At 38.8% G+C, this 72,089-nt stretch overlaps 1 protein-coding gene across 2 annotated transcripts; it reads left to right on the top strand.

The window, feature by feature from the left end:
• Positions 1–25,150: 25,150 nt before the first annotated feature.
• aldh3b1 (aldehyde dehydrogenase 3 family, member B1) lies at positions 25,151–42,190 on the top strand. Of its 2 annotated transcripts, XM_080009825.1 has the most exons (11): positions 25,151–25,373; positions 30,117–30,176; positions 30,294–30,463; positions 31,264–31,374; positions 32,620–32,740; positions 34,981–35,066; positions 35,966–36,047; positions 38,297–38,689; positions 40,790–40,956; positions 41,060–41,159; positions 41,655–42,190. In XM_080009825.1, the coding sequence occupies exons 3-11, from the start codon at positions 30,302–30,304 to the stop codon at positions 41,852–41,854; spliced, it is 1,422 nt and encodes a 473-aa protein (XP_079865951.1). In that variant the 5' UTR covers positions 25,151–25,373; positions 30,117–30,176; positions 30,294–30,301; the 3' UTR covers positions 41,855–42,190. The 2 variants fall into 2 exon arrangements, with proteins under 2 accessions (XP_079865951.1, XP_079865952.1); XM_080009826.1 differs by lacking the exons at positions 34,981–35,066; positions 35,966–36,047.
• Positions 42,191–72,089: the final 29,899 nt, after the last annotated feature.

Raw genomic sequence — 72,089 nt, 5'->3', positions numbered from 1 at the left:
AACTGTGTCCAGGACCGCATTAATTCTATTGGCAAACATCAGAACAATATTTTAATCATTATTGAGCAGACATATGTCTTCAATTGTCATTGAGAAGAACATGTTTTGTTGGCTTGGTAATCAGTGTAATCAGACCTTGAATGAGGCTAGGAGGAAGATCATTGTTTTCTATGCTTTCTGAGAACCTGTCACAGAAATGGGGCGAGCTGGCTTGAGAAAGATTTGTAAAACTGTAGTTATGCCATCAGTGCCAGGAGATGTATTGTTCTTAAGTAGGTTAATTAAGTCAACAACCTCTATGCCAAGAAGGGTCACAGTGATTTCTATCAATAATATCAAAAGATTTAAAATCCTTTACTTAGTTTAGAAATAAAGTTGTGGCCATCATTAGATTTTGAGCTTTAAAAGTTACTATAATAGTCACAGCAGACATTTGAGGTTAGCTTGGCATTATCATTGACATCCTTAATATTCAACTCATGAATATAATTATTTTGGAATGGTATTTTTCAAGCCTAAAAATGTATGCAACATTTTTTTCTCCCTCCTCCAGCCATCTTTTCCTGGATCTTATATTGGCTCCCTCTGCCTTATGCCAATTGAAGCCTGAAGGGCTAACAGATTTTGCCTATCCTCCTGTAGTTTCTTTGTTGTCGATGTGTTGATGAAGAAGAAATCCCCGCAGATGCTGACTTGATTATAATTATACGTTTATTACAAGGAAGAACAGCATCAACCAGACTTGCCATGGATATCTGGGAGAGAACAGGAGCCAAAAACATTCTCTTCTGAATGGATCAAAAAGTTGTCTTATATATTTGTACAGAGATAACATAACACATCTGGTTCCAATCCATAGTTCTCAGCTCAGCCCCTGTCTGACATGAATCTAAACATATTCCACTTCTCTCTTCACACGGCCCCCAACGTAAACACTCTAATGTTGACGTTCTCCGTGTCACTTTAGAAGCAACATATGTTAATCTTTCATGGGAGCCCAGTCCCCTTCTTCACCCCAAACATTCCAGACAGCTCCAGACACCTCATATTTCCCCCCTTCGAGACTACACAAAGTCTCGAAAGAAAGAAGATTATGGACTTATGATGCTATTTGGCTTAATAGAAATCACATAATAACAAACAAAATGATCATAATGTACCCTTCTGACCATGCTTAGTCGTAGACATACAGAAAATTTGTGGAGTGTGAGAGCGAAAAGCCTATCTGGCAGCTTCCTTTCTTAATACATCCATCAAACAATCTAGACAGGAAAATTCTCTCACAGTCCCTCTGCCCCAGGCAACCACCTATTGTACTCCAAATCAATTAACAGAAAAAGAAGAAGGGTTTAGAAAATTCTATAGGATGTTACATATAAATGCATACATTTAGAACCTCACAAATAGATAAAAAAAATTGTCCAAAGTCAGGCTGGTCGACCCATCGGACCTTCCAGTGGACCTTTCCCTACCTAACACCAATGTCCCTCAAGACGGCAAAAAAAGAAAACACCTTAGGTCCCAATGTATTCACTTCACCCTGTTACAGAAAACTCCAAAGAAAACAATACTAAATCAAAGTAATATGTCTTGCTAAACATATCTAGTGTAGAATACAGAATATTCATCAATAATACAGGTCACATTGTAATAAACAAACTCCAATTTTATAAAAACATGCAGGACACATATGTATGTATTGAACTGTTGCTTTTTAACACCATCAACTTTTGATATTTCACACGACACCCCAGATCATGATGTCCTCATTCAGGGTCCGTCGTCCATTTTCATCCTCCATTTTTGAGTGTCCAAGTCCACTAGGCTGTTCGGATCTCTGGACACAGCCATCCTCTGACTGGTCCTGAAAGAAAAAATCCCCAGCCAGTATCTTGCACAAACATCAAATACAGTATAATAATTTCACTTTTGCATTATACTTCAACATTATTCCAATATATGATTAACATTTTCCATTTCCCCCTTTGTCCATGCATTTTTCCAGTCAAAAATAGTATTGAGTAGATGACGGAATCAGATACTCAGAATGGATATTTCTCTACTAGTGTTAGCTCCTCCTTCATCACTATTTCCTCCCCATCATCACTGATGTCATTACCACCCAATAGTGGCATCTGAACATTTTCTCCCGGCATTACAACTCCTACCCATCTCAATATCATGGTCAACAAGGTCAACAGCACCGTACAAAAACAAAACATCACACACAGTGATAGAAGAGCAGCCCCCAGAACCTGAACTACTATAGCTCCTAATGGTCCTAATTTATCTTGCAACCAAGCATTAGCTGACCACCCAGCTCCTTTTGATGGCCCAAACACATCCCTTATAAATTTCAACTCATCTACAACATTAGTCATGTTATCGGCGACATCAGGGATCAATGTATAAGGCATTTTCGGTTAGATTTAAAGCCACGCAGAGGCCACCTTGTTTGGCCAAAATATAATCAAGAGCCATGCCGTGTTTCAGCAACGTCAATCGATGACTCCACTGGGTGTTTGACAAATATTCAAAACCTCCTATGGTCTCATTTGCAAAACCTTGTAGGGTATATGTGATATTATCAATATGACCAGCTAAGAATGTGACCCCATACCATGGACACAATCCTCTGGCCCATTTTTCTCCTAAAGATATCCTCCAATGATAGGACTCCAAATTGTGAAACTGTGCCAAGTCTCTTTTCTTCCTACTTTCTGCAGTCTTTGTAGAGTTACCCTCATCTGGCCCTTGTCCCTTCATTTAGCAGCACATACTTTTGTAGTGATGCTGTTCCCGACAAGTCAATTACCTTACCATGGTTATCTTCCCACTGGACTCGTAATTCCCCTTTTTCATCATTTTCTTTTGTACACCAAAGTAACTTCAACCCTAGTCCTTGTATCGCTTTGGTCTCTTTTCGGGTTGGCCTTGGACTCCTTGGTCCAACTGGGTCTGTGTATTTTCCTGGAGAGGTCTCACAGCCCTCTGGAGTCTTTGACGACTCATACTCTCTGGAGTTGGACTCTGTTGTTTCTGGGACATGTTGTAAATAAATGTCACCCAATTGACTTGCTCAGGGACTGACAATTCATCCCTGGGATCATCAAAAGTGTGCTCAACATCATCATGCACACCTACATCATCGTCAATCCCTTCTTCTGGGTCTTGACCTTGGAGGTCCTCATGAACCTCTGCTGTGTCTGCAGCTTCTGTTGGCTCTCTTGAGGTTCTCTGCTCTGTGATCGTGACGCCTCTTCTTTTGGCGCTCTAACACAATGTGATAAATGGTAACATGTAGGAGAACCCTTAACCTGAACCGCAGTTCCCGTACTGCGAACAACCTCAAATGGTCCTTTGCGGCGTTCGTTAAACCACTTCCTCCTAAACACCTTCATGAATACCTTGTCTCCTGGTTGCACCGAGTTCCTCTTTTGCTCATCAAGTCTCTCTAGCACCTTCTCTTGTTTTTGCTTGTCAGAGACATATGTGTGTCTTATCTTATGCAGTGCAGCCGTATAGTTAACATACACTCGCATTTCATCTTCTAAAAGGGCTAAACTTGGACCCTTTCCACTTGTGCGCAAACAAGGTGTTGGCATCCGTCTACCCGTGGCCAACTCATTGGGTGTCACGGAGCCCACTTAAACGACACACCATTAATGCCAACGGAAGCACCTCTACCCAATTCAGACCTTTGTGCTGACAGATTTTTACAACACAATTTTTCAGCACACCATTCATTTTTTCACAAACACCTTGGCTTTCCGGATGATAAACAGCTCCTAGATATTGTTTAATTCCCAGTTTTTGCAGAATTAATTTTACTGTTCTATCCACAAACTCTTTCCCATTATCTGAGGATATGCGATCTGGAAGTCCCCACCTGCTTATGACCTCACGACACAAATACTTTGCTACTGACTGAGCATCTTTACGCTTGGTTCGACATGCCTCAGGCCACCGTGAAAATCTATCCACGACGACTAACATGTATCCTTTCCCTCCTACTGGTCTTATCATGTCAACAAAATCCACAACCAACTCACGCATAGGACCTGCTGGAGTTGGAATGTGACTGGGTGGAACCATCACACCCCTCCGAACATTGTTTTTAAGACAGATTGTACATCTGCCTTTGACATAATCAATTTGCTCAAGCAAGTACGGTGCCCAAAAACCATACTTTTGTGATTTTTTGCCTTACTTCCCCCCTTGCAACATGGGCTACCCCATGTGCTTCCTGAATGATCAGACCTAGTAGGTCAGGGGTGCTACCATCAGTCCTTCATGGTTTCTCCATAGACCAGTAGAATCTTGAGTGGCCCCTCAGTCCAACCATAATTGTTTTTCTATGGCTGACGCAGCTTCTTGCATCGAGACCACATCTCTGAGCGAAGACCAAAAGAACCTTGCCTGCTTTGTTTGCTCCTGTAACTGCTTTTGCAGCCTCATCAGCCGCTTTGTTACCTTGTGTAACCCTTGACATCAATAATACTCCATTAATTAGGCAAATGCCTTAATTAGTCAGTCCGTTGCCAAGTCTCCCACTAAATAATTGCAAATATAATATATGAAAAAGAACTACTGTAAGCCTATATGTGGAAACAAGCTAAACATGTATCAATTATGTCGGTTATAACTAAATATATACACATATAGCAGATGTCTCTTTAAATAGACAGATGCAGATGTCTATTGAAAGAGTTTGTGGATAAAACCGCACTGGCCTTGTTCAAACTGGATTCTGGATTCCTATGCGCTGTCATCCGCAAGCTCCAGTGTCTGCGATGCACTGCCAGATGTCTTGTCATCTGCCCCTTGAATAATCCAATTCAGACACATTCCATCTTCCCTGTCTTTCCCCCAGCTCTAACTCAGCATAGTAAAAGAGAGGGAAAAAGAAAAAAGAAAAAGAACAACAGAAGAGTTCAGTGTCTTAGGATCACTCTAATTTCTTATACACACTGTAATATAATTCAGTGAGACATGCATTATCAGCTTTCTTATTTCTTGTGTATTTGAAATAAAGCAATATTTACTTTTATTCATACAATGCATTTAAAATCTAAAGAGTATATTAGTCAATCTGATATCACCTTCAATTAATAATTTTATTCTATTTATCTATTTAATTTAATTTAAACTTGCTCCACCTCTTAAATTTAGCCAAAACTTCAAGCATAGACTGGTCGTCAGCGAGTAAACATCCTGTTTTAGCTCCCTTAGGAACAGCCCAACCCAATGCAGTTGAGCACAGAGTCAAAAAGCACACACAACAGTCAGAGCTGCTTTCTCTCACCCAGCTGCCGAGACACAAAACCTTTCCTCTGACAGCCAAAACCAGCTTCTCCTTCTATTTCAACAAGACAAAGAAAGAACCCACACACGAATCAAACGCTACTACTACTCCTTCTCTCAGAAGGCTCATATTTTTATCAAATGTATAAACGTCCTTAAAAAAAGACTCATATGTTTTATCAAATGTATAAACGTCCTGTAAAAAGGCTCATATTTTTTTTATCACTAAAGAGGCAAAAATGTCTCTCCTTATTTATTACTCAAACCACTCACCACCTATGTATACCTATTTAATAACACATATATTCTATATATCATTTGCGCATACACATGAACATTACACAGATCTCTCCACGCATCTTTAGCCGCGGCCCATGCACACAGACACACACACACACACACACACAGACACACACACAGACATGTCTGTCCAGCAGTACGTCTGATCTTCCCAAGACTCCAACAGCGCTTAACTTTATATTTTGACGTCGACTCATTTATGATTTTCTAATTTCATCAAAATTTTCACTTTGGCCAAAATTTTAACCAATTATCTTTTTAATCAGATTCTTTCATCATGCATGCTCAATGTACACCAGTTCTCCTAGGCTGGTTCAGCCCTGTTTTTCCACTTTTCTCAAACTTTATTTTTCATCTTATTTTCTCTTTTAAGCAGCTTACACAGATTTGACTATACTATATTTTCTTACGGCCAACTTTCACACAGCAGCTAATGTACACATGTCTTACCGTTAAGAAGATACGGGACCTGTCTTCATTAATCTTGCATGGTTATTTAGCTCCCTTTATGATACGAGTTCTGCCATTCTACTATTACTATAGTAATTTTACTATAGTATTACTATTACTATAGTAATTTTAGTAATCGCCTCTTCTTGGCAATAAAACTCTCATACCTTCTTAAAAAAATGCTTGTCTCCAACTTCAACAGCTCCCAGTTAGTGCTATAGGATTTCTCTGTCTTTGCTTTATTCCAGAACTGAGTAATTTATTGATCTCCACTTTAACTACATATGTTCCAATAAGGAGTTATTTAGTTTCCCGTAGGAAGATCTAGGAAGTGTATTATCAGGTACAAATAATTGGATGTTAATATGAATTGCCCTATGGTCAGTAAGGGTGTGATAAGAATAGTAATTGTAATATTGTCTTTATCGAAGAAATTGGATATTAACCAGAAATCGATGCAGGATTTTGTGGATCCTGTCTTGTTGCTCCAAGTGAAGGATCTATCATTAGGAAATCTCTCTTCACAAAACAGCAACATCAAACTTCTCCATAAATATTTTCACACTTGTGTTAAAAGAGGAGGGATGCCCTGGAGTCCATCTTAAGTTATATTAAAATCCCCACCAATTTAAAGAAAAATTGGGTTTTTGGAAAGCCAAAAGAGATTTCTATTTTCTAGGGATTCAAGTAAATTATCATTCTCAGGTTTAGTATTATATCCATATACGTAAGCAGTAATGATAATAATATTATCATAGTTACTTGGGAAACAGATACAGTAAGGTGTCCTAAAGAGTCACAATCTGAATGTAAGATATCTCAATTGAAGTATTCTTAACTGTAGTGACTCCAGCAGAGCACTCAGGGCGATGAGAAAACTAAATTTCGTTACACCATTGCGATCTTCAAATGTTGACATCAGCAAATGTGGAATGAGACTCTTGTAAGAAAGGCTGTAGGCCGCCTGTTGCACCTGCCCCGTAAGCAATGGGAGCAGCCGCAGGGCGGTCTTTTCGCCGGACCACCCATAAACCCGCTGCCAATGGTTCAAACTTGCTGAGGAAGGCCTCGGCGTCATCCTCACCGGTCATCCGGTGCAGTGCGACCGGACCTGGAGCATCCGGACGCAGCCCGCCGCGAGCTGGTGGGCTTTCCAGAGCAGCTCCAGCAGCGCTTCGCGGTCCACCTCTTGCTTCCGCTCTATTGTCTGGAGCGTTGGGGTCTGTTGTTGTCGGAGCATTGTCTGCGCCTCCTGCATCTGGCCCAGGTGGCCGACCAAGTTCTCCAGCGGGTACCACTTAATCTTACGAAATCACCCTTGGCAAGATCCTGTTGACTACGCAACTGTAGCACGTTCGCTACCCAAGGTTCTCCCCAAGGACGCGTGACACTGGGTTTAGTGTGGTTGAAGCGCCGTCACAGCAAGTTTCATTCGACACAGTTTATCAGACAAGCTCAAGTGATGATCGTGTATAGAACTTTCATGGACGGGCTTCGACTGTGACTCCCTCAGAGCGCTCCCGCATGCTCCCTGCCGTTCTCCTCACTGCACGACAAAACAGACATATAAGAAATCTTCCCAGCCGCTGTGATTGGCCAGTCATTCAATTGGCGACAGCTGGCATAGAGGCGGGGAGCGTCAGTCTACCACGCTGTCTTCGGCCTCCCAGTGCCCGCTCGACCACGCCCCCGAGTCTGCCACATGGTTGGATATGGTTTTCGTGGTAGAAAGAAACAAAACCGTTATTGGTGCATAATTGCAAACTGTTTTCAAAACTTTAAATTGCAGAGCTGGGTAGAAAGCGTGTGCTAACTTGGCCATATTGGCACACCCCTTGTTTACTTACAGAGAATTCTGTACATATAATTTCCCAGTAGCCCCTAAGGAATTTGCTATAGTTGTTGATCCCAACAGGCACCCTAATGCTTTTCAGGAATGAAGTTGGGCCTGCATCTAGATCGAATCTTTCCCCAACCCAGTTGATTCCCCACTATGAAAAATCTGTTTCTCACTACATCCCCAAATAACAATAGAGCTGTACAGGCCCTTTTTAAAGAGATGTTGTCTCTATTCCATATGTCAAAGCATACTGGAATCGGTTTGTAAATTATATGTATTGGAAGAAAGTTTGGATGCTTCCTCATAAATATCTTATCATGAATAAGGTTAAGGAGGTGTGCTTCAAAATTATTAAAAAAGACTACCCCGCCAATCACAACACGCAGAAATTTAAAAGAGACATAAACACAAACTGCTCTTTCTGTGACTTTCCAGAAACAGTTTTACACCTATTTTGGCATTGTTCTCACACCAAGAAATTTTGGCAAGACATTTGTTGATTTGTCATTAATCATATTTTTCAAGATTTTAGATTATTATGGGAAATGTGGTGTTTGGATACTTCAACACCCCAAGAAAAGTATTTTTTTATCATGAATTTGATAATGATACAAATGCAAATGTGCTTCAAAATTATTAAAAAAGACTACCCCGCCAATCACAACACGCAGAAATTTAAAAGAGACATAAACACAAACTGCTCTTTCTGTGACTTTCCAGAAACAGTTTTACACCTATTTTGGCATTGTTCTCACACCAAGAAGTTTTGGCAAGACATTTGTTGATTTGTCATTAATCATATTTTTCAAGATTTTAGATTATTATGGGAAATGTGGTGTTGGATACTTCAACACCCCAAGAAAAGTATTTTTTTATCATGAATTTGATAATGATACAAATCCTTATTCATAAATGTAATTTAGCGATAAAAAACACATTTTGTTGCTTTCCTGAAGGATGTTGAGCAATATGTGAAACTACTTTCTAATTCGACTAACCAAAAGGCTATCAAAACACTTATTATCTTTATGTTTTATAATATTGTTGTACCCTGTAGAACTACCCTGTTTTCTACACAGTTGTACAATTCTGTTGTTAAAAAAAATAATAATAAAATTCAAAAAATAAAAATAAAAAATAATAATAATATATATATATATATATATATAATAAAAAATGTTGCTGTGCCGCTAAAGGAACCAGGAAGTACCTGTGCTATATGGAGGGGAAACTGATTTTTGCGGCGTCCGAATAATCCAAACTCTACCACCCGTCCTTACCCATCCTATCATTTATTAAAATGATCAATATAAATTGGGAAAAATTGCTTACAAAAATATTGTTGTGGTGCGGAGAGCAGATATGATGCATAACAACAGCAGAAATGCATTTGTTTTGGTTTATAACGTTTGAGTTAATCGTTCTTCTTTTTTGTTCTTGTGTTATAGTGATCTGCTGGTTGAAATAAGATAATCCTTTATGTATCCCACAGTGGGGTGGTTTGCAGTGTTACAGCATGGATTGGCACAATAGCATGAAGTCAAGTCAAGTCATGTCAGAATTCCCCAAGCTCTACAACCCGTCCTTACAGGTTTATCGGGACCTTGAAAGGAAATCCCTGCCATGGAAACAGGTATCAAGTGGGCATACCAGGTGTGTGTTTAAATGCAGTGGAGATTAGGGATATATCAATGACCAAAGGCCAATAAAGATTACCTACAACAACATATGACTATTCCCTGTCATTAAAATAAGCTATGATTGTCTGAAGACATATATAAGACTATAGTATAACATATAAATATAATTAATGTAATATATTAATGTAATATAACTACCAAGGGAAGGCGCCCAGTTCATCCCACGCTCCATTTTCCCCTCACTCGTGAACAAGATCCCAAGATACTTGAACTCCTTCACTTGGGGCAGCAACTCACCCCCGATCCGGAGGGAGCAATCCACCGTTTTCCGGCAGAGAACCATGGCCTCAGACTTGGAGGTGCTGACTCTCATCCCAACCGCTTCACACTCGGCTGCAAACTGCCCCAGTGCGTGCTGGAGGTCATGGTCTGCTGAAGCCAACAAAACCACATCATCTGCAAAAAGCAGAGATGCAATTCTGAGGTTCCCAAACCGGACACTCTCCTCACCTCGGCCGCCCCTTGAGATCCTGTCCATGAATATCACAAACAGAATCGAGGACAAGGGGCAACCTTGGCGGAGTCCAACACCCACTGAGAACATGTTTGACTTTGTGCCAAGAATGCGAACACAGCTTTTACTTTGGTTGTACAAGGCCCAGATGGCTCGTACCAACGGCCCCAGTACCCCATACTCTCTCAGTAGCCCCCACAGGATACCCTGAGGGACATGGTCGAAAGCCTTCTCCAAGGCCACAAAACACATGTAGACTGGATGGGCAAACTCACACGTCCCCCCCAGCAATCCTGCAAGGGTAAAAATCTGGTCCACTGTTCCACATCCAGGACGGAATCCACACTGCTCCTCCTGAATCTGAGGTTCCACAATTGGCCGGAGCCTCCTTTCCAGTACCCTGGAGTAAACTTTCCCGGGGGGGCTGAGCAGTGTGATACCCCTATAATTGGAGCACACCCTCTGGTCCCCCTTTTTAAAATGGGTCTGCCACACCGCAGGTACTGTACCCGACATCCACGCGACACTGAAGAGGCGTGTCAGCAAAGACAACCCAACACTGTCCAGAGCCTTCAGCATCTCAGGGCAAATCTCATCCACCCCCGGCGCCTTGCCGCCGAGCAGCATTTTGACTACCTCAGCGACCTGAGCCAGGCATATGGACGAGACTTCCCCTGAGGATGTATTGATCGGGTTCAGGAGTTCCTCAAAGTGCTCTTTCCATCGCCCGACAATATCCCCGGTCCGGGTCAGCAGTTCTCCTCCCCGGCTGAACACAGCCTGAGCCAAGCCCTGCTTTCCCTTTCTGAGTCGCCGAACAGTTTGCCAGAACTTCCTTGAGGCCAACAGAAAGTCCTTCTCCATAACCTCCCCGAACTCCTCCCACACCCGGGGAGGAGTTCGGGGAGCTTCAGCGACCAGCGAAGCAGCAGCCCTTCTAGCCTGCTGCTGCTTCAGGAGACCCCTGGGCCAGCCCAGCCCAAATGGCCTCCTTCTTCAGCTTGACGGCTTCCTTCACTGCTGGTGTCCACCAACGGGTTCTTGGGTTACCGCCATGGCAGGCACCGACTACCATCCGACCACAGCTCCTAGCAGCCTCCTCTGCAATGGAGGTTTTGAACATGACCCACTCGGATTCCATGTCCCCAACCTCCCCCGGGATGTGCGAAAAATTCTTCCGGAGGTGGGAGTTGAAAACTTTGCGGACAGGGAAATCCACCAGGTGTTCCCAGTTCACCCTCACTAGACATTTGGGTTTACCAGGTCTGTCTGGCAGCCTCCTCTGCCATCTGATCCAACTCACCACCAGGTGGTGATCAGTTGACAGCTCTGCTCCTCTCTTCCCCCGAATGTCCAAGACATACGGCCGCAGATCTGATGACACGACCACAAAGTCGATCATGGATCTTTGACCTAAGGTGGTCTGGTACCACGTACACTTATGAACCACCCTTTGCGAGAACATGGCCGTTATGGCCAATCCATGACTCGCACAGAAGTTCAATAACAAACACCACTCAGATTCAGATCAGGCAGGCCGTTCCTCCCAATCACCCCCTTCCAGGTTTCTCCATCATTGCCCACGTGAGCGTTGAAGTCTCCCAGTAGAACTATAGAGTCCCTAGATGGAGCCCCTTCCAGGTCGCCAGCCAGAGACTCCAAGAAGGCCAAATACTCTGAACTGGTGTTCGGTGCATAAGCACACATAACAGTCAGAGCTTTCCCCTTAGCAACTTGTAGTCGCCTAGAGGCAACCCTCTCGTTTACTGGGGAGAACTCCAACACAGCAGCACTCACCCGGGGGCTCGTGAGTATCCCCACACCCGCCCGGAGCCTCTCACCCTGGGCGGCCAGCCCCTCTCCAGGAGTTTGGTTCCAGAGCCAGTGCTGTGAGTAGAGGTGAGCCCAATTATATATAGTTGATACGGCTTTTTCAGGAGGCCGGTGAATAGGCCATTACAGTAGTCCAATCTACTCGTTATGAATGCATGGATGCATTTTTCAGAGTCTGCTTTTGACAGGAAGACTCTTAATTTAGAATGTTTTTTTAGATAGTAGAAGGCTGATTTTGTGCTGTGATTGATATGGCTCTTAAAATTTAGATCGCTGTCTATGATTAGACTCAGATTTCTGGCTCCATTCTTGCTCTCCAGAGACAGAGAACTGAGATGAGCTGCAATTTTCTGTCTCTGAGCCTTTGCACCAAAGATAAGTATTTCTGTTTTATCTTTATTCAGTTGTAAAAAGTTCTGTGACATCCATGCATTAATATCATTAATACACTGAGTGAGGGAGTGTATGGGGTGTAGGTCATCAGGAGATAGGGATATGTACACTAGTGAATCATCTGCATAATTTTGGTAATCTATTTGGTGTTTCTTGTGCAAGTGGGAGCATATTGAGGTTAAACAATAATGGTCCAAGAATCGAACCTTGGGGCACTCCACATATAATATCCACCTTGTTTGTGAGATTTTGTTCAGCCGAACATACCACTGGAACTATTCTCCGCCCTGCAGGACTTATACACCAGGAAGTGTAGTAGCAGAGCCCGCAGGATCATGAAGGATCCTCAGAACCCCAACAACGGACTGTTCCAGCTGCTGCGGTTTGGCAAGCGCCTCCGCAGTCACACAGTGAGAACAGAGAGTCTCAGACAGAGTTTCTTCACGCAAGTCATAAGGACTGAACTCACCAGGGGCCTTCACTGAAACACACACATAGGCCCCACGGCCTTACTGTACCGCATGGTGCACACTGTACTGCATTCTGTATTGTTATTATATTGCCGTACTGTTGTAAAACTGTACTGTGTATCTCAACACACACTACCTCTCTTATTCACATGCCACTTGACTGCACATATCTGTGTATATACAAATGGTCTCTACCTCTTATTTCTACTTTGTATTCCCATTCAGCATATTACCTTTTTACTCTTATCATGTTCTATTTACCAACTGAATTATGTTTTGGGAATCAGTTAGTTTAGTTAGTTAATTACTTAGTTATTGTGTCTTTGTACTTATTGTGCATAATCTCCGGGTGCGTTGCAATTACATTTCACTACATATATGTATGCTCAAATGTATGTACTGTACGTGAGAAATAAACATCTTGAATCTTGGTAACATCGAGCTCTTCCAATCAGAGACATCGTTGTTACTCTTTAGGATTTTGGGTAGTGTAGTACTTCTCCATGACATCGCAAATCAAACATGTTTTTCTTAAAACAAGGTTGATATCATACAGATTTGTGGATTCTACAGGAGCGTATATCATAATTTCACAATCTCATAGTTCGCAGTAAGTCTACCTTGGATGGTTACAATATTAAGGCTATTTATCAAAATCCTCTATTCAGAATATGAATGGGATTTTCACTTCCGGAAACACACTGTTGAGCGCATGTTTTGGAGAATTCTCACTGCGTGGTCAGTGAAGTAAACCTGATTCACCATCAGGACCCAAAACTGAGAGTATTAAAGATATTTATTCTGCAGAATAAAGAGAAAGATAAAGATGCACTTTAAAACAGTCCATTCCAGTTTTAAATTTGAATAAGTCAGCTTATATACAGTGAAAAGGTTGGTCCTATCCTGAGTCAAGCCATGTGATTCGCTGTACTTTCAGTAACAGCTGAAAACATGGTAAACAAAGAATAACATTAAAGCATACCGGGAAAGCATACATTGAGTGTTTACACAAATGGCCCCTTGCGAGCTAGAAAAACACAGATAACAACTAAGCCAGTTATGTGCAGGAATATAAGATCTCCTGATAAAGAGGAGCCCAAGGTAATCATCTAAACAAAACATATGCCCGTCAGCATCGAGACATAATTTAGTTACAAAACAATATGAACCATTAGTATTTTTCTATCACACTCCATCCTTTTGTTCCCAGTGGAACAAGACCAAAATAAAAATGCACTCATGCTAAGATTTCATATAATTGAGGCAAAGGGATCAGGAAATTACATATAAATCGAATATAATACAATTATATGGAAGAGATGTCCCAAGAACTCTATCTCGTTGAAATCAACTGGGAAAAAAATATCTAATAAAAACCATAACCATAACAATAAAAAATAAAAAAATACATCCCTGGCAGAAGCCACAAGACATCTCTTCAAATTGGCCAAAACGCTCTTTCCATATTTAACTGGAGAAGAGTAAAAGACAAATAAGGTTTATCTAGACTATACTATAACAACACACTATGGAAAAACGAAGTTGCACTGAGGAGAAACATCCTTTTTGAAGCCATTCTACAATTCTAATGAGAAAACAAAAATAACCATGAATCAGATTATGGAATAAATGATCTGAACCTGTAGAGATTCCACAAATACACAGTGCTATGAACATTAAGCAACTGTTATCACATAATAATGACAACAAAATTCATTGTGTGAACATAATGACTAACACATCCTATAAGTAAAGATAAACATAATTAGAAAAACAATTTCACATCTCAACATTTCAATGTCATCATAAGGTGGTTTTTAATCATCTAGTGGTATAAAAACAAACTGTCCCACCATCATATTAGTAGTCTTATCAGAACAAGCGTATTGAAAACATAGGGGGTGAGTAATTTCAGCATGTGAATGGACTATAGTTGAGTAGGCTAGAGCACTAGTTACAGTAGTAACTAATGTTTAACAGACACTCTGTCTCGTCATTGCCCGAGAGAAAGCACAATCTGTGAGTCTATTCATGTTATTTGTCTATGCATACAGTGTAGGAGCTATGACAACGTATTAACAGGTTATTTACGTCTGCATAGAGACTGATCCTTAATCTGCATATTTTTATACTGTTCCAGTTTTACACCGCTTCTATTAAAGATACCAAAAGTGAGCTCCTGTCTCCAGGTACTTATAGGGAGAGTGTTTAGCTCGCTGCAGAGCCACATACGTCTGCACGTGGTGAGGGCCGAAGAGTAAAAAGATGAACTTCACCTCATAGCAGCACACGGCCTGGAAACCACCGAGTCACTGCTGTTCTGCGGCTCCAATATCAGTGCGGCCGCAGCGGTCTGCGCAAGAGTTGCAGTTGCATGTATGGAGGCCGCATATGCAAAGCGTTAAATGGATATGGAATTAGAGAAGGCACAGGCCAAAATGGAGAGGTCCATGGAGAGAGCATGCCTCGACGCGGAGAAAACATGCTTTGAGGCTGCAGAGCAGGCAGAGAAGGCACAGATCGACACGGAGAGCTCCACGGAAAGAGCACGCTTTGAGGCTGCAGAGAAGGCTCAGAGAACATGCTTTGCGGCTGAAGAAAAGGCGAATGCGGTATGAATTGAGGCCACCCTAAGCCACCCTAAGTTCTAGAAGTAATAGATAGAGATATAGGTGAAGATAAGGTATTGTAATTAACAACTAGCAAAAGCAAGCTAGGAGATGTGGTGGGACTGACCTCATCAATGCCCCATAAAGAGTTCAGCGATCATCTGGTCCACGCAGTGGAGAGATATCGACAAAACGAAAAGAAGATTCAAGAACAAAGCAAAGAGGTGCAGAGAAAGCTGACTCAGCTTCAGGTAGAAGAACTCACGAAGAAAGAAAAGAAAAAGCAGGCGGTTGTTGTGAAACCAGATGTTGCAACAATGCAAAACGTCCACCAGGCCCCGCCACAGATCCAACCTCTTCAACAGACACTACCCCCCCCCCCCGGCACGACAGCCTCAGAGCCAAGGGTCACTCACCCCACCTGTGGTTAATGTTTATACGCAGAATAGTGGGAATCCGAGGGGTGGGAACACACAGAACCAATATAGGGGACAGCGAGAATATGACAAAAAGTAACTGTAACACTCCTTTGCTTCCTGTGCTAAAAGCAGATAAACAAAAATGGCGGTTGGTGCATGATTTGCGAGCTGTCAATGACGTTGTTGAGGACATGCAGGCTGAAGTTCCAAATCCACACACGGTGCTGACCAACGTTCCTCCTGATGCCAAGTATTTCACAGTGATTGATTTATGTGGTGCATTTTTCAGTGTACCTCTTGCAGAAGAAAGCAGACATTTGTTCGCATTTACGTATAAAGGTAAACAATACACTTATACAAGAATGCCACAGGGGTTTAAACATTCTCCACATTTGTTTAATCAGGTGTTGAAAAGTGATTTGAACGAACTGGTACTACATGGTACACTGATACAGTATGTGGACGATATCCTGATATGTTCTCCTACATTGGAACAGTGTCATGAGGACTCCATGGCTGTATTAACACGATTGGCGATAGGGGGGCACAAGGTGTCCCGGAAAAAATTACAATACTTCCAGACAGATGTTGAATACTTGGGGAGGCTGATAGCACACCAAACTAAAGCCATAGCACCCAATCAGCTCGAGGGGATTAGCAAAGCACATGGTACGACAAATGATGACATTTCTGGGGATGACAGGGTTTAGTTCAGATTGGATAGAGGACTATGCCCCAAAGTGAAGCCCCTAAAACTGCATCATTAAGAGCAATAATGAAGAACGTAGGAACAACTTACCTTCAAGCTAAACTTATGTGGGATGCAGATGCATTGGCAGCGTTTGAAAGCATCAAACGAGAACTTCAGGGAGCAAGTGTATTGGCAACTCCAGACTATACAAAACCATTCCTATTGTATGTAGCAAATTGGAGTCAGGGGTACGCATCAGCAATACTAATGCAAGAATCCTGCAGTGGCAGGCGAAATCAACCCATAGCATATTATAGCTCAAAATTGGATACAGTAGCACAGGGCTACCCACCCTGTTATCAGGGATTAGCTGTGGTACAGTATGCTTATGACAAAGCTTCATCCATCACGATGGGATATCCGGTAACTATTTTTACACATCATAAAGTTACTGAACTGATTGAACAGGGGAAATTTGTGTTGACAAACGCGAGGTTGTTGGAATATTTGACCTTGCTTACGTTCCCCGATGTTACCATTAGAAGGTGTTCAACGGTGAACCCAGCAGAAAAAATTCCACATGATTTTGAAGGGAAGTCACACGACTGTGTGACTGATTCTCTGACGTTTACCAAGTTAAGGCCTGATTTGTTGTCAACACCACTAATTGGGGCTGAGGAGGAGTTGTTTGTAGATGGTTCGTGCTACAGATCCTGCATGGGTAACCATGCAGGATTTGCAGTAGTACGACAAAACCCGGATAGAACTTTTGCTGTCATTCAAAGTTCTTATTGTTAACAACCATGTTCAGCCCAGGTGGCTGAATTGAAAGCTCTTACAGCTGCCTGCCGGGAAGGGGCAGGTAAAATTGTGAACATATATACTGATTCTGCATATGCACATGGTGTGTGTCATCTGTTCGGAGCAGTATGGAAAATTAGGGGTTTTAAGAAGACTGATGGGTCCCCCATAATGCATTGTGATCAGATTGTGGAACTGATGTTGGCATTGTTGCTACCTAAGCAAGTGGCGATAATCAAATGTCAGGCACACAAGAAAGGAAATGACTATGTCACAAAAGGTAACAGTGCTGCAGATGAGGCGGCCAAGAGAGCCTCTAACAGTTGTGTTTTGATTCAGGCAGTGTTGACTATGCCTGTGGCTTCACCTACTGAAGATGATGTTGTCCGCATGCAAGAGAAGGCTGGTGTCTATGAGCAAAACATGTGGCTGAAGAGGGGCGCGGTGCGCACTCCGACTGGATTATGGAGAACTCATGACGGGATGTTAGTGGCACCGACCGCGTTGTTAGGATTGCTTATCACTAATGCGCATGGTTTTGACCATTGCGCAAGGGGGGAAGTAGTAAGGAGAATCAAAAAACAAGGTTTTTGGTCACCATACTTGCAAACAATGGTTGAAAATCAGCTCAATGAATGTGAAGTATGTGCGAAAAATAATGTAAGAAAAACAATCACCACCCCATTGGGACACATTCCAACACCAGAGGGACCATTCAGACATCTAGTCTTAGACTATGTGGACATGATCAAAAAAGTAAATGGGAAAAGATACATGCTTGTAGTCATTGACAGATTTAGCAGATGGGTGGAGGCAGTCCCATCAAAAGATCAGAGTGCGGCTACAGTAATCAAATTTTTGACCAGAGAGGTCATGCCAAGGTTTGGAATTCCAACAGAAATAAGCTCAGACAACGGTTCTGCGTTTATCCAAAAAACTGTTAAACAAGTAATACAGCAATTACATATCAAACAAAGATTGGGTTGTGTGTATCACCCTCAATCACAAGGAATGGTGGAAAGAGTGAATGGAACAATCAAGACAAAAATTAACAAAATTTGTGCAAGTGCTAAATTGAACTGGGTAGATGTACTCCCATTAGCACTAATGAGTTATCGCATGCAAACTAACAGAATGACACATTTAACTCCGCATGAAATGCTCACGGGTCGACCCATGCCTGCACCTAACCTCAGAGGACCCCATAAGGGTCCTCCACTGGAACAATTGCAATTAGAAATTAGAGAATATATCAAGCAACTAACTGGCATACATAAGCATATATTCCAACAGGAGAAGGACCGAGTACCAGAACCAGAAGACGACCCACCAAGGGGGGTGGAACCAGGCGACCAGGTGTACCTAAGGGTGTTCCGGAGAAAGTGGAACGAGCCCAGGAGAGAAGGACCATACAAAGTCACCAATGCAACCCCAACTGCCATCCAGGTGGAAGGGAGTTCCACCTGGTACCACCTCAACCACTGCACGAAAGCTGCGCAGCCCAGGGCGAGGGAAGAGAGTGGGGAGGAGTTGGATGCAGACGCACCCGATAGTGACCCACCACCCCAAGACCAGACCCAGCCCAGCCAGGATGATGATGATGTTGAAGCTGATGAAGCTGTTCCTGATCCTCTACGGCCTTGGGCAGACCCCAGTGGCCCAAGGACGGATTCAGAGGAAGGATGAAATCACACTAACAGAGCAGACCTGGAACAACCAGGAATCAGATGGTAACAACAGAGAAAACATGACAGTGTTGCAGGAAAGGCTAGCCCCGAGGTATTCAGGAATAGTAAACAGTGCAAGGAAAAAGAGGTCAGAGAGAGAAGCCTTACATATTGAAACACCCCCACAAGAAGTAAAATTTGACAATGAACGAATTATCTTAAGTGTTATGGCAGATGGAGAACGTCAATGTGCGGTAATGATGCTCAAGAAGTTCAAACCATTTGTCTGGGGACAAGAGCAATGCAAAATAAGTATTTCAAAGACTCATGCATACTGGTGTTTAACGGACGAACCTACAAATCAATGGAACTATGAGATAAACCACTACAGACTAGAAATTATGAAACTGCAGATTCCAAATACACATGAAGATACAAAAATATTTTCCCTATTAAGACAAAATGCCTCTTGCATAATACAAGAGCAAAATGATATGGCCACTCCAACAATACAAAACAGGCCGGAGGAAGTGTTAACACCAGTCACTAGTAGGCCATATAGTACCCCTGTCACTACTAAAGCAGGAAAAACATTAGTTGCTAATGGAAAAAAAGAGACTCCAATCTCCAATAAACAAGACGTAACTCTGATCAGTATTAAACTAGAAGAGGTCTCACCTACCCCTAAAATAGAAGAAACCTCAGCTGTGAATAAACTGGAGGGAAATACAGTAACAAGTAAACAAAAGGAGATCTCAAAGGTCACAAATGGACCAGCAGATGCTCTAACAACAAATGGTAGTGATAATAATGAAACAACCACTATTGAGAATGAAGATGTAATAACCAAAGGAACCGAAGCCCCCTTATGGAATGAAATAAATCGTACAACGACAATCCAAGACGAAGTAATAATGACCCCCACAACCAAACTAGGAGAGAATAATGATATGACCAAGGCAAATAAAATATTAACTATGGATTTGGACATAATTAATAATAATACTAATATAACAAGCGCCACCGTAAAGGGTAGTGTGATAACAACAGAGGATGCCGTATCCATTTTTCAAAAGAAAGGGACAATCACCACAATAGCTCCAAGAGAAAATGTTTTAAGCACAGAGGCGACAGCAATAGAGGATGTCCATCCTGCAACGAGATCAAATAAAACAACAAGAGCCATAAAACAGGATATATCTGTTAAACAAGATACATCTGATCACTTCAAACGAAAAATTAAAGTAATAACTGTAGACCGGTTGTATGATCAAGCAATAGGAAATAGCTGGTACAAATGGGTGAAGTTTACTGGGGAACAGATAGATGCAGATAATTGCTAGTTATGTAGTAAAAATCGTCAAAGTGCATCATACGTAGTAAACTATGAACATGATTGGGAAGAATGCAGAACCAACGAAAAACAGATCCAAGGAACAGAGGAGGAAGTGATGGAAGGACTAGCCAAACTAAATAAATTACGAGTAACAACGAGTATATCCTGGGATGAGAATCAATATCATTACGAGTTGTGTCCGCTACGATGTTTAATGTTTCTAGGAACAGAAAGGTTTTCCCAATATTTGATACATAAAAGTTGGCCTGTGGGAATTACAATGAACAAATGTATAGAAATGGATGTAACTCTGACCCACGAAGTAGGCAAGGCAACACTTCCGTTAGGAACAGATTTTTACGTAGAGGAAGGATAAGACTGTTATCAAAACGACAAAAAGCAAGATAATGCTGTAGATGTGGGCTATATGGAAGAAGCTAAATGTAAGACAATCTGGAATGTTGCCATGTATGAGACCGACAAAAGCCCACCACCGATGATAAAAAGTGATAAACATCCAACAGACCCTGCCCGAATAGCAGCGGAATCATTTATGGCAAACATGTGGTATGAAGGTGTACTACTAGAGCAGGATAAAGTAATAGCAGACCATTTTTGGATCTGTGGGACCAAAATTATTCGTGCCATGCTGCCTGTGCAATGGTATGGAAGGTGTGCAAGAGTACGAGTCGTAACGGTAATTGTGTTACTTCCGGCATTAGACCGGGATGTCAAAAATTTAGAGACCAATAGATTAGATAGGAAAAAAAGAGAATACAAACCGGATGAGGGAATTAAAATTGATAAAATAGGACAACCCAGAGGTATACCAAGCATATACAAGGCCAGGAACGAAGTAGCTGCAGGATTTGAAGCCATCATGCCAATAATGGGATTAGTAAAAAACGCAGAATGGATTAACTACATTTATTACAATCAACAACGATTTATTAACTATACGGATGATGCTCTATCCGCCCTAGGTGAACAGTAGGAAGCCACAAGCGCTGTGGCTTGGCAAAACAGGCAAGCATTAGATTGGCTCTTAGCGGAGAAGGGAGGAGTGTGTGAACTCATAGGTGAAATGTGTTGTACCTTTATCCCAAATAATACTTCACCGAACGGAACATTCACACTTGCCATGAATAAACTGAAAAAGCAAAGACAGGAGGTTAAAGACACTGTAGGACATGGGAATGATTGGATGTCATGGCTAGAACTGCTTATGGGAAAATGGGGAACAATATTGGCTCAAATAGGATTAGTTCTTTTGATTGTATTCACAATGATGGGATTGATTTTTTGTTGTTGTATTCCAATACTAAGGTCCATGATAGAATCTAGGCTAAACAAAGAAATGTTCCTTATGTCCAAAGGCATAGGTGAGGAGAAAGGATTAGAATGGGAATATGTTGGGAATAAAAGCCAGAGTGATTATGGGGATGATGACGACATGGAAGGGGAGAAATTCAAGGTTTGACCTGGCCTTGAGGAGGCTCACATGCGACCGTGCTAGTAACCTCTCCATGTGGGTCACACCCTTGGTAAGCAGGATGAACACTGAACTCATAAAATAACCGGACATGAAGATGCTGATGAAAGCTGAAGCAATGACTACGATAATGCCCAAAACCCCCCACAAACATACAGCACACCAATACATGAAGATCACCTGATCATCCACGACAATGCATGCTGAAAGTTTGTTTAATTTGTGTTATGCATTCGTTGAAGTACTTATATGATGTTTATCTAGGTCATGGGTTGTGGAGAGATAATGATTTCGATGTTTTTCGCGATTTATAGAGGAAACAACACATGCAAGGCTCTACTTAAATAACAGGCTGCCGCTTACATGACATTTATAACTGAACTCATTATGCTATGTGATTTATTAAGTTAACTTGTACTCATGTTAAGATGTTTTGCAATAATATGCAATTTGAGATAAGTATGCTAAAGGTTTTTATGTTAACTTTTAATTTTTGTATTGCATGTTTTTATATACGATTATATATTTCATTATGGGTACCAACTCAGAGGATTGAAACACTTATAGGGTATCGCACATTTGGTAACCTTTTTTAACTTGCTTAAGTAAAAGGTTCAGGTTGAAAACCCTGAAACAGGTTGAAATTCCTGTGATGATAAGAAAGCAAGATGTTTTTTCCAGGTAATCAAATGTGAATACTGTTCGTTTATCTAGCAGTCCGGCAAGTAGTCATTTGTAAATTTAGGTTATTAAAGATAATGGTAATTGACATTGGGACTTAATAAGTCCCAAAGGGGGGATATATGGGAGAAATTTACTAGTACATTTAAAAGAAATATGTTCATTATATTCTACCATTAAATAAGAAAGAACATTCGTTATCTTGCCCATATGCTATATGAATGAAGTAAGTGTGTGTGAAACAGGGGTCAGCAAAGACATGAATAAGTGCTTTGTTGACCGTGGGCCATATGACATGGGAAGGTCTGTTAATGCAAACATCCCCTCTAAAATATGGCCTGGACTAGCGTCGGGAGGTTTGTTATTGTAACTGACGTCAAAGACTGCAGACAACTGGGTTCTTTGCACTACTGACAGTGTAGGAGTAAGGAAGGGATTCTTATTGAGGTTAAAAGAAGGAGTCCGTGAGCGGCTCGAGAGTTCTTTGCCAAACCAACTCAGATTCTGTTGTCACTTCTTGCAAGTGATAATAAAGTCTTATATCTTCAGACCTCGACTCTCTCGAACCTCTCTTCTTCAGTTTAAGTGTTAGATGCGGTTTTCTCCACTACACAACTTGGCGGTCGTGAAACTCACGAAAGGGCCTCTTTAGAGTCAGTGCTTGCCCCTTGCGCCCCCCCTAAAGCTTACCCACTCCCTATGTAATGAACAGCCACGATCAACACTTTTGAAGTTGGAAAACTTAAAATTGCCAGATACAGTGTTCAATTAACCAAGGTTGGAATAGAAGGAATAAAATAGATAAAGCAACTGAGGTTCTTCCCGGTCTAGGCTATCCATTTTGTGAATTTACTCCTTAGACTGGGGAAAAGACAGGCTGTTTTACAGCTCATTGTAAGGTAACATAAACACAACAGTGACGTGCAGTGAGGGTTGGGGTTGAGGATGAGAGAATAGGAGAGAATAGGAGCGAATAGGATGCTGAAAACCATTTAAAAACACCAGTGCCACTGCATATTGCAGTATATCTTACCTTTACTTGTAAATGAAGTCCATTCGCCTTTCCTTCTGGATGAAGATCTCCGTGACTTTGTTGTAAAAGTCCTCTTGTTGTCCTCTGGCTCCTTTGAGTTTTAAAAGTCTCTCTGCCTCAAATGAGATAACTGCCAGTGAAGAAAGCCGTCCTTGGTCAGTCCGATTTCGACTGTATGTTTTGATCCTTTTCAATGCAGAAAACGACCTTTCCACAGACGCCGTTGTTGCAGGTATAGTGAGCACAAGCTGACTTCTTGCTTTGACTGAAAGTCCAGCTTTGAAAAATGTCTTAGTTTAGAAATCAAATCCTCCATTTTCAGGGCGAGAAATGACAGCTTGTCGCTAAGCTCTACAGCGTCGCACAGCACACTTCTTGTGTTTACTTTTCGCACACGGGTTAGAGTTCACCGTGACCTGGCTGGTGGCAGGCTATCAGGCTGCTCACTATCGCCGCCTTCCTTGAGGCAGAGGTACTGCCTGCCTCAAGGCAAGCATTTTCCCTGTGGATTTATGTCATATCAATAAGATGTAAATATTACACACATACGTGAAATACATTAGTGAACACCATGGAAAAGAAGACGTATACTTTTATTACAGAAAAGTGTCCTCAACCATGATTGCGCATCTGGAGGGAGGCTCGGCTGTCCATGCCTCACCTCTCGTCTCCGAAGGAGACTCTGTTTATTTAAGCAGGAAATACAGAATTTTCTGCGATTTTTACTATAAAAATGGTCAAAATACATTAAGAACCACACCAAAATCATAGTCCAGAGGACAAATATTAATACTTGTGTTATTTTATTATTTCGTTTCTTTTTCCTCTCATGATGACAGGGGAGGCACAGCCTCACCTGCCTCCCCTGACTGCACGTCACTGAAACACAATTGTTTTTTTCATGGGTTTATACACTAATTAATACTTGTGAATATAATTCTCCATTTCTGACAAGTCTGTTTTGTAATCAATACACACTGCATCTTTAAAGAATACCTATACTAGTTGTACAACAAAAATAACACACTACTAATGGAATATGATGGTTAATAAATAATTAAAACTCTATACAGACACAATTCAATTAAATGTGTATGATATATGAAACAATATTTTTGCTCTGTTCAAAGATATATTTGTTATATATATTATTATCAATAATAATAATAATAATAATAATAATTATTATTATTATTATTATTATTATTATTATTATTATTGTTTGCAAGAAAGGTAAAGAAAAACTCGGGGAGAACGAGAGAAGTAAAAAAAAATAATTTGGACTTTTATTTCATAATTTAATCTGTTATATGCAAATAAATGGGGTGTGGTTATCCAGAGCCGGCGCTGCAGTTGGTGCTCTCCTATGCAAGTGGTGGTTGCGTGACCAGCTCAGAACAACCACCACTGTTGCTTGCGTAGGCCAACGGTAGTGCCGGTGTTGCCCGGCTCTGAATCTGTGGGAAACCACGCCCTATTCATTTACATATAAGAAATGTAGCCGCATGAGGTAACACTATCAGTCCCCTTATATACATGTGGAATTATGAAATCAAAATCAGGATTTATTTCATGGGCTTATTTAATTAAAATTGACTCAAATGGCGTTCCATAGTCGGGAGCCAGAACCCACCCCCCATAATTCAACTGCGGTGCCTGTCGAGAAACGAATTTGGCTTGGTGTCATAGGAGCAAACCTTGCCAGGCTCTGAACTAGTTTTTCAGGTTGTACAGACCCACATTTGTTACTTTTTCGTCGCGGAACTAAGCAGCCAGACGTGATTGAGCGAAACTATTAAAATCCGGAATCACCGTTTGGGTGAGCGCGGAGGCTTAAAATCTGGTAGGAGTGAAGAGGACCTTCAAAGTTTGAGGGACTTTTAAACTCTGCACCAGACGGGTGAGTTGGGATACATTAAATGCGTTATACTCACAATTAAATCATTAAGATCGTAGTAAAAGTAAAATCCCTTTAATCTGAAAAAAAACATAGTCTCGTCAAAAACGAAGGCTGTTTTTTTCTTGTTTTTTTTGTAGAAGTTGTCGCTATTGATAGTCGGTGGTTTGCTGGCTGAATTTCACGTGATAATGTGAGCAAAAGGAACATAACACACCAGTCTGTTGCTTGTGCAACCACACTATACCGTGGATGCAACACTTACATTAAAAGCACGACGACATACTGTTTTTGGTTTACCTTGTATTTCACTCGGTGGTTTATTGTGATAATTTAGTTTAGTGTGAATAAATTCAGACTTGCGTTTTTAGGACTTTTTACGATGTTATGAAACGATTAAGTAGGAGGACATTCGAAAAAGTCAAAGGATAAAGGCATACCATCTTCAAAAACGCAACACAAAATCTAGCTTTTAAGTGGCAAACTCGAAAATCTCAGTTTGATCTTAGCGACACCTATGGCGAAAAACACAACGGCAAATACCGCTTGTATTTGCCGTTGTGTTTTTTGACTTCACTTCCCATATCAAACAGCGTCGCGTGTGTGACGTCAGTCAGTTAGTAGCGCTGGAGTGCAAAAGGGTCCAGCTAAAGACCCCCTGAGGCCTGTAGTTCTTTAAGCCAACGCCCCCGCTGGTTGGAGGATGTATTTTATTTTTCCAGGCCATAGTTCACAAACTATACAGGTACATTCAAGATTCAAGAGGTTATTTGTCAAATACATATGGTCAAACATATGCAGTGAAATGTAATGATACCCGGTGATTATGCACAATAAGCTCTAAAAATCACTCCTCACTTAACGACCGAGTTCCGTTCCGTTCCTAGGATCTGGTCGATAAGCGAGGAGCCGTGTTATTTCACGGTAAGGCGGCGTGGCAATTGCCAACGCTAGTGTAGTGAATACTGAGAGACTGCGGGAACGAGACTGAGAATGGTGATGCGCAATGAGATGCTTGACGCTTAGAGGCTGCGGTATTGTATGCAGCACACAATACAGACTGGTCAGAGAGCTGGTTGTAAATCCAAACGGTAGTTAAACAGGTAGGTTAAGTGAGGAGTACCTGTAATGATATGAAAACTATATATATTAACAATACGTAATGAGTACATTTTTGAGGAATCATTCCAAACTACGGGGGATAAGTATGAGCTCGGAAGCTACACAAACTTCCCTTACATTGATAATTGTCACCCAGTTAAAATTCCAGTGTAGCTGCAGGCGGTGACTGTATGGGTCCAAAGAGAGAACATTAATTCAACAACACAGTAGGAAGGCTTATGGTTCCTAACAATTAAATTTATGGCCTTTCTAAAGTTTGCACACATGGAAGGTCAAGTGTCTGACTTCTGACATGAACAAATCGCAGTCATCTTGATGTTCAAACCCAAACAACAAATTTCCCCATCAACTCCTGACATTCTTCATCCTGTACTTCAAGATGTTCTACTTACTTTTGTTGTCTCGATCCCAACATGAGATGGAGGCTGGATGTTATCACAGGCAGAGGTGCTGCCCCCTTGCAGGATTGCAAATGCCTGCACATACCATCGTTCGTTGTTATTGTGACATGACAACCAGGGCAATGGAAATGACCGTCCACCTTGCAGCCTTGGTGGCACTTGCAAATTCCTATTTCAACAAAAAGAGAGCATTTTAAAATAGTGTATTACACAATTTGCAAAAAGGATTTGGATTGTTTCTCACAGACCGAGAGTTGTAATTTTGTTTGTCTCCACCAAACTAGTAAGAAAATTGAGGTTATACAATTTAAGTGAAAAATAGGGTGACCAAATGAAATCATGCTCATTGTTTCATTAATGTTAAATCTTGAATGATAATCTTTTAAATGATTGAATGGAGTCACTAACAGTATTTCCATAATAGCTAACGCACAATTGCTAGACGAGAGCCAATGTCCAGTCGACACACTGTATTTCTCTCACACAGTAAAGCATTTAAGACAAAACTTACAACAAGATAAGCCTGCTGTAGGTTTTATAGTTCTCCTTGGTGGACAGTACAACTATTACATTTTCTTCCACACAGCACTCATGACAAAATAATTTTTATTTGATAGTTGACTTGATCAAAATGATAGTTCACTGAAGAATGATATATTGATTAATCATGAGCATCCCATTAGGGGTGAAATTGTAATTGCAACTATAGTAGTAGGGTAATAGGCCAGTAGGCAGATCCCTAACTGCATTTTCAACAACAAAGAGTTTATGAACAGATATTAGTACATTATAAGCGTTATTGTAATATTTGACAACACAGTAGTATTGGACTAACGTTACTTACATGTGGAGTCGTTTGGGGCTTTGCTGCTTCGCTTCGCTTTGGGGCTTTGCTGCTTCGCTTCGGTGTCTCCCACAAGCTGGAAGTCGGAAAGCCCGGTTTTTCGTTCTACCTTGGATCAGGACAGTGGATTGTGTAATGGAGAGTGATATCCTGCCCGCTGTGCGTCCCGGCTGTCCCTGCCTCGGAACAAAAAAATATGGCAGTTTATTTTAGATATATTTATTTTGAGGAGCATGGCACCCAGACGGCAGTTGAGGCAAATACTGTAAAAGCACCGGTCACTATTTGAGGAAATATGGGTATGGTCAAGTGACATTGAGTTTGATTTCACTACTCTATTTTTTTTCATCTTAATGAAAAGTAAAACCATTGCCACTTCCTCTCACTGTTGTGTTCGTGCTTCTTTCACTGCAGAGTTCTTATGGAGTTCTTATTGACTATCCTGCTGACAGTGTTCTGGGACATGCTCTCCGATGGTTGTACTTTCACATTTCCTCCTTTTTTCCCGTTGAGCACCTTGCAAACATTTATGGTCAATTCTCTTATCCTGAATTTAATAAATTCCTATTTACCGATATTATTTTCTATTGATTAATTATTTTCAATATCTCCTATCTCTATCTATCTGAACAATATTCTTCATTGTGTTACAATCTTGTGTTAAATTTCCAATACTTGTTCTGGTTTCCCTTATTGTGGGTTCTAAAATTAAAGACAAGGCGCTTTTGGGATTTTAGTTTGTGAAGCATATTTCAGAATGTTATCACACACCAGCCAAAAGTTGATTCTAGACTTGTACCCACAGTTATCAGTTAAATTGTTATCCATCATAAAACCTTTTCTTGATTTAGATTTTTACCTGTGCTGTCAGCATGTTGGGCATACAACAAAAGAGTATTTGTATGCCATTGCATCTAGGACAGTGTAAGTCTCTCATAAAACCTTTAATATCATTACACTGCAATTTTCCTAATCTAGGAGGCAATCTCTCCCCACTCATCTGGTGTCATGTTCCAGTCACCTCCCTAAGATATAATCAGTAGGGTACAACACTGCTTCACACACAAGTGAGTTGAAAGAGCAAGTGTTCATGCCTTAGCTACGCCTACCCTCTCTGGTTGACCAACCATTGCTCAGTGATGGGAAACGCGTCACTAACTATGCGTCGGTTGTGATTTTTCCTGGGAATTTTGCCAACGACACAAAGTTTTTAATACTCAGAATAGTGCAAATGCGTGGGCTTTCATAAGTGTTAAAACATTCGGCGATAGTGACATACATTTTTAAACCTCTCTTCAAGATTCAAGATTTTTTTTAATCTATTTGTCACATACATATACATACTTTAATACATATATGCAGTGAAATGTAATGCAACGCACCCGGTGATAGCACACAATATGTCCTAGGAAAAATAAATAAAAGTAAAAAATTCCTTTCTAATAGACCGACTAACTGACTCCTAAAATGTAATACAGTAAGTTGAATGACTTGTAGAATAAGATAAAAATATATAGAATAAAATACAATAAAAATAAAATGAAATAAAATGGAATAGATAGAGGGAATATGCCTATGTATATACAGATATGTGCAATTAAAGTGGCATGTGAATGTGAATAGAGTGAGGTAGTGTTTGGGATAATACAGCACAGTATACAACAGTACGGCGCAGCCATACGGCATCACGAACAACCCTGAACAGTGACCCAGTATGCGGTACAGTATGCTACATACAGTACAGTAGGTAGTGGAGCCTAGTGTATGGCTCAGTTAGGACCCCTGGTGAGGTCAGCATTGACAGTTCTAATGGCCTGCGGGAAAAAACTCAGTCTCAGTCTCTCTGTTCTCGCTGTGTGACTGCGGAGGCGCTTGCCTGACTGCAGCAGCTGAAACAGTCCGTTGTTGGGGTGATGAGGATCCTTCATGATCCTGCGGGCTCTGCTACTACACCTCCTGGTGTATAGCTTCTGCAAGGGGGGGAGGGTAGTTCCATTGGTACGTTCAGCTGAACGCACCATAGGCCTTCTCGTCGCAGTCGGTGATCAGGCCCACGACCACGGTGTCGTCAGCAAACTTGATGATGGTGTTGGAGCTGGACCTGGCCACACAGTCATGTGTGTACAGGGAGTACAGTAGGGGGCTGAGGACGCAGCCCTGGGGGGATCCTGTATTCAGGGTGAGGGAGCTTGACATGTACTTCCCAACCTTGACCACCTGGGGGCGGCCTGTGAGGAAGTCCAGGATCCAGGTGCACAGCGGACCATTCAATCCGAGCTCCATCAGCTTGACAGCCAGTCTGGTGGGGACTATGGTGTTGAAAGCTGAACTATAATCGATGAACAGCATTCTCACATAGGCCCCCTTCTGGCCATCCAGGTGCGTGAGCGTGGTGTGCAGTACCTGGGAGACCGCGTCATCCGTGGATCTGTTTTCCCGGTAAACTATAATTAACTATAAACTATAATTGATTAATAAAAGTCTTTGAACCATGATGCCTTGATCTCATGTTCCTAAATGCTCACCTGTGCACATACATTTTGTTCTGCTCTATAGGGGAAAATATGGATGCCCACAAGCAGGTGGTCGCAAGGCTACGGTCCGCTTTCTCTTCAGGTGTCACTGCTGCAGAACAATTCCGGCGAGCTCAGCTCTTGAACCTTGTGTCACTGGTCAAAGACAATGAACATCTTATTTTGAATGCACTTCACAAGGACCTAGCAAAGGTAAAAGAAACATCTTTGTTTGTTCTGCACAAAGCCTTGGTTTTATCATCAATTTTTTAAATTAATGACAATTTACCGCAAAGGGATGCAATAGCCGAAAAAAATGATGGTTGCAAAAATGCTTTCTACATGCATAGACTCCACCTGGCTCCAATCAGGTGGTGGCCATTTTAACATGTGATTTTAAACTTAATAAAACATCCAGGAGTACACATAGCAGAGGGATTATGTTCACAAAGAGCATCATATTTGTGCATAATTTATTATTACTGTATATAACAAATAATCTTAATTTAACCAATAGACATGAATGAATGACACCACTTGGTGATGTCAATAGTGACACCAAAAAATGACATTTTCAAGGTCCGAGGTCAAGGTGAATCTTTATTTTCGATTTAGAAGGTCATCAAAATTGAATATTTAAGGAATTAGTTAATGGATTTGATGATTTCAGGTCAATGTATAGCGCCTTTTCAAAATAAACATTTTCGTAACTTGTAGCCTTATGTGTCTGCAAATGCATTGATTATGCTTTTTAACGAATGGCAGTTTTTCATGTTGGAGATGTATTTATTATATTTCTTCTTCTCTATTTCTTCTTCCCCCTTATATCCTTTTAAAATGCCTAATTAAGTTTTGACCGAACCTCCGCGCTGCTGCCGTTGAGGCCTGGTGCTCTGTCCCAGGTCGCGTTTGCAAAGACTGCAAATTTGTGAAACAATTGCAAAAACTTTTACATCCTTCAGCTTGCCACTTGTTGTCAAAAATAACCAAAAAAATCTGCTTTTGCCTTTCAGCCAAAATTTGAAGCGGTCCTATCAGAGATTGAGATAGTTCTGAATGAACTTTATCATGCCATTGATAACCTCCGAAGTTGGTTGCAGCCAGATTATGTAAATAAAAACATTGTAAGTTTTCTTCTTCTTGAGCCCAAACAGATCTTCTGTATCGCCTTTCAGTCAAGGCAATTGTTCTGTTTTACATACAGTTGTGCTAGAAAGTTTGTGACTCCTTGATAATTTGGTAAAAAGTTAGTGTTTGCAAAAGTATGTGCACCTTTGGTTTCAAAATTGACACCCCGTGACCCTATAACAGCAATGACAAGTAAACAAAAACTTTTTAGTAACTGTTGAGGAGTCCTGCACATCAGCTTTGTGAAAGTTTAGCCCCGCCCTTATGTGTGCATTCAGGGTCTTTGCTTTGCTACATGAACCACATTCTGTTGTGTTTCAGTGCTCAGGGATACCCTCACATTCTCTTCTAGAATTTTCTGGTGCGTTCTTCAATGCAGAATTCCCAGTTCAAATCTTAGTAAAATCCAGGTCTTCAGTCGAAAACAAAAGGTGGGAGAAAGGAGATGATCTATTTCTCAGTGAAAGAAAGTGTGATTCACACATTGCAGATGCAGAGATTTTCTCAGCTTTCTCTGCTGTCAACTACCTGTCCAAAGTCCTCTAGAAATAGTATGTTAGGGTCAGTGTCTTTGTGCAGAGGCTGAGAACATGAGTTCAGACATCCCCTACAACAAATTAGAAAATATGTAAAGGTTACTGGGCTAGGCCCAGACAATCACTAAACACATGCAAATCAGTACCACAGCAGAGAGGATGTAACAAACAAACAATCAAACAAATAACGTGACTTGTAACTTCTTACACGTTATCCTGGTGTTCTTTGTGATCTCCTGGAATACTTTACACTTTTCTTTGAGCTATTTTTGTTTGACGACCACGCCTGGGAAAACTAACAATAGTTCTCCATTTGTACACTATCTCCCTTATAGTTCATTGGTGGAGCGTGCGTGCATGTGTGTCTGTGTGTGTGTGTGCATCCCCGCCCCCCGTCCGGATTGTGAATTGGCTCTTTATCCTCTTAAGTGGTACTACATTTCGTGGTTTGCATACTTTTTCCCCCAGAAAGATGTATAATGACAGATCATTTTTGCTCAGATACATGAAAAGTATGGGTTCTCTTTATCAATTTTTAGGCTAAAATTCTTATCGCATTTTAGTCATTTAATGCCTGAAAAATGGTTCACAAACCTTCTCACACCACTGTAACATAACTGATTGTTTCCAAATGTGGTGAAATTGTTGTTTCCATAAAGGTTCTTGAACTTAAAAAAATGTCTTATCTGTTTTTTCCATTTAAAGGCCACAAAGCTGGATGAGTGTTTTGTACGAAGGGAGCCTTTAGGAGTTGTTTTAATCATTGCTGCTTGGAATTACCCACTCCAACTTGCCCTTTTACCCATGGTTGGAGCAATTGCTGCAGGTAAACATTTATATCCAAATATTGTGTCCAAACAATGCTATGCTAACGTAATTGTAGGAACCTTACTGATTCTAGTGTTTGAGATAACTTAAATGTCTTGTTGAAGAAATTACAAAACTTATGCACAAAATTGCAATCAGGACGAAGCAAGAGCTCTACAGTAAGCCCATTTTGCCTGCATATGAGACTAAAAATATAGATTGCGAAGGTGGTGGGCCGGGGGGATCAACTTGAGAGAGCTGTGATGTTTTCAGTGATGAGAAAAAATATTGCTGATTGATTGGCATGATTGAGTCTCCCTGTTACAAAGAGCAGCATTTGCAACTTAGAAGTAAAGAGTGTTACAAATAATCCAGTTTTGAGCAGTAACTCCCAAAAGTGGCACCTGTACAGGTAAGGGTTTAGGGAGGGAGCCTGAGTCCTTTTTGCCGTTGTGCGCCAACATGGCAAGAGTTTTATTATACAGAGCAACAAGAAGCTCGTAGGCCAGAAGTTGTAGTAGTAGTGGTGGTGGTGGTGGTGGTGGTTTTTTCGGGCACAGGAGGAAAGGTGTTCTGCTCTGGCTCCTGGACAGCTGACGAGCCTGTGCGCTGATCCCCTCTGCAAGACAGAGAAGCATGAAGAAAACATTAAATTTGGACCAATCAGCACCTTGTGGGCGCTGATTGGGATGATTCGAGGCAGCCTGGCAGCCGCAGGGAAGTACACTGTGCGGTTGTCTGTCGCCGGGCTTGACCACGCCCCTTGGTCCGCCATACTCACGATACTATAACGATATGTTGCCCACCTTAACTATGGTGTCACAATACAGCGATACTCGATACATTGCAAGACAATTCATCTACAATACATCACCATAACTGTAACTGAAGAAGAAAAAATACCCCTGAAAAGGCAGGAATTATTTGTTATTCACTGCATTGTGGTGTCAGTTTCACAGAATTGACAACTTGGATAAAACAATGTACAATAAAAAGATGTCCAATTATATCTTAAAATATATATAAACTTCAATCGGTACTCAATTGTTAAATTAAAGTGCAATATGAGGGCACATGATACCCTCTTTCTTAATAAAAACTATGACTACATCCACCCCCAATCACTGAATTTAATTCTAATAAGTAACCAGTATCATGTTCAATTTCTCACGTTTATAACAAACCAAATTTCCTGAAAATCAGTTCAGAATTAAGCGAGCTACAGTTGGTTTTGTAGATAAGTCTGCGTCTCTCAATACACATTGTATTTGTTTTCTAGTGGATCTTGACCGCTCCAGTATGGCGGATGCGCAGACACATAGCAGTGACATTGGCTGTATCCACAGCTCATTCAGGACATGTTGTTAAGTAACAGCGACATAGCGCAACGTATCATAAACCAATCATTGTGCTTCAGAGTAAAACACAGCAGACATCTGTCTTGTCGATCTTCTTTTCACTGCAACTCTGCATCACTGTTGAGGGAATTATTACTTTAAAAAGTAACAGTGGCATTAAAAGTGTATTTCACTATGATGGTTAAATTTTGCAATTAATCCGAGAGTTCACATGGATCATCTGCGTTCCGTTACACTACTAGTTTAGAGCGCCACCATGTTTTAATAAAAAATATTGATATTTGGTATCACAACATATCACAAGAGGACGTTTCACAATATATTCCAGTATTGTTATTTTGTCCCACCCCTAGTCTCTGCACCCCATCTATCCGGAGAGAGAGCATAGACACAGCGGGACCATTCCCAATGGGACAGACTGGGACAGTCTCTTAGATATGTTGATGTTTTTAGTTTCATACAAGTAGGAAACTCGAAAAATAAATTGAAAATAAACACTAAGCATCTCTTCTTCTTGCCAAGTTGCCATTCACTGTAGCGCTATCTCTGTGCTGTCTCTCCCTTGTGATGTCACGTTCAAGTTCACGGCCAATGTCAGGTTTTAGGGGGCCGTGGCATTATAAAAAGGAGTCCCTAATAATTTCTCGACACATTAATTTACCGGGTATGCCACCCTGCGAGTTGCCTGTTAATGCACAGTGAGTGAAGGGGTACTTCAGTGAATAATAATTCCCATGAGATAATAATCTCATGGGAATTATTTCATTCTCTCAAAATTACGTGTGTGTGTGTGTGTGTGTGTGTGTGTGTGTGTGTGTGTGTGTGTGTGTGTGTGTGTGTGTGTGTGTGTGTGTGTGTGTGTGTGTGTGTGTGTGTGTGTGTGTGTGTGTGTGTGTGTCAGGAAACTGTGTGATCCTCAAGCCATCAGAAGTCAGTGCAGCCACCGAGCGTCTTCTAGCAGAACTTATCCCCAAATACATGAGTCAGGTAAAGAATCTATTGTCAAAATTTGTTTACAAATGTAATTTCCCTTTTTGGGTTGGGCCATAATTTTTATGTACATAATCTCCACTCAAGGTGATCACTACATAAATCTCCATCTCGAGATGTTGGTTCCTATCATTTATAATTATTCATAGCAGAACCTTGCTGAATGCTTCACTATTAGAAACACTTCCCACTCTGCTATAGCTTTTCACTTAATTGTAGCCCATTTAGGCCATCCACATGTTTAAGGCCTTAAAATAAATGTCAATTCTTCTTGCCGAAATATCTAATTTGCAGAACCTGATGAACTGCAAAGCTGGCTGCAATTTTCAAATGTTTTCGCTCCTGTATTGCAGTTAATCAGTGAGACGCAACAGAATGGCAAATTTCTCTATAGTTAAGAATTCAATGAGGTTGCACTATGAATATGACCAGTTGTAAATTATGGGAACTAACATTTTAATAAAGTCTGGGTTGAAAAATGGCAAACCTATCCTTTATAGATGGCCATGATACACGGTTGGTTTGAATCTTAATAAATGTACATATTGTAAGTCATGCAAAAACAACTGCTAAAAGACATCTTCTTATGTCATGCGGCCATTCTAAAATACCACACTATATGATAAGAGCAACGGATAATGCAGCTGTAGAACCATTTGTTACAAGTTTGTGTATTGGTCCGTGAAAGCATATTTTGTTACTCTGGGTTGTTAATTTACATTTCAATTAAGCAGTATGCAGGCAGCAGTAGAGAGAACTCTTTTTCATAACAGCATACAAAAAGTCTGAAAAACAAAAGTATAATACGATAACATACAATCAACTATGTCCAGGCAAATCTTTACTTCTTTGTTAATTTAGGGTGTGTGAACTGTTCCTCCTTATTTACTCTACAGGACTGCTATGCAGTGGTTTGTGGTGGAGCAGAGGAGACTGAATCTCTTCTTGAGAATCGATTTGATCACATTTTCTATACAGGTACAGTTTTATGAGGTGATAGAGGTATTTTCTGTTATTCTGTAGCCCCTCCCAGATTTCTCATGAATAATGGATTTATTTATTTTTTGTTGGCTTTCTTATGTCCGAAGAACCTATCCAGACCAAGGCGGCAGTAAAGACAAAACAAATATTTGAAATTCATCAGTGGCCAAGAAAAGATAATTTCACATGTATTTCTTAAGAAATGCCCTTAACAGACTTAGTGATGGGTGCACTAACACCTTAAAACTAGAAGCACGAGCCTTCTTCTTTAGCTCCTCAGGGAGGCTCCCATGGGGCATCCTTAACAGATGCCCAAATCAGGGACCGAATGGCGTGTAAGAGCTGCCCCGGTATCCCATATGCCTGTATTACCTCCCAACGAACCCCTTGGGGCACACAGACGTAGGCTTTTTCTACAAAACATAGACACATAGACAACACCAGTCTATGTGGCTAATTCCCATGAACCCTCACAGATCCATGAGAGAGTAAAGAGTTGGCTCTTGTTTAGCAGGACAGAATCTGCATTGTACCTCCCGTATCAGAGGTTTAAACTGTCGGCCAGATCCTCCTTTCCAGTACCCTGGCAAAAACTTTCCCAGGGAGCCTGAGAAGTTGATCCCCCAATAGTTGGAACAAGCCCCTCAAATGGGGACCACCACCCCTGTTTGCCAATACTCTGGAACTGTTCCCAACATCCATGCAACATTGAAATGGCAGCTCTTGTCCTCTCCCGGCACTTTCCTACTGTATAGTTTCCTGAATACCCCAGTGGCTTTCACCAAGGAGATGTGTTGAAATCCCCCAGAACACTCTGAGGAACTCCAGCTCTATAGAGGAGGCAGGGCCAAAGTGTTCCGTCTAGGACCCGGCTAAAGGTTTTCGTTGTCTACTATTAGTCGTCTGTTCAATCCATTAGTCAACTAATTGTCACATGTTTATGATATTGATTTAATTATTTAAATGTTTTAGGGGCATCAGAAAATGGTTTGAGTTGATCGTTGGGCGCATTTCCTGGGGCTTTGGATCCCAGCCTGTAAATCCCCACTCCCTCTGTAGAGCTGGCCTCGCTGCACCTCCCTAGTCCCCGGCCCTCCAGGGCTCAGGCGCATCGCAGCCATCGGGGCGTTTAATATCCGATTTTTTTTTATTGAAGAATGTGATAAATGGTTTCAAATGGCTCTTTTAATATACGCAATATTTTTTTATACAGACTCATATACTAATTCAGACTTTTAGAGAGGTCGACTTCATGCTTGGCTCAAGCATGAAGCTGTTAATTACTGGCAAAAGCTGCTCATTGAAAGCCGTAATCCTTCTGAATGTGTCTGAGCAACCAGCAAGGAGACTTGAAGATTTATTTTTGTTTAAATTTGTTTCAAATTAAAAGCCCTCTAGCGTTTCATACACCCAAATAGGTTTTAAAGTTCATTTTGACAAGGCGCAGCTCCTGAATAGAATTTTATTTATCTTTCCTGCGACTACCAAGTTTTTCAACCAATGAAAAACTTGGTCGACTATTAGGGGGCAGCCCTAGTTCATTCCACCTCCCGACGATATCCTCAGTCCAGGTGAGCACTTCCCTACCCTTACAGTCCAGGAAGGACTCCTTTTTCAGCTTGACCACCGCCTTCACGTCCTTGGATTGCCGCCATAACAGGCACTGACGGCCTTCTGGCCCCAGCTTTTAGTTGCTGCACCCACTATGTCTACTTTGAACAGGGTCCACTCCATGTGCTCAGTCTCCTCCGGGATATGGCAGAAGCTCCTCCAGAGGTGGGAGTTGAAATCAAAATCCAGATAGGGTCCTGTGTCATTCCCAGCAAACCCTCTATACCTGTTTAGGTGTCCCAGGTCTGTCCAGTAGTCCTCCCTGCCACCTGATCAGGTCTGGCCTCAGGTCTGATGAAACGACCAACCAAGATGCTCTGACTGGTACCAAGTACACTTATGAGCCTCTTTGTGTTGGAACATGCCGTTTGTTATGGGCAGTCAATCACTTGCACAGAACTGCAATAACAAACCACAGCTTTGGTGGGGTTTTAGCTTTGGCAATTAATGTTTTTCAAAATTGCAGTATGTAGGGGGACAATAGTTTTTATGTTGTGTGTGTAGCATGAACCAGGCTTTAGCTTTGGATTAAGGAAAATTGCCTATTTGTTCTGATGCACCAACTAACAACGAGACAAAACTCTGAATTAGGTTGCATGTATCTGTATGTATTCTCACGCTCCCACTCTTTGAAGGTTCACAAAAGGTGGCGCGCAGCATCCTGCAGGCAGCCTCTCTCCATCTGACCCCAGTAACCCTGGAGCTTGGTGGCAAATGTCCATGCCTTATTTCTGATCAAGTGAACATTGTCGCTGCGGCCCGCCGCCTGGTATGGGCAAAGTTTTTTAACGCTGGTCAGAGTTGTGTGGCACCTGACTATATACTTTGCTCCATGGCCACCCGTGATGCCCTATTGCCTGAGGTGTGCCAAGCCCTGGTGGACTTCTACGGCAAAGAGCTGCAAAAGTGTCCCGACTATGGCCGCATTGTGACAGAAAGACATTGGATCCGCCTGATCGAACTTCTCAGCAAGTCCAAGGGGAGGGTGGTTGTAGGAGGAAAAAGCCAACAGGATGAGAAATTTATAGGTGAGTATTAAAATAAGCTTCAAGCCAAATATTTTCGTGTTAGCATTTTGTGAAAAAGTATTACATTAAATTGCTATTTGTATTAATAAGTTATAGTAATTGTAAATTCCTACTTTTCTGGTTTAAAAGAGAATGTATGCGCCTTGCATAGGGAAATCAACTGTATTTAGAATGCTGATATTTGATGCCTCTATTTATGGCTTTAATGTATTATTTTGACATTTAGTGTTTTCATAAGCAACGGATTAATTTACATTTGCTTTTAATCAAAGATCAAATGTGATTCAGACATTTAAAAGACATTGTGTGAAACATAACTGCCACCTTACAGAAACATTATTATTACTACATTTCAATTATTATTATTATTATTACAAATTATTACATTATTTGACACTGATCCATGAGGCCAGTGGAGATTCTTATTGTCAAGGGCCTATATGGCACCTTGAAAAATGGGTTACTGTGTTACTTAATAAGTTGTTCCTTTCTTTTCCTCCGTTTTTGGTGGGCTGTGCTGTGCTTAGTATAGTCTCTTCTGTTTGCAGACCTCGTCTCACTTAGTGATTGTCCTCAACGCGTCTCCAGTAAATTCTGTCTGTCACAATTAAGTCACTAACAGCCTGCAGCCAATAAGATTTGCAACAAATCATTGGAAAACACATTTTTAATGCAGAACGTGGGCCTAGAACAGTGGTTCTCAGCAGGTCTGCTCAGGACATGACTCAAACATAATTAATTATTTCAACCATTCTAATTAATTTCACAAAATGTTAGGGCTCAGAATTCTTTCAGTCTAATCGGATTCGGCTGTTCAATGCGAATATTCGGCTATCTGTTGGGGGTGGCGCGGAGGAGGGTTTGGTTTGGTACAGAGAGATCTTTAAATCTTTAAAGATCGTAGTATCGATAAGCTCTGATGTTGCCGGTATTGTAGAAATTCGGAGAACAGATTTTCTATTTTAGGCTATATAACCCGTTTCTAACTTGCAATAAGATATTAGTCTATGAAGCATTTTTGGCTATTATCAGAAAAGATAATAGCCAAATATTTCTCCTATCTGCGCTCAATCGCTGGGGATAGGAGAAATGTATGATGTCCCTCTGCCTGCATCACACACGCACAAGGAGATGAGGGCGCAGATTGCACCCCGATCGTCCCCTCTCCATGCGTTAAGTGGAGATAATAAAGCATTCTTAATTATGCTAATTATGCTTAATTTGTTTTTCTCAAAAAAATACAAATATAACCGATAAGAGTACTGTTAAAGTATCAGATCGGTAGGAGTAGTAGTAGCTTTTAAAATCTCAACGATACCCAGTCATACTTGTGCCCTGTCCCCACACTGTTTTTAGTTTGATTTGAAGTAACGGGGGCTCTCGATGTTGCTCTCTGCGATCGGGGTGCATGGAGAGGCGTGTCTGGACACTGATGATTCACACATATAAAAATATATTTATGATTCAAGAGGTTTATTTGTCACACATGCATACATGTATGCAGTGAAATGTCATTGCAACGCAGCAGAGAGATTATGCACAATGAGTATTAAACTGTATTAGTACTGAACACAATAGCTAACCTTCTTACTTCCTAACTGAACTGTTTCCTAAAATGTAATGCAGTTAGTAAATAACAATAAAATAAGACTCAAAAAGGTAATACTGATTAGGGGTACAAAATTTAAATTGAAAGGTTGACGTCAACAACACGCAACACCAATGCATATTAAAACGTCTTTGACTTGAAACCATAGACTTATTTGCCATTGATAAAAGATGTGTGCTATCATCAAAATGATGGTAATCAATGTGATTATGGTGTTTTTTTGTTTTTTTCTCAATATTTAGTATCGGGTGCTACTTATCCTGTGAGTGGATTAGCAGACAACTGCTACTTTGAATAATCAGCATATTATTCAACGTTGACAATAGCATGAAAAGATGGGATAGAAAAGTTACCTTTAACAGGTAGATAATTATTGTACTGGAATTGAGTTTATGTAATTGGGGTTTGTACTTCTTATTTCACTCTGACAATATTAAGTTAGATTATTCTTTTTACCTTCCTATCACCCCACTTCTCGTCTCTTTCACTAGCTCCAACAGTGGTTGTGGATTTGCTGGAAAATGATGCTCTCATGGAAGAAGAAATTTTTGGTCCTATTCTGCCCATTATCACTGTGGAATCCCTGGAAGAAGGGATTAACTACATCAATCGCAGAGAGAAACCTCTGGCTCTCTATGTATTCTCAGAAAACTCCTCCGTAAGACCTTTAATGCCGCATTTCTATTTATTTATTTGAAAGCCCAGGCTAATTATTCCTATTGAACTGATAAGTTTTGACGTTACAATTTGTCTTTATTTAGGTTGTAACCACAGTGATGGAGAACACCAGCAGTGGAGGTTTCTGTTCTAATGATGGAATAATCCATATGACCCTCCCCGGCCTGCCTTTTGGAGGCGTTGGTAAGTGTCTTTTTATGGTAGTATGCCATTCCGGATGCAATGTCTATTTTTGTTTTCTCCCTTCACTGTTAACTGTTCTGTTAAATTTGACTAATTAAACAAACTAATTTCATGCAGCAACTTTCTGACTCTTTCCTTCCGTTACATTAGATATTATTTGGTTGTTTCCTTAATTTCAGCAGTAATGATGCAATGGTTAGCTGACTTTGCAGCTCCAGAGAATCAAAAATTTGACCAAGTCATTGACTGGTTTTTAGAGTACTGTTTTTGCTCGTTGTTTAAGCAACGATAATGGTTAAGAACTGTAAATTAAATAAATATCTTTCAGCAAACAGAAAATAACTACTAATTAACCTGACTGTTCAAGCATTTTATTGCATTGTATGACATTGAAGGCGTTACCTCCTCAGATCACAATTATTTGAACACTAAATATAATTCTGTCAAAAGTATAATTTATATACACAGCTCTACACCTCCCTTCTCATTTAAAAGGTGCTAGTGGCTGGGGGAACTACCATGGGCGCTGGGGTTTTGAGACCTTCAGTCATCAACGAGCCTGCATGTTGCGAGGCTGGGCCCTGGAGAAAATCAACACTCTGCGCTACCCACCTTACACCGATAAGAACTTGGGCTGGCTACGCTGGGCAGCCTCTGCAAAGAAGACACCCTGGAACAGCTGCACGCTGTTGTGATGGGGCACAAAGGGTGTTTAAAAAAAATTATATATTTTTTTCCTTCTTCCCTTTTAGGGGTAATGTGTTTTTACGACTCGCAGATGGTTTGTATGAAATAATTCACTTAGTGGTTTATGGTGTTTTTAGACGCATGTTTAACAATTTTATGTCATTGTTCACATTATGACCATATCTACTTTGGGCCTTTTTTTTTTAATAGTTTTTCCACTTCCATTTTTTCCATTTTCACTCATATCGTTCTCGCTTTTGTGGGGCCTCTTTGTAAGAATCACAATTCTATCCCTCATTTAGATTTTTTTTTTGTTATTAAACGTTAAACCACATGAAACAGTACTTTCTCTATACATTAGATTCAGTTGATGTCTCTTTTTTCCTGCCATCTTCAATAGTGGACAATCTTGTTAGAAAAAGATGAGACATGACACAAACCCACTCCTGTGTTTTAAGACTGAATTTAATCACGGGTGTAGAAAGACAGGGCTTAGAAACGCACACTAAAGCAGTTTATGTAATCAAAGTTTTCCGTTGATACCTTTTGCGGATTGCTTTGGGCAATTTAGATTTTAGTCTCCATAAAGACTAAGATTAAAGATGAGAATGTATCAACATTTCCAGCTCTTGCCTTATTTCTTGTGTTGACACACCATGCCATATTGAATGTTATTCCATGGTTTACTTTTTTATTCTTTGCAACTGAAGAAGCCCAATTTATTCTAGGAGATTGATGCAATCTGATATGTTAACACAGTCAGCTGATGGAAAATTTGCAATTGTATATATACAGTTCAATGAGTCGGCTAAGACAGTGGTCAGGACAACTTTGAGGAGGTTGGTCCCCCATAGCCAATTACACATCCTGCTTTCCAAAGTTAAAATGTGGCTAGTAATTGAATGTCACACATTAGCAATGCCTTGACCTCTAGTGATCAAAAGACTATTCTCACCAACTAGCAGTAATAGAGACCAATGCAACCACTAGCAAAAAAACCAAAACTCCTTAAAAGAGTGATAGATAAGATAACAACCTTCTCTAATCTCCAGACGGGAATTCAGGCATTGGCTGCAAAAAACTTCAGTTGAGAAAGACATACCGATTAACATGATATAAAAAATAAAACATGTTCACATTGTCATAAACAAAGAGATTCAGGCCTGGGCCTATGAAAAAAGCCTGGATGTCTGGACTATGTTTCTCTCATTCTGATTTTCAGAACTTCGAAGAAAAAAAAAACACTGGAACGAAACAATCTGCGATAAAGTTTATTGCGTATCTGTAAGACAAATACAGCAGCAAACTCAGAGCCGACTTTGTGGAATCTATGGATTCCATCCTCTTTGTTCGCCTGTTTTGTAGTCATAGAGAAGCTTGCCTGCATTGGATTTAGTATAACATATAATAGGTTATTTTCATGGGGTAAGTAATTTAACCATAACAGGTTACTAGTTAACCACAACATTCCCACCTTGGTGACTTCTCAAGTCACATTCTAACAAAATTAAAAGGATTAATGAAACACTAAGTAGTAACACTGGCTATGCTGGATGACGTGGCTTATAGATGGTAGAATCGAGAATACAGGATATACAGGTACATCTCATAAAATTTGAATATCATGAAAAAGTTCAATATTTTTTGTCACTCATTTCAGAAAGTCAAACCCATATATTATATAGATTCATAGATTCAAATATTTCAAGCCTTTATTTCTTGAAATTGATTGTGGCTCTAGGTAATGAAAACCCCAAATTCAGTGTCTCAGAAAATTAGAATATTACATAAGCTCAATAAAAAAAAGGATATTTAACAGAAATGTCAGGCTTCTGAAAAGTATGTTCATTTCTACGCACTCATACATACTTGGTTGGGCCTCCTTTTGCGGGAATTACTGCATCCATGCGGCGTGGCATGGAGGCGATCAGCCTGTGGCACTGCTCAGGTGAAATGGAAGCCCAGGTTGCTTTGATAGCAGCCTTCAGGTCATCTGCATTGTTGAGTCTGGTGTCTCATCTTCCTCTTGACAATACCCCATAGATTCTCTATGGGGTTCAGATCAGGCGAGTTTGCTGGCCAATCAAGCACAATAACACCATGGTCATTGAACCAGCATTTGGTACCTCTGGCAGTGTGGGCAGGTGCCAAGTCCTGCTGGAAAATGAAATCAGCATCTCCATAAAGCTTGAAGTGCCCTAAAATTTCCTGGTAGATGGCTGTGTTGACTGTGGACTTCAGAAAACACAGTGGACCAAAACCAGCAGATGACATGGCAGCCCAAATCATCACTGACTGTGGAAACTTCACACTGGACTTCAAGCAATGTGGATTCTGTGCCTCTCCAAATGGCATGCAAAATTTACTTTCATCTGAAAAGAGTACTTTGGACCACTGAGCACCAGTCCAGTTATTTTTCTCCACAGCCCAGGTAAGATGCTTCTGACGATGTCTCTGGTTCAGGAGTGGCTTGACACGAGGAATGGGACATTTGTAGCCCATGCCTAGAATTCGTCTGTGCGTAGCGGCTCTTGTTGCGCTGACTCCAGCCTCAGTCCACTCCTTGTGAAGCTCCCCCAAATTCTTGAATGGATTTTGCTTGACAATGCTCTCAAGTCTGTGGTTATCCCTTTTGCCTACCACACTTTTTCCTTCCACTCAACTCTCTATGAATATGCTTGGCTACAGAACTCTGTGAACAACCAGTTTCTTTAGCAATGACCTTTTGTGGCTTACCCTCCTTGTGGAGAATGTCAATGACTGTCTTCTGCACATCTGTCAAGTCAGCAGTTTTCCCCATCATCAGCCTATTGACCCAGACTGAGAGACCATTTAAAGGCTCAGGAAAACCTTTGCAGGTGTTTTGACTTAATTAGCTGATTAGGGTGTGACACCATGACTTTCCAATATTGTACTTTTTCACAATATTCTAATTTTCTGAGACACTGAATTTTGGGTTGTCATTATCTATAGCCACAATCATCAAAATTTCAAGAAATAAAGGCTTGAAATATTTCACTCTTTGTAATGAATCTATATAATATATGGGTTTCTCTTTCTGAAATGAGTGACAAAAAATATTGAACTTTTTCATGATATTCTAATTTTATGAGATGTACCTATATAGTAGGCAAACAAGCGGCGCAAATGTACGTGTAAGTAAGTGCATAGACAAACAACTGTAGTGAATATACAAAACAACTATATAACTAGTGAGTATATAAAAATGCATTACATAACTGTGGTGAGTATAAGAAAAATGCATAACTGTGGTGATCAGAGAATTATGTGAGAAATACTGGTGTGGGGTTTGCTATACAATCGGTCACATTTCGGGTCATGGAGTGGTCCTTCAAGTGGGACGGGTAGGGTTGCTTTGATCTGGGCACATAGACTTAAGCACTTGGGTGAGAGACACATTATGAAAACATTGTTTGGTCTAGGTCCATGATTGTAAAAGTGGGGTGCGTGGATTAATTCTGTGATTCCTAACTGTTTGCAGTTACGTTTCATAGCCGACCACAGTCTTGGCACCTAAAGTAAATGCAAAACAGTGATATTATCACAATGTCTAATATGTAGGGGATGATGTCCTTAGAATATCGATTAGGCTACAAAATATCCGACAGTTTGTAATCTCCTACAAAAGTCTACACAATCCATTAAGTAAAATCTAAAAGTGATAAATTCCAACCGGGCACTCTGATCACAACTGGTTTACGTGATGTGGTTTGTGTGTGGCTTTTGTCGACAGATGACAGACCTCAACCGCATTGGTCCCCCGGTCAGCACTTCATGCAGGGAGTCTGGTCCCGCCATGTGTTCGTCCTTGCATTCCCGTCATCACTAATGGCAGGAATGAAACTCAGTCAAGCTTACCTTCACCGGGATTCCATGTCAATTATATCAAAAACAATATTTTAACCATGATAGGGACTCATGATAGGGACTCAGCTAGATAGAGCCCATCATGAAGTGTTCAAAAGTAGCACTTGAAACAGAATACAGAAAGCTGGCAGTGGAAACACCTCTTCCTGTATTGTTCTTGGCACAATCATTATGTTTATGGTGTTTATGGTCCTCACCATATGTCAAAACAAGCAAAGCAATGAAAAACTAGCAGGAGAGATATGGCTCTGCAACTACAAACCTTTGCCACAACAACATTTCAGTGTGTAATGCCTGTGAGTAGAGGAGAAACAAGATTAGTGAGGAATCCCGGGTCCTCATCTAGGGAGGAAACAACCATTATTACACAAGCAAAATCAGGTACAGTGGCTTTGTTGGCTGGGTTGGCTCCAACATTTTCTATAAAGATGGGGATAAGTACATAAATACGTAAATAACACAAATGGGAACATCAGAATGGAAGGGTTTTGACATCAAAACATTGAACAGATGTTCTGTATATGTTATTAGTCAGTTACACTGCACCGTATCACATTGGCCCGTCAACATTCATGAAATCAAAACAAAACAAAAGACAGTATACAACAGATGGAAACACAAAATAGACAAACACAAACGGTTGTACAAAATAGAGAAACACTGTAGTTTCTTGATGGGTGTGATGTGTTGAAGAATGAAGGAGTGACCGCTGACGCTGACTTGATTGATATAATAGTTTTATTACACAAATCAGCATCAAACCAGACTTGCCATGGACGGCCTGGGAGAGACCCGAGCCAGATGGAATCTCTGCCAAGTGATGCTCTGCACTCGCTTTTAAAGCTGTCCATAGATAACATACCATCTCTGGTCCCGACCTATAGGTGCCCGCTCAGCCTCTGTCTTGTCATAAATCTAAACATTTCCTCCTCTGGTCGAGCTGGAGGAATAAACAAATTCCTCTGAACAGACCCGTTGTTATTCTCGTTCTCAAGCAATAAATCTAATAGTAACATAGTTAATATTATGACCGCACTATATCTCAGCTTTGGGAGCTCAGTGACCTATTCACCTCAAACGTTCCAGACACCTCATATTCCCCCCTTCGAGACTATACAATGTCTCGACAGAGAGAAGAGTAATTGAACATACGATGTTAATTGGCTTAGTAGAAATCACTTAATGACAAACACAATTGGTTATGATATACCCTTCTGACCATGCTTAGTCGTAGCAATACAGCAAATGTGTGGAGTGTGAGAGCGAAAAACCCATCCGGCAGCTTCCTTTCTTAGAACATCCATCAATCAATCAAAACAGGAAAATTCTCTCACAGTCCCTCTGCCCCAGGCAACCACCTAAGGTACTCCAAACCAATTAACAGAAAAAGACGAAGGGTTTAGAAAACTGTATAGGATGTTACATATAAATTAATACATTTAGAGCCTCAGAAATAAATCAAAAAATTTGTCCAAAGTCAGGCTGGTCGACCCATCGGACCTTCCAGTGGACCTTTCCCAGCCTAGCACCAATGTCCCTCAAAAACCTCAAAAAAGAAAATGCCTGAGGTCCCAATGTATTCACTTCATCCTACTACAGACAACCCAAAGAAAACAATAGCAAATCAAAGTAATATGTCTTGCTAAAAAAATCTAGTGTAAAGTTCAGGATATTCATCAATAATACAGGTTACATTGTAGTAAACAAACTCCAATATTATAAATACATTCAGAACACATATGTATGTATTGAACTGTTGCTTTTTTTAACACCATCAACCTCTTAATGATATTTCACTCGACACTCCTGATCATGATGTCCTCATTCAGGGTCCGCCGTCCATTTTCATCCTCCATTTTCGAGTGTCCATGTTTGAGTGTTCAAGTCCATTAGGCTGTTAGGATCTCTGGACACAGCCACCCTCTGACTGGTCCTGAAAGAAAGAATCACCAGCCAGTATCTTGCACAAACATCAAATACAGTATAATGATGATAATCAATTTTGCATTATACTTTAACATTATTCCAATATATGATTAACATTTTCCTTTTCCCCCTTTGTCCATGCATTTTCCTTGTTAACAATAGTGTTGAGTATATGATGGAATCAGATATTTAGAATTGGTATTTCTCTACTAGTGTTAGCTCCTCCTTCATCATTATTTCCTCCTCATCTTCACTGACGTCCTTACTACCTAATAGTGGCATCTGAACACTTTCTCCCGGCATTACAACTCCTACCCATCTCAATATCATGGCCTTTGCAAAGGTCAACAACACCATACAAAAACAAAACATCACACACAGTGATAGAAGAGCAGCCCCCATAGCCTGAACTACTATAGCTCCTAATGGTCCTAATTTATCTTGCAGCAAAGCATTAGCTGACCACCCAGCTCCTTTTGATGGCCCAAATGCATCCCTTATAAGTTTCAACGCATCTATGGCGTTAGTCATATTGTCGGAGACATCAGGGATCAACGTATAACAGGCATCTCCGGTTAGATTTAAAGCCATGCAGAGGCCACCTTGTCTGGCCAAAATATAATCAAGAGCCATGTTGTGTTTCAGCAACGTCAATCGATGACTCCTCTGGGCGTTAGACAAATATTTAAACCCTCTTATGGTCTCATTTGCAAACCCTTGTAGGGTATATGTGATATATATGTGATATATATGATCAGCTAAGAATGTAACCCCATACCATGGAAACAATCCTATAGCCCATTTTTCTCCTAAAGATATCCTCAAATGATAAGACTCCAAATTGTGAAATTGTGCCTATTCTCTTTTCTTCCTACTTTTGGAAGTCTTTGCCCCATAAACATACCATCTCCTTCATGAGTATCATTAGAACAAAAGCAATCTGTACCTTTCGCAGGTGTAACTTCCATAGCTTCAGGTGTTGCTGTTCTAATATCTTCATACTTATCAAGAAGATTTAAATATGGTAGTTCTCTCAACCAGGAACACCTACATCCAGGTCTAAATTGATTGACCGACAGAGCCAGCCATACTTCATTCGCTGCTTGTTGTCTGAAAAGCAGCCACGATAATGCATTACTTTGACATTCAGACGTCAAAGGTTCCGGTACTGTCTCTAGAATTGATGGCCATGTGCCCGGAGCTGGAACTTTCACCACACACGGACAATTGGAATTAGTAGTTATTCTAATGGAGTGAGTTATCTGTTGGAACCACAGATTTCTCTTAGCCCATGGGTCTGTTATTTGCATCGCCGAGGAATCAAAGCCATATGCTTTAACTGGGTTTCTCGCTTCTGTAAAGCATGAAGATGATCAGTCATGTCTTCTGATGTCCACTCTGGTTCAAGAAAATCATTGACCACATTCGTCATAGTCGTCTTAGCTATTTCTCCTGAATTACTATCAATCTCCTCAGCAATTGGCTCTCCAATCACAGAGCTCTCCATGCTATTGTTTAACTTAATTTCCAACTTCACCATAGACTTCTGAGTTATATTTATCCACTTCTCAGATGATGGGGATGTAGCGATAGGTGTCAGTATCTTATCTACAGACATTGTAGACACCAAAGAAGTCATCAGTGTTTTATAGGTGGTGGATCTCATCCTCACAACCTCCCTTGTATGATTACTGGGAGTTACAGAAGTAGAAGTGGTCATCATCGTAGTAGTAACATCCTTTTCTGCCAATGTTGGAGCTAGAGTGGTAACTGACGATGATATGTTAATACTACTAGTTATTCCCCGAGCTAAGGAAATAGATGTCATCGGTCCAACAGTCACCCTTGGTGTGACTAGTTGGTTTTGAATTTCATGAGCAATCATACTTATTTCTTTAGTAACCAGACCTTTTACTACCAGCATTATCTTGTAAGTTCTGTATCCCGCTTCTCAATAATTTTGTCTTGGGATGTATTTAAACTCTGAATCCAAATATGTGCATGTATATTCTCCTTGATCTTCCCATAGTACATTATGTACCACAAGCGAACAGTCATTTTGAACTTTAACCCCTCTCCTGTCATTCATCAACGCATACTTTCGTTGATTGCGAGGCACACTGCTAACATCAGGTCCTGTTAGCACTATGTCTTCACCACGCGCATTTTTCCATTTGGGGGAAATATTTCCACCAGTATTCCATTTACTACATTTACATGGAAGGTTAGCTGTATTTCCTTATTTAGTTCTGATCACAGTATTCACTGAAATTGGAGTTGTTGGAATCATCTGAGGCGCAGCAGTAGTTAACCGCAATTCCTCTGCAACATTGGTGACTTTCAGACCTAACAAGGCGGACGTCTGCTTTGTTTCTTCAATTGGTGGGGGAGTTGATGCTTCAGTTGTCAATTTTCCTACTTCTCCAACAACTGCGGGCTCTACAATTTTACTTTCATTTAATACCACAAGAGTCATGATTTTATATCTGTAGTCAGGCTTTGGTTGCACTCCATCCTCTCTCACATTCACTAATTTAGAATCATAATAAGAACACTTTTAGTCTCCTTGATCTTCAATCTGGGGTCTACGTAGATAAAGACTACAGTCATCCTCCATCTTCAGCCTTCTTCGATCATTTAGCAGCACATACTTCTTTAGTGGTGACGTTCCCGACAAGTCAATTACCTTCCCGTGGTTATCTTTCCACTGGACTCAGAATTCCCCTTTTTCATCATTTTCTTTGGTACACTGACATGGGCAGCTGAACTGACTTTCCCAAAGTCATTTCAACTCTAGTCCTCGTATCGTTTTGGTTTAACCCTTTTTCGAGTTTGTCTTGGACTCCTGTGTCTCAATGTCTCAAGGTGATATCACAATAATTATTAACTCAACTTCTGAACATTGCTTCAACAACTAGGTACATTTAGGAGAATGTCACATTTGATTAAGAGTCTTTTCATTTATATGATGGCATGCATTTCATCTTACAATAATTCAATTTTTTTAATTAATCGTATTTGCAAATTAGCTCAATACAAATAGCAATAATTCACAAGGACCTTTGAGTGCTGGACACGTTATAGCCTTACTCAATTGTAGAACAATTCCTTCCTCCTTAAGCCTTATTAATTGTGACCTTAAGATTATTAGGAAAACACTAACCAACAGAATTGAAAAAGTAATTCCATTTATAATTCAACCTGACCAAACAGGCTTTGTCAAAGGCAGACACTCATCCAGCAATATGCGTCATTTATTCGGTCTTATCAGCATATTTCAAGGAACAACTTAAATACTGTTATTGCTTCTTAAGATGCTGAAAAAGCATTTGACAGAGTTATTATTATTATTTTTTTAACCTGTGCTGTCAGCATGCTGGGCATACAACACAGAGTTTTTGTATGCCATTTCATTCAGGACAGAGTTAGTCTGCAAGTGGAGTTCAAGTTCTCAACCTGCAATGCAATTCTTTATTAATTCTTAAAGGATCAAGAACTGCTACAATAACTCTGTCCTATGGACGACCTGGAGAATGACAAGAGCACAGTTTTGGTTATGGAGAGCCACCACAAACCCCCCTCTTCGGATAAATATTTATCATGTTTGTCTCTATAAACAACTCGTTCATTCGTTCATGTAGGGCTACAGAGGCAATTGGGACATTAGCCAAGAAGTGGTATCGTCATCCAGTTCAATGAGGCCGCTGACTCCATGTGGTGATTTAAAGATTGGGCATTCATCAATGATGTGTTCAACAGTCTGTGGAGATTTGTGGCAGACACTCCAATCATATGCAGATAGGTTTGGGTCTTTGCTACTCCAGAGCTAAGTCTGTTGAGGTTGACCCAGGCATTCCGTGGTAGGTCACACCCAGGCGGATTGGTTGAAGGGGAGTTGATGAACTTCCTCAACGTGGAGGTTGACTCGGACCATTGCTTGTTCCTGCAGTCAAGGATCCATCCAGAGTGTGGAGGGCTGGTGGTAAGGAGTCTCCTAGCTTCCGTGGAGAAGTGTCTGCGTTTGAGTCTCTGGTGGCCATATTCAGCAGGCGGGGGGATCAGGCTTGTTGGCTCATCTGCACTCTTGCAGGCCAGCTTCAAGGTCAGGAAGTTAAGATGGAGCTCTGGAGGTGGAATGCCAGACAGTATGGGGAGAAACTCGACAGGGGTTGATGGCAGGGCACCACTAATTAGCCTCATGGCGGTGTTAAGCACAACATCAATACAGGCTGTATGGCTGCTGTGACTCCATGCAGGGGCGGCATACTCAGCCGTGGAGTATGCGAGGGCAAGGGTAGAGGTGCGCAGGGTGGTGAAGTTTGCACCCCATCCAGTGCCAGCCAGTCTCTTCAGGAGGTTTACACGGGCAGCGGTCTTAGCAGCAACTTGTTGGATGTGTGGCTTGAAGGTGAGGCTACAGTCAAGTGTGACACCGAGATATTTAGGGTTGGGGTCATGCCTGACGATGGTGCCGTCGAGTGTGATGTTCAGCATGGTATTCGCACATCGATTGGCAAGATGGAACACTGAGCCCATTCCCAGCCCATTTCTTCTGACGAAATGGGCTGGGAAAGGGGGCTGGATTGAGGAACTGTCCTGGTGAGTTTCCTGATGTCTGCGACTACTTCTCTGGTGAAGGCTTTTGCCTCAGATGAGCGGTCTTTCCATCTGCCGTTATCAGCGAGTACAGAGGCTATCGCATTCGCTGCTATGGGGCATGGTCTAGCTGGGCAACTTCGCTCAGTTAGCCGGTTGATCGTATTCCAGGCCCTACGACTAGAATGTGCGAAGTTGATGTTGTTTACTTCCTCCTCCCATCTAACCTTTCTCTTCTGCCTGAGAAGGTCCAGCAGTTGGCCACCACGGAGAGAGTGTTGGTGAGTGTCGGTGGCATTCAGGTACTTCTTGTACAGTTTCTCGCAGTCTTTATCCCAGCAAGGTACATGTGGGTCCCTGCGGCCTCTTGGGATGGAGAGCTTGGCAGCCTTGTTGAGCAGGATGCAGAAGGCGTTATAAGCTCCATTCACATTGGATGATGGGTCAGGTAGGGTTGCTGTTAATTTCCTGGTGAATTTTGAAAACTTTTGCCAGTTAGCCTTCCTGAAATTCCATCTTCTTCTGTTGAGGCTAGAGATGGCTAGCTTGATGTCACTGGAGATGATGATGGGCGAGTGACCAGAGCTAGGGAACTTCTGTAGAACCATTCTGTTGCAGCGTCGGCTGATGTTGTTGGAGACAAAGGACAGATCAGGGCATGTCCAGGTGCCGTGTCTGCCAGAGTAAAATTTTCTGGGGTCCTTGTTGTCGAAGAGCAGATGAAGGTTGTAACTTTCTGCCCAGTCGCTAGCAACAGTGCCATTTCTGTCAGTGTTTGAGTACCCCCATTTGATGTTCCTACAGTTAAAATCACCGCAGACTAAAGAGTTCACAGGGATGGTGGGGAGGAAGGATATATCCAACTCAGCAGGTGGTGGTTTGTAGATGTTGCAAAAGGTGGTGCCCAGAGCTTCCATGGTGCACCATTCAATGGCAGAGTTAGCTGGAGATTGCTGGAGGGCTCTTGCATTTATTCCCTGTTTGGTGTAGCAGGCAATGCCATGTTTGTTGTGACCTATGAAGCTGATGAGGTCGAAACCATCGATGAGTAGCTTGTCTTCAGTGACACAGTGGGTCTCTTGTAGCAGCAGTATGTTTGCCTGATGTTGGTTGGCAATGTGCTGGATGAGATCACGCTTCGACCGTGTCAGGCCCTCTGCGTTCAGTTGCAGCAGACGCACTTCGGTGTTCGCCATGAGGCTCGTCTTGACAGACACGTAGTGGGTACTGTACTGTTGAGGACGGAGGGCTGTTGATGTAGTAGTGAATTTGTGTAGTACTTGTATGACTGGTTTTGTTGGATTCTTCGGTATCTTCAGATCGGGATCGTCAGGGTCGTCAGAATCCGTAGCAGGGCCACCACGTGCAGGTACCAGTCTTGACCCCATAAACAACTGATCACTACTCAAAGAGGCGGAGAATCACCACGGTGAGACAAATAAACATAGAAACAAACAACATTAACACAAAAACATGGACACTGGATGACAACATGTATTGAAAAAAAGTGAATTAGGTCCAGGAAAACTGGAACTACAACTGGTCTCTTCCTGTCATAATTAACGCAGCCAATGAGGGAGGAAAGGAGAGGAATGCAACCAGGAGGGTGCTGGGGTGCACTTGAAGCAGGTGTGTGTGTGTGTGTGTGTGTGTGTGTGTGTGTGTGTGTGTGTGTGTGTGTGTGTGTGTGTGTGTGTGTGTGTGTGTGTGTGTAAGATGTCCACCAGCGAGTGTACATGACTTTTCGCCATTGGTACTGGTGTAGAAGGTCGGTATTATGTCGCGTCTTCCAAGCAGCGGAAGGGGCCCCGAAGCCCCCGAGAACTCCACAGCCCCGTGGAAACCCCTCAGCTGCAGGAAATCCCCGGGTACCCCGGCATTTGACAGAGTTAATTGGACATGTGTCTTTTCAATCCTCAACAAATTTGACTTTGGAGAGTCACTCATTCAATGGATCAGAATCCTCTTCAGCTCCCCATCTGCATCTGTCATCACCAATGGTTACTCTTCACAGGGTTTCACTCTAAAACGTGGCACAAGACAAGGTAGTCCGCTCTCTCCTTTACTATTCACCATCTTTATTGAACCCATCGTGACGGCCATCCGTCAAAACAGTAATATCATAAGCATATAAACAGTGTTCAAGTAAAACAGCAATAAACTTTGTTCGTGGACGGACTAATCATTACAGAGGAAATCGGAACCTAATATCTTACATTAATAAAGCATTTAATCTTGTACAAGAGGATCCAAGGTTGTACAGGAGGGGCAGTTTCAGTGTAACACTACAACAGAAAGTCACAGAGGAAATGCTCAATTTCTCACTGGAAAACTCACCTTTTATACAGTCTTCTTGCAGAGGATAAGCCAGGCCGCTGAGATGGAGGTTAACAGATGTCAAGACGCCCCTGCATAGATCATGCTGACATGACAGTTTTATTGATGGGGCAATTTTTGTTGAGACTGACCATCTGTTGATGTTTCTGTACTTTACGATCGAGACATGTTGCCTTCCTCCTCTTTACATTAAGGCACAGAAAGTGATTAGTCCTTTTTAAGATATGAAATCTTACTTAGCCTTGAGACGAAGAATAGAGTACACATAGATCATACAAGAATCTAAGAGAAAAACACAGCAAAAAAATGTGAACTACAGAAAGAGAACAGAGTACATATACATCATACAAGAGTTTTTGTGAAAGGCACAATAATATATATATATATATATATATATATATATATATATATATATATATATATCGAAATATAAAATTCTATCACATTCCCCCCTGTTTATGCTTATTCTAAGCATAATATTCTTTTATTTGATACGGAGTGTGAGAGCAAAAACCCTGCCAGGCAGTACACTGTACGGTTTCCTTAACCCAATATCCATTCAGACAGGGAAATTCTCTCACGGTCCCTCTGCCCAGGCGACCACCCACCGGGACTCCACATCCTAATGGGGTATACAAAAAACAGTAATAGTGTTAAATTGAAACCACTCTTTTAAAACATTAATAATACAATTCTTCATCTCCGTGTGATAAGAGGGAAGAAGGTGCAAAAATAAAAATCAAAAGTGTCGAACACAGACTGGTCGTCTCATCGGATCCTACAGCTGAACCTTTCCCTGGCTCGGTAGGACTTTCCCTAGCCTAATAAAAAAATATAAAACATCAACCTTCTTCCTGGATTACATGTATGTTCATAGTTGAGATAAACAATTTTAATTGACTGCATACATTCTGTCATCAGAGACTTTTAACTTCCTTTGGAGATTTTCTATAAGCTCTTCATAATGCCTAAAACTTGTTATCTAATTAAACTTTTGGTGTCATTGTAAGAATTTTCGTAGGTGTGGTTTGTGTCCACTTTCGTTTTTGGCCATCAGACTCCGGTGTCGTCAAAGAGTCCAGAGATTTTTCCTCATATCGGAATCTGTTGGCGTGATGCAGGTCTTTTCGCAATGCGTGAGATGGACCCAGGTTTTTCTTTCAGCGATGCGGATTGCAGTGGAGGTGGACAGCAGGACCTGGTATGGCCCTTCCAACCGGGGTGTAGACCAACACTTCTTCTTTAGGACTGTGATGAACACCCAATCGCCTGGTTTTACAGGGGTCTCACCTTGCGTCACTGGTTCTGTCGGGGGAGACACTCTTGCCATAATATCTTTGTTTTTCAACATTTTACTCATATAATCAACAATTGTCTCTGTCAATTCTGTATCATCTCCTTTCATTTGTATGAGAGGTATTCTATAGGGTCTTCCATATAACATTTTAAATGATGATATGCCTAGGGTACTTGGTAAAATGTGGAAGCTAAGTGCCACTGCTGGTAAATACACAATCCATGTTTTCCCTGTTTCATCCATAGCTTTTCCTAATTTAGCTTTGATTGTTCCATTAGTCCTTTCTACCAGACCTGCCGATTGTGGATGGTAGCTACAATGATATTTTAATTGTATGCCAAATATTTCTGATAATTTTGATATGACTCGATTTCTGAAATGTGGACCGTTGTCGCAATATATAGTTTCTGGAAACCCGAATCTTGGTGGTATTATGGTAGCCAGAGCCTTGGCCACTGTGATAGCTTCATTAGTTACTGTTGGTATTATTTTTACCCATTTAGAAAACATGTATTTTATCACTAAACAGTACTTCCTACCTTCTGCTTTATTTAGTTCTATAAAATCCATGCATATTCTTTGAAATGGGTATACAGTGTGCACCTCTCTTTGGTGGTTATCTGCCCTCTGCGTTTTGTTTGGAGCATATTAGACATGATGCACATAATTTTTTCGACTAATTATGAAATCCGTATTTTGTGAACTGACATTCAACTATATTGACAAACCCTCCTGTTGAGACATGGGTATACCTATGGCTCAAAATAGCCGCAAATCTAAAAAGTAATTGGTCTTTCTTTGTTCCCAAATGTCTAACAGTATGTTGTTGTAATACTCATTTTTATTGTTAATCTCATGTTTAAAGTTTGTTTTTTATTGTTATTCTACATTTTTATTTCCTAAATGATCCCTGTGGTGTTATTTTAATTATTTATAAATGATTATAATTATTTTAATTTAAGTATTTTATTTTTCTTTAGATATTTTTAAACCATCTGCATTTTCTTCCCGTACAATCGATTTGCATGCTCCTGAATCTCAAAGAAATTTGATCTTTTTATCTCCCACAATTAAAGACATTTACTCTTGAACTTGAACTTGAACTTCATTTAGGGTTTCTGCTCATACAGGTCTAATCATCATGTCCACGTTTCCTAGGTTGAGAATTTCTTCTGCCTCTTCATCTGATTCTGTGTGTGTGGTGTGTGTGTGTGCATGACCTGCTTCCCCTGCCATGCCAGACGTTAGTTATCTTTCGGTCTGGGTCCTCTGTCCCATCCCCCTCCTCCTCCGTGCTCCCTCCTCGATTGGCAATCCTTTGCCCAATGTCCAGGTCTGCCACAGTTGTAGCAGACATCGTCTCTCTCGTGTCCATTCCTCCTTCCCACTCAACCTTTTCCATCACTTCCACCACGTCCTCACCAGCCACCTCTTCCTCGAGGTGCATTTCCTCGGAAATACACAGAAGCGTAACCATCATTATTTTCATCCTCTCCTTCTTTAATTACAAAAGCGTCACTCACCTCCTTCTTGTGTTGTACTCCTTTGACATGCAGGGTGTGCTCCCTTATGACGCACTAGCCTGCTGTGCCGTATAAACTTGGGTTCATGTTGTTTGGATATTATGACTGGTTCGCCTTCTTTCTGGCGGCAATGGTTTATTTTTGATCGGTGAGGAAAAATGATTGTATGACTTACTGCTGTGAGTTATCTTTTCGGGGTCTCGTTAGATTGGTACTGCCCTGCAGGAGCTGTGGCCTGTGGGCTGAGACGTGATGGTTCGGAGGAGGTCGGAGGAACTGGTGTGTATAGCATTTGATGAGGAGTGAGGACTGGAGGTTCAGGATAGGGTGGGGGATCGGGTCCGGGGACCCAGAGGAACGTACTCCTCACAATAAAGAACAGGGTATAGGTTATTAATTACCTCTGACTTTTCTTGTTCCTGTCTTTCTTTCTCCCTTTTACAACAATATGAACAGTTATTGTCCATTTTTATATTTTAAAGAATTATTATTATCACTATTTTTTTTCAGCATTTTAACATTCATAACATACACAAACACAAACATAAACACAAACAAACACAGCCGGCAATATTTTATGCTTGGTTGTTGAGGTGTCTGGAATACTTAGATTTATGTCAGACAGGGGCTGAACTGTGACCTATGTAGTGGAACCAGATGTGTTACGTTATATCTGTACAAGTATATAAGACAGTCTTCTTTCAATCGGCAGAGAATGTATTTGGCTCCTGTTCTCTCCCAGACATCCATGGCAAGTCTGGTTTGATGCTGTTCTTCCTTGTAATAAACATATTATTATAATCAAGTCGCCGTCAGTGGAGATTCCTCCTTCATCAACACATCATCGACAACAAAGAAACTACAAAATGGCATCACGAACAGGATGTGTTGGGCCTAACCTGCCACTGCCGTCAGCTTCAGCGAAGTTACCACTTTAAACAACTCAGGGTGATTGTTCTCTCACAAATACGAGCTGCTGTGTGGTCTGTGAAGTGGTTGTGTTTTGTGCAGGTAGGCTGCACTGACAAGAGCCGATTGTGCAGAGATGAGAGATGATGTGTTGATGTGTGAAGTGAGTTTCCGTCTAAATTGGGGTTTATTAAATTGTAAAAGACGTAAATTAGGGAAATAAGAGAAAGATAAACGAAGAAAAAGAGAAATAGAGAATAGAGACAAGAGAAATAAGAAATAATGTAAAAGAGAATTAAGTTGAAGTAAAAAGTAATAGTAGAATGGCAGAACTAGTAACATAAAAGTAGCTAAATAACCATGCAAGATTAATGAAGACAGGGCCTGTATCTTTTTAACGTTAAGACATGTGTACATTAGCTGCTGTGGGAAAGTTGGCCGTAAGAAAATATAGTATAGTCAAATCTGTGTAAGAAAAACAAAGACGAAATAACCCTGTGTGGTCTGTGAAGTGGTTGTGTTTTATGCAGGTAGGCTGCACTGACAAGAGCCGATTGTGCAGAGATGAGAGATGATGTGTTGATGTGTGAAGTGAGTTTCCGTCTAAATTGGGGTTTATTAAGTTGTAAAAGACGTAAATTAGGGGAATAAGAGAATAATAAATGAAGAAAAAGAGAAATAGAGAATAGAGACAAGAGAAATAAGAAATAAATTAAAAGAGAATTAAGTTGAAGTAAAAAGTAATAGTAGAATGGCTAACTAGTAACATAAAAGTAGCTAAATAACCATGCAAGATTAATGAAGACAGGGCCCGTATCTTTTTAACGTTAAGACGTGTACATTAGCTGCTGTGGGAAAGTTGGCTGTAAGAAAATATAGTATAGTCAAATCTGTGTAAAATAAACAAAGACGAAATAACCATGGCCAGGGGAATTGGCTAAATATGAAATAAGATGAAAAGGATGAAAGTGAAGTGAAAAAGAGTTCAATGTTAAAGGCTTAAAATAGGAAATAAGATGAAGAATAAAGTTTGAGAAAAGTGGAAAAACAGGGCTGAACCAGCCGGGGAGAACTAGTGTACATTGAACATGCATGATGAAAGAATCTGATTAAAAAGATAATTTGTTAAAAGCTTGGCCAGAGTGAAAATTTTGATGAAATTAGAAAATTATAAATGAGTCGAAAGTTAAGCTCTGTTAAAGTCTTTGGAGGATCAGACGTGCTGCTGGACAGACATGTCTTTGTGGGTGTGTGTATGTGTTTGCCGCGGCTAAAGATGTGTGAAGAGATCTGTGTAATGTTCGTGTGTATGTGTAAATGATATATAGAATATATGTGTTATTAAATAGGTATACATAGGTGGTGAGTGGTTTGAGTAATCCATAAGGAGAGACATTTTTGCCTCTTTAGCGATAAAACATATATGAGCCTTTTTTAAGAACGTTTATACATTTGATAAAACATTTATGAGCCTTTTTAAGGATGTTTGTACATTGGATAAAAAATATGAGCCTTTTTACAGGACGTTTAAACATTTGATAAAACATATATGAGCGTTTTTTAAGGACGTTTGTACATTTGATGAAAAATATGAGCCTTTTACAGGACGTTGATACAATTGATAAAATATGAGTCTTCTGAGAGAAGGAGTAGAGCAACCAGCAACAGTTTGCTTTCACATGTATGTGCACATTCAGAAAAAGAAAGAAAATCTCCTGCTCTGATTATTGTTTGATTAGTGTGTAGGTTCATTCTTTGTCTTTTTCATGCTTGTTGTGTGTGTGTGACTGTGCTTGCTGTGAGTTTTTTCTGGTTGAAAGAACAGATAGTCTTGTTGAAATAGAAGGAGAAGCTGGTTTTGGCTGCCAAAGGACAGGTTTTGTGTTTCGGCTGCTGAGTTTGAGAAAGCAGCTCTGGCTGTGGTGTGCTCTTTGACTTTGTGCTTGGCCTAAGGGAGCTTAAACAGGATGTTCACTCGCTGACGACCAGTCTATACTGGAAGTTTTTTCTAAATTTAAGAGGTGGAGCAAGTGGTGGTGCTTCATACATAGTTGGAAATTAATAAATTAAAAATCCTGACAAGAGGAGCTGTGAAGGAGCCCCCCCTTTACAATTTTTTCTCAGTATGTTAGAAAAAAAAATAAAAATTTAAATTAAATAGATAAATACAATAAAAATAATGAATTGAAGGTGAGATCAGATTGACTAATATACTCTTTAGATTGATAAAAGTAAAAAAAAGTAAGCATTGCCTTATTTCAAATGCGTGAGAAATGAGAAAGCTGATAATGCATCTCTCACTGAATTGTATTACAGTGTGTATAAGAATTTAGAGTGAGCCTAAGACACTGATCTCTTGTGTTGTCATTTTTCTTTTTTTCTTTCTTCCTCTCTTTTACTATGCTGAGCGAAAGCTGGGGGAAAGACAGAGAAGATGGAATGGGTCTGAATTGGATCATCCAAGGGGCAGATGATAAGACATCTGGCAGTGCTTCACAGACACTGGAAGCTTGTGGATGACAGCGCATAGGAATCCTGAATCCAGTTTGAACAAGGCTAGTGCAGTTTTTTCCACAAACTCTTTCAATAGACACCTGTATTTACCTATATGTGTATACATTTAGTTATAACCTACATAATTGACAGATGTTTAGCTTGTTTCCACATATAGGCTTACAGTAGTTCTTTTTCATATATTACGTTTGCAATTATTTAGTGGGAGACTTGGCAACGGACTGACAAATTAAGGCATTTGCCTAATTAATGGAGTATTATTGATTTGATTGATCACTTGTGGAAGAGCTGATTTGATTTAAATACTGTTGAGTGCTGTGAATATTGGTTTCATTATCTGAGTATGGTTTACCTTGATTGAGGCTGTTTTGAGATTGAACATTGATATCATTTTGATAATTTAAGATAAATGTGTGTGATCAGATGCATCAGATGATGAACAAGTGAATTTGCTTTCATAAGTGGGAAGCTATTGGTCTCCTTTGGGGTGGGTAAATTCAGTTGTTTTTGGTTGAGTGTGATTACACAGTGCTTTATAAATAATTTTTATATAATTCACATCGATTTACAATAAAATAAAATAAGAGGGGAGAGACTAAAATTACAAAAGCAATCACTCCTGTTGATGAAGTGCGAAAGAATAATCCTCTTATTAAAGATATTGCAAAAATATCAGGAAAATGGAGCAAGTGTTGGCTTGACATTGAACAACCGTGGCCAGTTGAAGGAACTCTTAGACCGGATGTGATTAAAACAATGCAGGTGCTTGTGTCCACATATAAAGTGAATCAAAAGAAAGGTAAGAAGGGAAAGAGATGCACGGAGAAAAGACAAACAGAACTTGGTATTCAGCAGCTGTTTGAAAAAGAAGGACAGAAATTGTTCGAAGCTGAAAAAGAAAAAAGGGAACAGAGTATACAAGAAGTAAAGAAAAATGATAAAGATTAGATTAAGGCACCCTTCTCATATACTGCATCTGTATAGAAGCCCCCTCCTTATGAGAAGGAGGTGAAGTTCACTGATGTTTATACCCAGCTCCCAGTGATTACACAGGAAGGCAACTCTCTCTTCAAAGATGAGGATGAGCAAATAATAGAGATGGGCAAGGCTAAAACAACCATAAAGATGTACCCGAGCTCCAACAGTACAAAGAGAAAGAACCGTTTGGGAAGCAGACAATGAGTCAGAAGTCTGGAAATAGGAGAAGAGATTGTGAGTGATTCAGACGAAGCTATTGGAGGATACGACCCAAGAGTCAGACGGATGTTGGCTAAAGCGGAGAAAAGAGGAGATCGACCAGTGAGGAAAATGGTTCCAGGAACGGACAACACGGATGAGAGTGAACAGGCTGAAAGTGATGAAGAATCGAAGAAAGAAGGTCCTTCCTGTTTTCTCCCGTTAGCAGCCAGTACAAGGGTAGGCGATGACACATGGTTTTAAGAGTGATTGAGAGGAGTATAGATATACAGTATATATGCTTCGAGGACCTAAGTGTCTCCACCTGTCCAGATGTTCAATAAGTATTGGAAAAACAATTACAAGAACTGCAAATAACGGAGAAGAAACTACAGAAGAAAAGGCCTCAAAAGACACTTTGAGGTATGGACTACGTCCAAGAAAAGGAAAGAGACCCGACAAAATGTGTCCAGTGATAATTCGAGGACAAAACTGAGAAAACTATCTGGGTTGTATATTTTGACGTTTTTGTGATATTTTTCGGTCTTGTATATTTTGTCGTTTTTCGACATAGTATTATGACTTTTTTGGGATATTTTTCGGCGTGGTATATTTTGACGTTTTTCGACATAGTTGATAGTATGTAGTTTTTGGGATATTTATCTGGGTGGTATATTTTCTACGTTTTTGGGACATTTTTTGGCATTGTATGTTTTGACTTTTTTCGACATAGTATATTATGTCGTTTTTTGGGATATTTATCTGGGTTGTATTTTTTGACGTTGTTGTGTTATTTTTCGACATGGTATATTTTGACGTTTTTCGACATAATATAGTACGTCATTTTTGAGATATTTATCTGGGTTGTATATTTTGACGTTTTTGGGACATTTTTGGGCGTGGTATATTTTGACGTTTTTCGACATAGTTTGTTGTTGTCGTTTTTGGGATATTTTTTGGCGTTGTATATTTTGACGTTTTTCGACATAGTATAGTATGTCGATTTTGGGATACTCATTTGGGTTGAATATTATGATGTTTTTGTGATATTTTTCGGCGTTGTATATTTTGACGTTTTTCGACAGAGTATTATGTTGTTTTTGGGATATTTATCTGGGTTGTATATTTTGACTTTTTTGTGATAATTTTCGGTGTGGTATATTTTGACGTTATTCGACATAGTATATAGTATGTCGTATTTTGGGATATTTATCTGCCTGGTATATTTTGACGTTTTTGTGACATTTTTTGGCGTTGTATATTTTGACTTTTTTCGAATTAGTATTATGTCGTTTTTGGGAAATTTTTCAGCGTGGTATATATTGACGTTTTTTGGACATTTTTTGGCGTTGTATATTTTGACTTTTTTCGACAGAGTATTATGTTGTTTTTGGGATATTTATCTGCGTCGTATATTTTGACCTTTTTGTGATATTTTTCGACGTGGTATAGTTTGACAATTTTCGACATAGTATTATGTCGTTTTTAGGATATTTTTTGGCATTGTACATCTTGACTTTTTTCGACATAGTATATGTAGTATGTCGTTTTTTTGATATTTACCTGGCTTGTATATTTTGAAATTTTCAACATAGTAGAGTATGTCGTTTTTGTGATATTTATCTGGGTTGAATATTTTGACGATTTTGTGATATTTTTCGGTCTTGTATATTTTTACTTTTTTCGACATAGTATTATGTCGTTTTTGGGATTTTTTTCGGCGTGGTTTATTTTGACGTTTTTCGACATAGTTTTGTATGTTGTTTTTGTGATATTTAGCAGGGTTGAATATTTTGACGTTTTTGTGATGTCTTTCGGCGTTGTATTTTTTGACGTTTTTCGACATAGTATTGTATGTCTTTTTTGGAATATTTATCTGGGTTGTATTTTTTGACTTTTTTGTGATATTTTTTGACGCGGTATATTTTGACGTTTTTCGACATAGTTTTGTATGTTGTTTTTGTGATATTTATCAGGGTGGTATATTTTGACATTTTTGGGACATTTTTTGGCTTGTATATTTTGACGTTTTTTCGACATAGTATTATATCGTTTTTGGGATATTTTTGGGTGTGGTATATTTTGACGTTTTTCGACATAGTATAGTATGTCGTTTTTGGAATATTTATCTGGGTTGTATATTTTGACATTTTTGTGATAATTTTAAGACTTGTATATTTTGACGTTTTTGGACATAGTATTATGTTGTTTTTGGGATATTTTTCGGCGTGGTATATTTTGACGTTTTTGGGACATTTTTTGGCATTGTATATTTTGACGTTTTTCGACAGTATTATTATGTCGTTTTTGGGATATTTTTGGGCGTTGTATATTTTGACTTTTTCAACATAGTATAGTATGTCGTTTTTGGGATATTTATCTGGGTTGTATATTTTGACATTTTTCGACATAGTACAGTATGTCATTTTTGGGATATTTTTCGGCGTGGTATATTTTGACATTTTTCGATATAGTTTTGTATGTTGTTTTTGGGATATTTATCAGGGTTGTATATTTTGACATTTTTGGGACATTTTTTGGCGTTGTATATTTTGACGTTTTTAGACATAGTATTATATAGATTTTGGGATATTTTGGGTGTGGTATATTTAGACGCTTTTCGACATAGTATAGTATGTCGTTTTTGGGATTTTATCTGGGTTGAATAGATAGATTGAAAGATTGAATGATTGAAAGAAAGATTGAAAGAAAGAAAGATTGAAAAAATAAATATTGAAATACAAAGGATTGAAAGAAAGATTGGAAGACAGAAAGATTGAAAGAAAGATTGGAAGACAGAAAGATTGAAAGAAAGAATGAAAGAAAGATTGAAAGATTGAAAGAAAGAATGATGAAAGATTGAAAGATTGAAAGAATGAAAGAAAGACTGAAAGAAAGAAAGAATGATTGAAAGAAAGACAGAAAGAAAGATTGAAAGAAAGAAAGACTGAAAGAAAGACTGAAAGAAATATTGAAAGAAAGTTTGAAACAATGAAAGAAAGGAAGAAAGATGGAAAGAAAGATTGAAAGAAAGTATGAAAGAAATATTGAAAGAAAGAAAGATTGAAAGAAAGATTGAAAGAAAGAATGAAAGAAAGATTGAAAGAATGAAAGATTGAAAGAAATAATGAAAGATTGAAAGAAAGATTGAAAGATTGAAAGAAAGAAAGATTGAAAGAAGGATTGAAAGAAAGACTGTAAGAAAGAAAGATTGAAAGAAGGATTGACAGATTTAATGATTGAAAGATGGACTAAAAGAAAGATTGAAAGAAAGAAAGACTGAAAGAAAGACTGAAAGAAATATTGAAAGAAACTTTGAAACAATGAAAGAAAGGAAGAAAGATGGAAAGAAAGATTGAAAGAAAGTATGAAAGAAAGATTGAAAGCAAGAAAGATTGAAAGAAAGATTGAAAGAAAGAATGAAAGAAAGGATGAGAGAAAGATTGAAAGAATTCAAGATTGAAAGAAATAATGAAAGATTGAAAGAAAGATTGAAAGATTGAAAGAAAGAATGAAAGAAGGATTGAAAGAAAGATTGAAAGAAAGAATGAAAGAAAGAATGAGAGAAAGATTGAAAGAATGAAAGATTGAAAGAAATAATGAAAGATTGAAAGAAAGATTGAAAGATTGAAAGAAAAAATGAAAGAAGGAATGAAAGAAAGATTGGAAGAAAGAAACATTGAAAGAAAGATTTAAAGAAAGACTGAAAGAAAGAAAGATTGAAAGAAAGATTGAAAGATTTAATGATTGAAAGAAGGACTAAAAGAAAGATTGAAAGACAGAAAGATTGAAAGAAAGAAAGACTGAAAGAAAGAATGAAAGAAATATTGAAAGAAAGTTTGAAACAATGAAAGAAAGGAAGAAAGATGGAAAGAAAGATTGAAAGAAAGTATGAAAGAAAGATTGAAAGAAAGAAAGATTGAAAGAAAGAATGAAAGAAAGATTGAAAGAAAGAAAGATTGAAAGAAATAATGAACGATTGAAAGAAAGATTGAAAGATTGAAAGAAAGAATGAAAGAAGGATTGAAAGAAAGATTGAAAGAAAGAATGAAAGAAAGAATGAAAGAAAGATTGAAAGAATGAAAGATTGAAAGAAATAATGAAAGATTGAAAGAAAGATTGAAAGAATGAAAGATTGAAAGAAATAATGAAAGATTGAAAGAAAGATTGAAAGAAAGAAAGATTGAAAGAAAGATTGATGGAAAGACTGAAAGAAAGAAAGATTGAAAGAAGGATTGAAAGATTTAATGATTTAAAGATGGACTAAAAGAAAGATTTAAAGACAGAAAGATTGAAAGAAAGAATGAAATAAAGATTTAAAGAAAGAAATAACGAAAGATTGAAACACAGAAAGAAAGATTGAAAGAAAGATTGAAAGAAAGTATGAAAGAAAGATTGAAAGAAAGAAAGATTGATAGAAAGGTTGAAAGAAAGATTGAAAGATTAAAAGAAAGAATGATAGTAAGATTGAAAGGTTGAAAGGAAGATTGAAAGAAAGATTGAAAGAAAGAAAGATTGAAAGAAAGATTGAAAGAAAGAAAGATTGAAAGAAAGAATAAAAGAAAGACTGAAATAAAGATTGAAAGAAAGAAAGATTGAAAGAAAGATAGATTGACATAAAGAATGAAAGAAAAATTAAAGGAAAGATTGAAAGAAAGTAAGAAAGAAAGATTGAAAGAAAGAAAGATTGAAAGAATTAAAGATTGAAAGAAAGATTGAAAGAATGAAAGATTGAAAGAAATATTGAAACATTGAAAGATTGAAAGAAGGGTTGAAAGAAAGATTGAAAGAAAGAAAGAAAGATTGAAAGAATGAAAGATTGAAAGAAAGATTGAAAGAAAGATTGAAATAAAGAAAGATTGAAAGAAAGATTGAAAGAAAGAAAGATTGAAAGAAACATTGGAAGAAAGAAAGATTGAAAGAAAGAAAGATTGAAAGATTGAAGAAAAGAATGAGAGTAAGATTGAAAGAATGAAAGAAAGATTGAAAGAAAGAAAGAACGATTGAAAGACAGATTGAAAGAAAGAAAGATAGAAAGAAAGAATGAAAGAAAGATTAAAATAAAGATTGAAAGAAAGAAAGATTGAAATAAAGAATGAAAGAAAGAAAGAAAGAAAGAAAGAAATAAAGATTGAAAGAAATAAAGATTGAAAGAAAGATTGAAAGAACGAAAGATTGAAAGAAATATTGAAAGATTGAAAGATTGAAAGAAAGATTGAAAGATTGAAAGATTGAAAGATGGAATGAAAGAAAGATTGAAAGAAAGAAAGATTTATAGAAAGGTTGAAAGAAAGATTGAAAGATTAAAAGAAAGAATGATAGTAAGATTGAAAGAATAAAAGGAAGATTGAAAGAAAGATTGAAAGAAAGAAAGATTGAAAGAAAGATTGACAGAAAGAACGATTGAAAGAAAGATTGAAAGAAAGAAAGATTGAAAGAAAGAATGAAAGAAAGATTGAAATAAAGATTGAAAGAAAGAAAGATTGAAAGAAAGATAGATAGACATGAAGAATGAAAGAAAGATTAAAGGAAAGATTGAAAGAAAGAAAGAAAGAAAGATTGGAAGAAAGAAAGATTGAAATAAAGATTGAAAGAAAGAAAGATTGAAAGAAAGATAGATTGATATAAGGAATGAAAGAAAGATTAAAGGAAAGATTGAAAGAAAGAAAGAAAGACAGATTGAAAGAAAGAAAGATTGAAAGAAATAAAGATTGAAAGAAAGATTGAAAGAATGAAAGATTGAAAGAAATATTGAAAGATTAAAATATTGAAAGGATTGAAAGAAAGATTGAAAGAAAGATTGAAAGAAAGAAAGATTGAAAGAAAAAAAGATTGATAGAAAGATTGAAAGAATGATTGAAAGAATGAAAGATTGAAAAAAAGATTGAAAGAAAGATTAAAATAAAAAAGATTGAAAGAAATATTGAAAGAAAGAAAGATTGAAAGATTGAAAGAAAGAATGAGAGTAAGATTGAAAGAAAGAAACATTGAAAGAAACAAAGATTGAAAGAAAGATTAAAAGAAAGTTTGAAAGAAAGATTTAAATAAAGAAAGATTGGAAGAAAGAAAGATTGAAAGAAAAAGAATGAAAGATGGAAAGAAAGAATGAGAGTAAGATTGAACGATTGAAAGAAAGATTGAAAGAAAGAATGAACGATTGAAAGAAAGATTGAAAGAAAGAAAGATAGAAAGAAAGAATGAAAGAAACAAAGATTGAAAGAAAGAAAGATTGAAAGAAAGATTGAAAGATTGAATTATTGAAAGAAAGAATAAAAGAAAGATTTAAAGAAAGAAATAAAGAAAGATTGAAAGAAAGAAAGAAAGATTGAAAGAAATATTGAAAGAAACTATGAAAGAAAGATTGAAAGAAAGAATGAAAGAAAGAAAGATTGAAAGAAAGAAAGATTGAAAGAAAGATTGAAAGAAAGATTGAACGATTTAATGATTGAAAGAAGGACTAAAAGAAAGATTGAAAGACAGAAAGATTGAAAGAAAGAATGAAAGAAAGATTTAAAGAAAGAAATAAAGAAAGATTGAAACACAGAAACAAAGATTGAAAGAAAGATTGAAAGAAAGTATGAAAGAAAGATTGAAAGAAAGAAATATTGATAGAAAGGTGTAAAGAACAAAAGATTGATAGAAAGATTGAAAGAAAGAACGATTGAAAGAAAGAATGAAAGAAAGATTGAAATGAAGATTGAAAGAAAGATAGATTGACTTAAGGAATGAAAGAAAGATTAAAGGGAAGATTGAAAGAAAGAAAGAAAGAAAGATTGAAAGAAAGAAAGATTGAAAGAAATAAAGATTGAAAGATTGATTGAAAGAATGAAAGATTGAAAGAAATATTGAAAGATTAAAAGATTGAAAGAAAGATTGAAAGAAAGAAAGATTGAAATAAAGATTGAAAGAAGAAAGATTGTAAGAAAGATAGATTGACATAAGGAATGAAAGAAAGATTAAAGGAAAGATTGAAAGAAAGAAAGAAAGAAAGATTGAAAGAAAGAAAGATAGAAAGAAAGAATGAAAGAATGTTTGAAAGAGAGAAAGATTGAAAGAAAGATTGAAAGATTGAATGATTGAAAGGAAAATTGAAAGAATGATTTAAAGAAAGAAATAAAGAAAGATTGAAAGAAAGATTGAAAGAAACTTTGAAAGAAAGATTGAAAGAAAGAAAGATTGATAGAAAGAAAGATGGAAAGAAATATTGAAAGAAAGACAGATTGAAAGAATGATTGAAAGATTGAAAGAAAGAATGATTGTTGGATTGAAAGATTGACAGAAAGATTGAAAGAAAGATTGAAAGAAAGAAAGATTGAAAAAGAGATTGAAAGATTGAATGATTGAAAGAAAGAATGAAAGAAAGATATAAAGAAAGAAATAAAGAAAGATTGAAAGAAAGAAAGAAAGATTGAAAGAAAGATTGAAAGAAAGTATGAAAGAATGAAAGATTGAAAGAAAGATTGAAAGAAAGAAAGATTGAAAGAACGAAAGAAAGATTGAAAGATTGAAAGAAAGAATGAAAGAATTAAAGAAAGATTGATAGAAATATTGAAAGAAAGAAAGATTGAAAGAAAGAATGAAACAAAAAAGATTGAAAGATTGAAAGAAAGATTTAAAAAAGAAAGATTGAAAGAAAGATTAGAAAGAAAGATTGAAAGAGAGATTGAAAGAAAGAGTGAAAGAAAAATTGAAAAAAAAGAACTATTGATGGAAAGATTTGAAGATATATTGAAAGAAAAATGGAAAGAAAGATTGAAAGACTTAAAGAAAGAATGAAAGAAAGATTGAAAGATTGTAAGAAAGAATGAAAGATTGAAAGAAATAATGAAAGAATGAAAAAATGAAAGAAAGATTGAAAGATTGAAAGAAAGATTGAAAGAAAGAAAGATTGAAAGTAATATGAATTGAAAGAAAGAATGAAAGAAACATTGAAAGAAAGAAAGATTGAAAGAAAGATGGAAATAAATATTTAAAGAAAGAAAGATTGAAAGAATGATTGAAAGAAGGAAAGAAAGAAAGATTGAAAGAAAGAAAGATTGAAAGAAAGAAAGATAGAAAGAAAGAATGAAATAATGTTTGAAAGAAAGAAAGATTGAAAGAAAGATTGAAAGATTGAATGATTGAATGGAAAATTGAAAGAATGATTTAAAGAAAGAAATAAAGAAAGATTGAAAGAAAGATTGAAAGATTGAAAGAAAGATTGAAAGAAACTTTGAAATAAAGATTGAAAGAAAGAAATATTGATAGAAAGAAAGATGGAAAGAAATATTGAAAGAAAGAAAGATTGAAAGAATGATTGAAAGATTTAAAGAAAGAATGATAGTTAGATTGAAAGATTTACAGAAAGACATAAAGAAAGATTGAAAGAAAGATTGAAAGATTGAAAGAAAGATTGAAAGAAACTTTGAAAGAAAGTTTGAAAGAAAGAAAGATTGATAGAAAGAAAGATGGAAAGAAATATTGAAAGAAAGAAAGATTGAAAGAATGATTGAAAGATTAAAAGAAAGAATGATAGTTAGATTGAAAGATTGACAGAAAGATTGAAAGAAAGATTGAAAGAAAGAAAGATTGAAAGATAGATTGAAAGATTGAATGATTGAAAGAAAGAATGAAAGAAAGATATAAAGAAAGAAATAAAGAAAGATTGAAAGAAAGAAAGATAGATTGAAAGAAATAATGAGAGTAAGATTGAAAGAAAGAAACATTGAAAGAAACAAAGATTGAAAGAAAGATTAAAAGAACGATTGGAAGAAAGAAAGATTGAAAGAAAGAAAGATTGAAATAAATATTGAAAGAAAAAGATTGAAAGATTGAAAGAAAGAATGAGGGTAAGATTGAACGATTGAAAGAAAGATTGAAAGAAAGAATGAACGATTGAAAGAAAGAATGAGGGTAAGATTGAACGATTGAAAGAAAGATTGAATGAAAGAATGAAAGAAACAAAGATTGAAAGAAAGAAAGTTTGAAAGACTGAATGATTGAAAGAAAGAATGAAAGAAAGATTTAAAGAAAGAAATATAGACAGATTGAAAGAAAGAAATATAGAAAGATTGAAAGAAAGAAAGAAAGATTGAAAGAAAAATTGAAAGAAACTATGAAAGAAAGATTGAAAGAAAGAAAGATTGAAAGAAAGATTGAAAGAAAGATTGAAAGATTTAATGATTGAAAGAAGGACTAAAAGAAAGATTGAAAGACAGAAAGGTTGAAAGAAAGAATGAAAGAAAGATTTAAAGAAAGAAATAAAGAAAGATTGAAACACAGAAAGAAAGATTGAAAGAATGATTGAAAGAAAGTATGAAAGAAAGATTGAAAGAAAGTATGAAAGAAAGATTGAAAGAAAGGTTTAAAGAACGAAAGATTGAAAGAAAGATTGAAAGAAACAACGATTGAAAGAAAGATTGAAAGAAAGAAAGATTGAAATAAAGATTGAAAGAAAGAAAGATTGAAAGAAAGATAGATTGACATAAGGAATGAAAGAAAGATTAAAGGAAAGATTGAAAGAAAGAAAGAAAGAAAGATTGAAAGAAAGAAAGATTGAAAGAAAGAAAGATAGAAAGAAAGAATGAAAGAATGTTTGAAAGAAAGAAAGATTGAAAGAAAGATTGAAAGATTGAATGATTGAAAGGAAAATTGAAAGAATGATTTAAAGAAAGAAATAAAGAAAGATTGAAAGAAAGATTGAAAGAAAGTATGAAAGAAAGATTGAAAGAAAGAAAGATTGATAGAAAGGTTTAAAGAACGAAAGATTGAAAGAAAGATTGAAAGAAAGAACGATTGAAAGAAAGATTGAAAGAAAGAAAGATTGAAAGAAAGAATGAAAGAAAGATTGAAATAAAGATTGAAAGAAAGATAGATTGACATAAGGAATATAAGAAAGATTAAAGGAAAGATTGAAAGAAAGAAAGAAAGAAAGCAAGATTGAAAGAAATAAAGATTGAAAGATGGATTGAAAGAATGAAAGATTGAAAGAAATATTGAAAGATTAAAAGATTGAAAGAAAGATTGAAAGAAAGAAAGATTGAAATAAAGATTGAAAGAAACAAAGATTGAAAGAAAGATTGATTGACATAATGAATG

Source organism: Zeus faber (assembly GCF_960531495.2).
Source record: "Zeus faber genome assembly, chromosome: 11".
NCBI lineage: Eukaryota > Metazoa > Chordata > Actinopteri > Zeiformes > Zeidae > Zeus > Zeus faber.
The sequence above is the reverse complement of the archived record's forward strand: the minus strand, read 5'-3'. Positions and strand labels throughout refer to the sequence as shown.

Coding starts and splice junctions, on each gene's coding strand:
- aldh3b1 (XM_080009825.1), top strand. CDS start 30,302: ATGGATGCCCACAAGCAGGTGGTCGCAAGGCTACGGTCCGCTTTCTCT. Junction 32,741..34,980: donor GGTTGGAGCAATTGCTGCAG/GTAAACATTTAT, acceptor TGTGTGTGTCAG/GAAACTGTGTGATCCTCAAG. Junction 40,957..41,059: donor TATTCTCAGAAAACTCCTCC/GTAAGACCTTTA, acceptor GTCTTTATTTAG/GTTGTAACCACAGTGATGGA.